Source organism: Prosopis cineraria, unplaced genomic scaffold (assembly GCF_029017545.1).
Source record: "Prosopis cineraria cultivar Desert tree isolate PC_DT_omini unplaced genomic scaffold, ASM2901754v1 PC10, whole genome shotgun sequence".
Taxonomy (NCBI): Eukaryota; Viridiplantae; Streptophyta; class Magnoliopsida; order Fabales; family Fabaceae; genus Prosopis; species Prosopis cineraria.
The window spans coordinates 16,609,790-16,681,878 of record NW_026555341.1 but is presented as its reverse complement, the minus strand read 5'-3'; the positions used below and the strand labels follow the sequence as shown (position 1 = coordinate 16,681,878).

The following is a 72,089-nucleotide window of genomic DNA, read 5'->3' as shown; positions in this document are numbered from 1 at the left end:
TTTGGCATTTTTATTGTCATGATAGCACATTCTGACCAAATTCTGGAGTGCATCATTTCTTCATCCAACCTTCGATTGGAGCAATTCTAGAGCCCGCATGTCACATTGAAAGAGTAATACAAGTATACCAAATTTTAAAAAGATCTGACAGTCAAATCAAAATTCATATGCATCCTAACTTCAGTAATTGTTACTATCATGACAACATTATTTTGCTGCCATGACAGCATCTTCAAACTAACTTAGTTTCTCCATTTGATATTCAATCAAGGTGATTTCAAAGCCTACATGAAGATCATAAATGTTTTACTTGTGATCTAAATTTCAAGAAAATCTAACAGTCGGATTGAAATTTAGACACCTGGATGCAAAAGTGCAGGTTTTTTATAAAAACTATTTTCAAAATTATCTAAATCTCATCCTAATGGTCACAAACTTGTAGGAACACTTTGGACACGTTAAATAAGACTAGGAGTACTTGATAGAATATTTAAATGATGAAAAAATTTCTTATATCAAAATTTGACCACCTAAATGCCATTTTCCAAAATGGACCTTAAGCCTCCAAAATTTATAAGTCATACGAGAGTGGCAAAAAACCATTCCAAACACCATATATACATTTGAATACACATGCTAGACATTTTTACTTGGCTTAAAAATTCCCAATGGGGCCTATGCACTTACTTTCTCTATCCAAGGTGTATGTTTGCCCATAGCACACCACTTGCAATACACCATTTTGCATTTACTTGTATAATCACATATATATCAAAATAAACATTTGCTTATAGTGAAAACTTAGTCTACCAAATAAATCCATCAAAACCATATACCATAACTAAGTGTTCTAGTCACAAGTCTACAAGCAAACAAAAATTCATACAAAGCCATACAATCTACACATATTCACACACACATATATAATCACATTCTACCAACGTCCTAATTCTAAATACATTATAATATATTTGTTTAAAAGAAAGGGGTTGTAGTTATTTACAATTCATAAATAACCCCTAGCTCTGTTTCTTTCCCCGTCCACTACTGGATCCTTTGCCTGGACCTATAAATATTGTAAAGAAAGGAGTGAGACAACCATAATCTCAATAATAGAGAAATCTACATTTATTATTACAAAGTAAGCCAAAATTGAATAAATGAATAATAGATTAAACATAACATATACTTTAGTCATTTAATATGCAAGATGTAGGCCGGTATGACCTCTCCTGACTAACAGAATACCCCTTGATACTCTTTAGCTTGTAGGTAAATCTTATACCTACTTACACATCCACAGGTATAAAACATAATCTAAGACATGATTAAATTTACCTAACTGCCCATACTCCTTTGACATGAATCCTGAGCAGTCAAAGCTAACTCCTTCCCAGAGCCAACCTGACTTACTCTCCATGTGAGGGTTACCTTAGCTTAGGCACTCAACTTCACATTTCATATGTTAGATTTTCTCTCTTATTGAGAGGTGTTGAACACTCAATCCACTAACCACTTTAGTGTATTAAGTCCACAATACGAAAGGCAACACTGAGTGTAATGTCCACCTTGACATTACCAAAATAACACTCATACATATCGTTGTGATAACCAGGATTAGGTAAAATCTCAAATAAAAGTTATCACAACCTAAGGGCTTAAAAGATAATAAGTTAAAATAATGGGATCTTGAGAAAATCCTTTTTAAGATTTTATTTAAGCTCAAACTATAGTTGAAAAATCAATTAAATATAAATATAGAAGCATGGAAAACAAACAGTACTTTAACACCAGCTGAACAAGCCATTTTTTAAAAATCTAGTTTATCCGTCGTGGCACAAGCCATGTCTACTACGACAGATGGCATAGAGGGACGACTCCCTCAGAAGGCATTTGTGTCACGGCGTAACTACCATAAGCCATGGTGTGTACCAACTGTCATGACAGTAGATTGTTATCATGATAACACTTCGAACTTCTGAAGCGCGCAATTCTTCCATCTTTTTAATTTGAGTTGTTTAAGTATGCACACGAAGTTCTTCAAGCCCTTTAGCTAATGGCATTGGTTTCACCTTAAAACATACACTAAGGTGCCTAACTCACAATGCCAAATGCCATTAGCCTCAGTAACACTTTGACCACCTCAAATGGACCACCTAAAACATAACAAGTTAATCATATCACACAATTAAGCATTTACACTCAAAATAACCACCAAACCCCCATTTGACAACAAAACAAAGGGGCAGATAAAACTTAGCACACATATCAATTTGGTCATTTTGGCACATAAATCACTTCAAATACATCACTTGTAATTATATCTTAGCCAAGCACACTTGTTCAATTGCAATAACATCAACCTCAGGCCAAGATATACATATATATCCTAAATTCATACAAGTGGTAACAAAACAATGTCATGTTCCTAAGTTGGCATAATATAATAGCAATATTTGTTACAATACCCAAAAAAAAAAGGAAAGGGAAAAGCTATACAACTATTGTTCTTCACTTTTCAATCGCCCTTTCCAACTATGAGGTGAGATAAACGTCTCAGTAACAGAATAATTCACTACCATTAATTAACATGCACAACTATAAGGGAGTAAAGTTATTAGACATCAAAATATACTTTTAGCATATTGCAACATAAACACAAATCATCATCATTAGCATGATCATTCTACCATCTGAGCCTCCATATCACCCTGACAGAAACCATAGGCTCTTAGACCAAGTGCATGTCCACAATGATTTGACCTCACCTTCGGTGGTAGGATCACCCAACCAAAGATGTCCTATCCCACTTTTGAACTATGGTTTCCCCCTATCACACGTGAATCAGGGTATCGTTACTCCAATACTACATCACTAATGCTAAGGAGCGTCACTCTCCAATGTCATATCCCACATAGATACTAAGAAGAAAATTTCTAACACCATGCCTTACTAGATACTAAGGAGATACATTAACATGATTATGCTTACATTCATCATATATAATACATATACATTTCAAATTTCTTAACCAATCCATATAAAACTTTCATCATCTCATTTATTGCAATTTGTTTAACATGTAGAAAAATTATATTTTTGCAATATGCCATGTTATCAAATCTCAAGTTCAAAATTAACATATCTACTTGCAAACAATTAAGCAATATAATCAAATAATGTAAATTATTCTTTTACCTCGACCCTTTGTCACGCAAAAGAGTTACTATGACTCAGCGTTAGCTTCAAACATTCTATATGCATAATATAGCTCGAGCAACACTCAATCTTTACAATTAAGAGACAACTGTCAATTATCACTTCAAATAAACCCTAAATTCACTAGGATCTAAGCACTTATAACACCTAAATTTCTTATCTAACTATACCAACCATTTTCAAACACTCTAACTATAATATTAAACATCCTGACATACCAAAATTACTAGTTAATTCCCTGCATTGTCTCAAAACCTTTAGATTATGCCCAGGATTTGTCCAAACCCTCAATGAAAATTCCAAAAACTCAAAAACCTAGGGTTAAAGGCTTGATTTGACTCCTCAAGACCTTAAATAATCTAGTGGGTTCGTTCTAAACCTAAAGGAACTAAAATTAAAGCTCCTATTACCTTAAAAGTCAGAAATTTTCACATAAATAGGAGAAAAGGGAATGTCGAACATACCCAATGATGATTCAAGCTCTAAATACTCCAAATGTGGCCTAATTATTTCCCATCACCTCCTCATAATATCTCTCTTTCTTTTTCTAATTTTGATTTATTATTTACGACTGATAAGTATTAATTTTGCACGTGAGCTACAGTGCATTGACACGCTCGTCATGGCGCATGGCATAGAGAGTCCCACCAAAAATTTAAACTCACTTCCGTGCCATGGCCCGCTCAAACATCGACCTAACCTTCTCCTAAGGTTGTCCAAGTATCTAAAAACTATTTCAGCCTCTCATAAATGTCTTTAATTAATAATTCATCTAAATTGACCAAAAATACCCTTAGAAACATTTATAATTACTAATTTAAAAACTTAGGATGTTACATTATGTACTAGTAGTGTGCCATAGAATATCACAAGCCCACACCTCTCTGTAGGTGAACTCCTATCAAGATCATGCACTCTTGTCTACCTTTCACGAGTATTGACTACTTCAATACTTTAAGGTAGAATAACAAATATTACACCTCTCTTAAGTGGTTCCTTAGCTTATCTAAGGTACCTAACTCAGTTACACTTCCTTAAATGCAACTTTTAGTTTTTATAATTACAATGCATGCAAACAACCTCCTTTCCATAAAAACATTCTTGTTAAACAAATAGAAAACATATATGTACTATTATCCAAGTAATACCCTATAAGTCTTTATAAAATACAATTAATTGCATTTAATCATTTAAAATATAAAATTCATGATAGCTAGTAATATTTATTCAAAAATAGCTAAACAAAGTAATCGGAAATATAAATTCTCCTATTACCTCAATCATTTTATACTAAAAGGATTTCTCCTTATACAAAATGAAACTTGGCTTGTTCCTTAACTTCTCAATAAGTTTCACCAACAATTCCCTACAATATATAAGTGCTCCATACCAATTTTCATGAAAAATAGTATAAAATAAGACTATAACTCATACCACACAACTTGGGTCAATAAGCCATAATCCATCCTAATGGACCATATATTAAACCAATTATTTACATAGTATCACTTAACCATCAAAATCATTTATTAGCAACCACTAAACCAATTTTCAATTCATATAATTTTTAATCAACCAAAAACCTTCACTTATATTACCAACTTTCATAGTTAACCATTATAATGAAAACCAAAGCTTAATTAAATCTTATTGGATTTAAATAGCATAATTATAATAAAATAAATAGGCTCAAACTATTGAAAGTGAAATCCAATCTCTTAGGGTTTGATTTTTGCCCTAAAACTCCCTTTTTCATCCCATTGCCTACTCAAAACATTAGAGCACTATATAAAAACTCTAAACAACCTTCCAAGGACCCAAAGAAACCAAAGATTATAACAACAAAGCCTTTGGGATTAAATTTAAAATTTACCTCTTCCAAAAACTCAATAAAACTAAGAGAAAAGGAAGAGGATTGAAGTAGGGAGCTTATTTACCATGTAACTGCACTTGCAATGGTCACAAAGCCTCTCAAATTTGAGCCCTAGCTCCCTCTCTTCCTTTTCTCTCCTCCTCCTCTTCTCTCTTAGTCTTGTGCATTTTTTTGCTTCTTTGATCCATGTTTCTACATTCTTTTCCCCTTTAAAAACTGAAAAAAAAATAATTTGAAAAAATTATAAGGAAGGGCCTAGCATTTTTATTTATAGCACAAAAGCCTGAGAAACTTTAGTAATTTTTCCCATAAATAAAAATAAAATAAAAATAAACTTTTTCATAGTAAAATTCAAACTCTGTATCTCTATCAAATTACTCTTAATTTTAATTTAATTATAGATATTTTATTTTAAGATGTTACAGAGTGGATTTAAGTTACTTACTAAATCTAAATCCAAAACTTAGAGACTTATGTATAATTTCACTATTAATTAATATCAACAATCACTACTACAGAAAAAACTTTTTATGTCTATTTTTTTAGGCATTTTACGTTCCTATCATGGGGGACATAAATTCAAGCAACATAAAAAATTAACTTATGCACGTCACTTTTATGTGGGACGTAGATTTTCGAGAAATCACGTCCTTTTTTTATCACCATCACTTTTATGAGGGACATAAAATCTCGAGAAACCACATCCCTTTTTTACATAAAGGGATCATTTCTTGAGAATTCACATCCCTCTTTTATAAGAAGGGACGTGGATTATAGAGAAACCACATCACTCTTTTGTAAAAAGGGACGTGGATTATAGAGAAACCATATCCCTATTTGTAAAAAAGGGATGTGGCTTCTTTTGAAAAAAATATTAAAATAATTTAAATTTAAATATCTGCCATTTTCATTTCATCATTCTAGCTAACTATAGATTTCACAGACCTAAAAATAAAATAAAAAAAATAAAACCATACCAAAATTGATGAAGTAGCCAAAGATAATAGAGAAGACTCAAGCATAGGTCAAAAATATCTACAAAGAAAAAGAGCTTGTAGATGAAAGTGACATTAACCAAATATTGCTTGCCTAAGGAAAAGAGGAGGAGAAGCTATGGATCTCAACCATGGGTCTCAAAGCTATTTGTCGAATGGGGGAAAGAGGAGACAAGGAGAAGAGAGAGTTGTCTGTTGAATGCTCATCGTTGAATGCTAACCTTAGGTCTCTATTCAATTTGTCAACCATAGATCTCAATGTTGTGGGTCTCGATGTAGTGGGAAGGAGAAGAGAGAATTGTTGTATGGAAGAGAGGAGAGATCTGCAGTAGGGAGGAGATGAGAGATATACTACCGTCAAAGGGAAAGAGGGAGAGGAGTTAGGTTTCAAAATACAAAATGATAGAGGGAGGAAGAAGCTTGATCTAATTTAAAAAAACTAACTAAAATTCATGTCGCTTTTTTAAAAAAAGGGATGTGGAAAATGTCTAGAAATTAATAATTTAAAATATCTTATTTTATACAATCAACATCCCTTTTTTTTTTAAAAAAAAAGTGACATGGTAAGTTACTACATCCCTTTTTTTAAAAAAAGGAATGCAAAAAATGTCAAAAAATTAATTTAGAATATTTTATTTTTTACAATCCACATCTCTTTTTTAAGAAAAGCGACATGGTGAGTTACCACATCATTTTTAAAAAAATGGGACGTGAAAAATGTCAAAAAATTAATAATTTAAAATATTTTATTTTTACAATTCACGTTCATTTTTTTTTAAAAAGCGACATGGTAACTTACACGTCTCTTTTTTTAAAAAGGGACGTGAAAAATGTTTAAAAATTACTAATTTAAAATATTTTATTTTGTACAATCCACATCGTTTTTTTTAAAAGAGACGTGAATAGTCTTACATATTCAACACTTATTTACAAAATGCCATCACCTCTATTTTTTATTGAGGGACATAAAATGTATATTTTGTAGTAGTGAATAATATATATCTATATATATTTGAGTTAAATGGCAAATTTACTCTAAAACTTTTTCTCCAGGGTCACCTGGAACTCTAAACTTTTTTTGGAGCATTTTTTTTAGAATTTTTTAAAAAGAGAGCTTTTTTGTCCTACTATTAAATATAAAAATTGTTGACAATTAAACTAAAGTTTGACCAAGGGCTAAATAACATACTTTCCCAATAACTTTTTCTCCAAGGGCGTTGGGTATTCTAAACTTTTGTTTGGAGCTTATTTTCGTTGAAAGTTTCAAAAGGAAAGCAATTTTGCCTTGCCGTTAATGTTAACCTTTACTTTGACTTTAATTGTCACTTGTAGCCACACAACATTTTTGAAAAAAATTTCAAAAAATTTGCCTAGATAGCAAGAACACCTCCACTAACATCATTAACAACAGCAAGAACAACAGCAAGCAGATCTAAATCATCCAAACCCATACCTATACCTGAAAACAATCAACTATCCGTTAAGTCAATCCATATGAACTTTGCCACATAGAAGCTCTCTTCTTCCATATTCAACAATTTCACTATCTCACTCAACTATGATGACTCTGTGATTTTCGACCTTGACTTAGAAGCTTTTGAGGGCTTTACAGCATCAAACTTGACTATGTTGATGATGGCGAAAGAAGTAGCTTGGATGTTATGTGAGGAGGACATGGCAAGTTGAGGGAGAATGATGGAAATCTAAGGAAAGTTAAGAATGGAAAATTTTCCTTTTATAGACAGAGCGACAACATTATAGGCTTGAGCAGTCATTTCTTGAGGGCAAAAGTGCTAAGCCAGATGCGAGACTTCTTGTGAGGCTTGCAAATCTCAAACTTCTATTTTTCTCAACTTTGCATTTGGACTCCAATCTATAGTAGTGCGAGAGCTTATTAGTAGAATAGGAGGAGAAAGGAGAAGAAAAGGATGATAAAGAAGAATGTAGGGCAAAATTACTCCATTTTTAAAACTTTCAGGGTAAATAAACCATCTAATATTACACCGTTATATATTTGTAAGATAAATATTGGATGGTTATTACAACCGTATAATATTTCTATATTGGATGGTTCATAGAATGATCTAATATATTGTTGAAAGAAGTGGAAACTATGAAGGGTATATTAGACGATTGAGTTTAGAACTGCCCAATATTTTCAACTATATTGGATGGTTATAGTGACAACCATCTAATATATTGAATAATATTGGACAGTTTTGACTATAATCGTCCAATAAAGTACTTATATTAGACGGTTCTTATCAATAACTACCTAATATATTCAAATCTTTTTATAATAGGGAGGCTGCATTTCTTGCAACCCCCTGTAACAGTACAATGTAAATAAAATGTCCAATCCAATCCAAACTTATACTAAACTAAAAGCAATTATAAGAAACTAATAATTTTATTCAAAAACAAATATGTTTGCTTTACAATTGCTCATTATAATACTAAGGAAAAGAAATACTATTACAAATTAAAATCTAAATGAGAAAAACTAAAATAAATAAGGTCCAGCTCACTTATTTTTAGCCCATAGTTGAAAAATATACTCACATCATTCCTCAATGACTTCGTTGATGTGACAGTCCCTAAATTCTTCATAGTATGAATTGGGATAATACTGTAATAATGTAATATGACAACAATGTTAATCAATTACTTAAGGAAATTAAAATTCATAACCTTATATAATTGAATTTGAATAACATACATATTGTAGCGGGAATTAACGTCGTTCTATGAGCGATGATATCTTTGAGAAACCTTATCACGCAATATTCACAATCCTCACTATATGCTATTTGTCGTGAGTACTACATAGAAAAACTAATAAACATATTATTGAATTAATTAGATAATTAGTATTAATTGTTAAAATTAGTAGCAACTAGTACCTTTATTATCATTCAATTAGGGTAGGCTAGATCATATGACTTCTACCTTAATGGTATATAAAGGTTCTTTTGGGTGCAATAAAGCACTATAACCTTGATAAAGAAAGAAAATTAGTTGAAGTTAGAAATTCAAAATGATAAAAAATATATAAAATTTAATTAAAATTCCATATTAAATAATTCTATCATGTCAGGTCTATTATCTGGCTGCCCACCAGCAGAATTGAGATAGTAAAACTTTACAGTTTTAACACCAGTCGGCATAATGCCAATCAACATCTAGTAGCTCCTAAAACAATTTGAAAGCACATATTGTGAAATTTAAAATGAAAAGACAAATTAAATTAATTAGAATATCTCTGAACTCACCCTTGCACATAAGGTACCAGAAATAATGTCCCCATAGTAGGGTTTTTCGCCTTAAAGTAATTTGCTAATGCTTGAGCTTAGCCATGCGGCACCTCAGTAGTGATGTTGTGATGAGCAGAGACATCATGAGGACGAACAAAGACAAAATTTGATGCAAGATCACCAGGGACGATAAAATTTTCATATAGGAACCTAAATAAAAAATAAACAAATTATTATCTTAAATTAAACATAATAAAAGGTCATGCATATAATATGTACCTCATGTAAAAGTGGACCACATTTTGGCTAATTGAAACGTACTTAAGGACTTTATTGACCATTTCAACCCTAATCATATCATATTGTTCTCTGTCGTACATGCTTTGGTCAAAACTAATAAGCACAGTAGAATCAGCAAACAATTTTGCATATGCCTCAAGCACACTTTGGTAGGTTTTTGGCCATTGATTCGGCACGATTGTCTTAACCTTGGATAATTAGCCTAATTGTCTGGTGATGCCCTTCCCCTTGGACTACACACCAATTATATTGTTAGAGACCAATATAGGTAATGTCTATATGAATAGGTAATTCATATACCTATGCTCAATTCTGTGCTTTGTCTTTTATATAGAAGCAAACCCTAGGCTATGCAATAAAGTTTCCACTTGCTTCTCCAACAGTGAATGCATCTAAGGTGGGAATAGGCAACGGGTAGTTAGCATCAATAGGTTTAAGAATCAACCCTTGCAAATAGTCTGCAGGCATCAGTACATTATGTATGGTATTTTCCTTAAGGATATTAAACACACAGCCTTTTACCACTTTGTGTTAACTAGGGCTATTTGCCGTAAAAATGCAATCATGCTCGCCTTAAATAAACATAAGTATAAGTTAATAAAATATTAGTGAACTAAAGTTAAGGAGCGAAGAATTATGTATACCTCGAGAATTTGATCAGATAGTTGGGCTACAGTGCAACTATCTATCTTGCTAGGGCTAATATGCTCCATGGGTGACTTTCTAGTCTCATTGGCCTTAAGTAGTGCCTCAATCATTTTTTGATGTGCTTACACTTATTATTTCAGAGCATTAAACTCAGCTGAAGAAGGCACACCTTTTGGAGTCTTCTTTTCACCCAATATTTGTTTCTTAGAGACCCCATGCCAACACCTTTAACACAACCCGAGTAATCATGATTTCCCAATGCCTTTTTAAGATATCTTCATCTTTAAGAAGCTTTCCTTTAAAAACTTCTTCTGAGATGGCACTCTATTCATCATAATTTGAAAAACATAAGTTATTATAATAGCAACTATTAATATGCTATCAAAATTTGAGAATGATAGTACTCACAACTTTTTTAGCAAGTTCTCGAATATGGTCACCCATATAGTTGCCATCTTTATTAGTTCGGCCTAATATAAAAAGTCTAGCCCATGATATAGAGCTCTTTGGTGTGCCCTCTTCATTGATCTATGCATTAAAACACATTAGTGACATAGCATATTGCATATCAATTAATAAATTCAAAACATACCACTTGTTGCTCAATTCCTAAATACCTTAAGTGCCCTTTTAGAAAGGGAAAGAGATTTTTTGCCCTTAACTCTTTATTCTTTTAGCCTAATTCCTATAAAAAAAAATATCATGAGTCTAGTTATCAACTAATATAAAATTGTTACACAAAATAGCATAATCCTTACCAAGAATGATTTGTCAAGATACCTGCAACAAAAGCATCCCAGTGCTCTTGTTTGATAATGGGTCTTATCAACTCAGGGACTATACGAATAATATGCCCATCGGCATGAGTTATGTATTTTGATCCTATAAAATATCAGAAGGCTCGATGTGCCTTATATGCTACTTCCATAACAAAATGCCTTCGACTGGCATCAATTTTAAATGTTGATTGCTCAATCAACACATTCAAGTTATAAGTTTGAAAAATGAAAAATAATATAATAAACTAATTATTATTATAAATACATAAATTACCTCAACTTGTTCCCATGTGAAATCCATTGAGGTTGAATCTACATCATGCCAACTATTAATTGATAAGCCTAAATGCCCTCTAGTCATAGCTCTGATGTAACTGGTGAATTTATGCTTGTTGGTCCTAATTGATTGACCCTTCGAATTCCATTAAAGAGAATATTTCTGTCAAGCCAACCATCTTCTATTCACCTCACCCATCAATACCAAGCCTTTTCTAATTGATGTAGACACAATTTCCTAAGTATTTGTAGCCATAGGCTGACTGGCAAATGTAGAGGGATGAACACCCGTCGGCGAGTCAATTGGTGGATTAATCAACTAGTTAGGGGGTGTACTGGTGACACTAGGAGGATTATTCAATAAGTTATTAGTCGGATCACTAAGTCTCCTAAGTGGCATTTTAGGAGCCATTTATCTGTTACACAAGTAAGAAATAGTTAGAAGATGAAACACAAATAGTAATTAAGAAAATTAAAACACATAAGGTACAAATAGTAATTAAGAAAATTAAAACACACAAGGCACAAATAAAACACAAATTGCAAGAAAATTAGTCACCACAAAATTAAGTCAATCTTTTTCTTTTCCTTGACTTCTTTTGAACTTTTTCTACCTTGATAGCCCAATTTAATTTCTTAATCTTCTCTTTAATTTTTTTGCCCCTCTTTGAAATTCAAATACCTTTATTGTGATCATGTCTTACATAATTGGCACCACCTTCAATGAAATTACTTTCAAGCGCAGTCCCTACAAATGGATCATTCTCAACAACATCAATCATCTCTCCCATTGCCTTATTTGACAATAAAACAATGGACAAATTATGTTTTGCAGGATCCGGAACATAGAACACTTGTTTAGCCTGGGATGCCAAAACAAGAGGCTCATCTTTATTTTCATGCCTTACAAGATTCACCTGTATGAACCTAGATAATACGTTAATTTGAAGGCTATTTTTATAGTTAACCTAATTACAGCCAAAATTAGAACTTTAAAGTTGACATAGTCCAACTCCTAAATGTATTCAATGACTCCAAAATATGACATTGACGCATATACAGGATTTTTGTCCTTAATACTCAAATTATGCAGTGCTTCAACTATAAGAGTTGCACCACTATTTTGTATTGTGCCCCGATCATCCAGCTTTTTAGTGTAGAATGTGTAACCATTGATCATATAGCTAGTATAAGAAATAACTTGTATGTTTGGACCTTTAGCCAACCATTTTACTCTTTAAAAGATAGAATTATGATTGAAATTATACTTATCAGAAACATGCTTTTTTAGCCAAACTATGAAATGCTTATTATGTTCTTTCTCATACCAAGTTTCTATTCTTTCAGGATTGTCCTCCCTAATGTTGGACTTGTGCTTATCTGCATACTCATCAACCTCTTTAGAGTTGTGCAACACATAAAGGTGTGCTTGCTCCCAGTGTGCTTTAAAAATAATGACTAATTTGACCCCCTTCATTCCTTCCCCATCTTCCCTTTCATTTGCCTATCTATCAAGATTCCAACATATTTTCCATCTCTCAAGTACTCTTGACAGAACTCTATGGCCTTTTCACTAATGTACCTCTCAACAATGCAACTCTCAGGTTGACTTTGATTTTTTTACATATCCTTTTAGTACTTTCATGTTACATTCAATTGGGTACATCCATCTTAAATAAGCCAGGCCACAATTTTCTACCTCATTAACTAAGTGAATAGTAAGGTGAATCATTATGTCAAAAAATACAGGTGGGAAATAAATTTCAAGTTCACATAATGTCCTTATAATTCGGCCTTGCAACCTTAGCAATTTGTGAGGGTCGATCACTTTGCTACAAATAGACTTGAAGAAGAAACACATTTTAGTTATCGCATTATGCACCTCACTTGGTAAAATAAAACGTATGGCCACTAGAAGAAAATTTTCTATCAACACATGGTAATCATGAGATTTTAAACCTTTCAGCTTCAAGTCTTTCATTGGCATAAGATTTTTAATATTGAATGAGTAACCTTCTGGAACTTTAATTGTACCAAGAAACTCACATAATGATCTTTTTTCTTTTTGGATAGTGTATGAGCTGTCTGATGAAGAAATGTATAGCTTCCACTCTCCTCTGGTGCCAAGTCTTCTCATATTCCCATAGAAACCATGTCTAGCCTTGCTTTTATGCCATCTTTGCTCTTCTTTAGAATATGTAGTAATGTACTAACAATACTTTTACACACATTTTTCTCAATATGCATTATATTAACAAAATGCCTCATATCTAAGGTCTTCTAATACAACAAATAAAAGAAAATAGATCTTTTCTTTCATCTACTTGTACTAATATGCCTCACAAAAAGGTTTTTCAAATTCAATACCCAAATCCTTAACCTTTTCAAACAGCTGATCACCGAATAAAAATAGAGGAGGCTTACCTTCTTCTAGATTACCATCAAAAGATTTTTTTAATCCTGGATAATAATGTTGTTGAGGCAACCATTTGCGATGTCCTATGTAGACATTCTTCATACTATGTTCTAATCTCACTGATTGTGTACTATCTTCACAAATAGGGCATCTAAGTTTTCCTTTGATACTATACCCAAACAATTTACCATAAGTTGGAAAGTCATTGATTGTATTAAATAGCATGGCTCTCAAATTAAATGTTTCCTTCTTATACTCATCTACACCTCGACACCTATCTCTCATAATAGCTTCAAATCTTCAATTAAAGGAGCTAAGTATATGTTTATGTTATTTCCAGGTTGTTTTGGTCCAAACTTAACATGAATATCATCAAATACTTGTGCTTCATGCATAACCATGGAGGTAGGTTGTAAATAATTAACATTACTAGCCATGTACTATGGGTACTGCTTTGCATGCCATGTGGATTCATTCCGTCAGTAACTAGTGTGAGGCATAGGTTCCTAGAATCTCTTGCAAAGTCTAGATACTTTCGATCAACCTTTTCCCATTGAGCAGAGTCAGCATGATGCCTTAGCATACCATCTCTAATCCTCTCATCTGCATGCCACGTTAAATTTTTAGAATTTACTACATCACTATATAAGTGTTTAAACCTAGGCACTATAGGAAATTACCATACCACCTTCTCCAGACTCTTTCCATTGTACTTATAACATGATGTATTACACTTAGGACACTTAGTTAATAATGCATATTAATTACCGAACAAAGTACAGTTATTGGGACAAGCATGTATTTTCTTATAGCTCATGCCCACAGATCGCAACACTTGTTTTGCATCATATGTTCGGGTTGGAAGCTCATTGCCCTTCGGTAGCATTTCATGAATAAGAGAAAGAAATTCAGTGAAGATCGTATCAGTCAAACCCCTTCTTACTTTCAAGTTATACAATCTCAACACAGCGGTCAATTTTGAGAATCTAATGCAACCAGTGTATAAAGGTGTTCCCACATTATTTCTCAACCTCTCAAGCATTTCAGGATAATCCTGGAATTTCTCTTCAACAGCATTTGCCATCTTTTCAACACGATCATTCTCATCTATACTTGTTTCAAAATCATGTGACACGTATGTTGAACCACTATTCCCACGGCTTCTATTGGTTGTATCTCTTGACTCACCATACATATGCCAACATGTGTAAGTATGATCAATTCCATAGCACACTAAATGGTCTTCTAACTCGCTTGCACTAACTCAGTTCAAAAGGCCATACTTGATACAAGGGCACACAATGCTATTATGATCTACCTTATGCTCTAATGCAAATCTAATAAATTCCTTTACCCCTTTTAAATATTCTTTTGAGACTTTATTCGCAAACATCCATTCCTTGTCCATGATCTCTTCCAATCTAACAAGAATTGTTAAGGAAAATGATATTAGTGACTCAATCATATTAAAAGAGTTAGTTTAATGAATAAATTAACTACTAATTCAATCAATCATGAGCCACATGCTTTCACATATATATCATCCCTCTCTAAGCTGATTAAGTTTAAGATAATACTTGCAATTATATTAAACTAGTTGTAAGTAATTTATCTTAAATAAAAACTTGCCAATAAATGAATTTTTTTAATTTATAAGTTCTAAATAATTTTAACATTTATTTTCATAATTTCTTTAGGCATTATATTTGAACATATATAATCCAAACCCCTGTATTTAAAATAAAAAAATAAGTAATTTTTAAATACTTTAGAGATTTTTAAAAAGGATTATTTTGTAGAGATTAAAAAAAAGGAATATAATTGTTTTATGTTTGGTTACAATCACAAAAATATTTTACTTACAGTTATAATAAGAACAATATATATTTGAATATTAATATTAACATACATCTTAATTGTTTTATGTTTTTTACTTAAAAAAATTAAACAAAATTTCAAATAAAAATTGGGTAGCATAACGGTATAAAAATAAAACTTTCCAAGGCATTTTACCTCATTTCAATTACAACACCATCAACAACAACAACATAGTATTTTAAGCTAAAAGACACACATGAGTAACAATTTTGAGTAAGCTCAAAGTACTCATCCACAATTTCAATTAATATAAAACTTCATACACTACTCAACTATTTAAAGAATTAAATGATAAAAAAATTTCAAACAAATCACTTAAATATTGTTCAAACAAAAAATACACAAAAATGGGTCATAATTTTGGAACAAAAAAACTATATATAACTTCCATCTACTCAAATATTATTAGTCTAACACATGTCTTAAACTTATCCATAACATATGTTAATATTAATATTAACATACATCCTAATTGTTTTATGTTTTTTACTTAAAAGAAAAAAAAACTTAAACAAAATTTCAAATTAAAATTGGGCAGCATAACGATATAAAAATAAAACTTTCCAAGGCATTTTGCCTCATTTTAATCACAATGCCATCAACAACAACAACAACAACAACACAACAACAATAACAACATATAGTGTTTTAAGCTAAATGACACATATGAGTAACAATTTTGAGTAAGCTCAAAATACTCATACACAATTTCAATTAATATAAAACTTCATACACTACTCAACTATCAATTAAAGAATCAAACAATAAAAAAATTTTAGTCAAATCACTTAAATATTGTTCAAACAAAAATACACAAAAAATGGGTCATAAGTTTGGATAAAAAAAACTATATATAACTTCCATCTAATCAAATATTATTAGTCTAACACATGTCTTAAACTTATCCATAACTTAAATTTCATATGGGTTTTGGCTAAAGATAATTTTTTTTCTGAGACATTTCAGCAAACACCTTGTGGGTGTTACTAATAACACACCAAATCAACATAATGCAATATGATAAACTCAAATAAAATCAAAAATCAACCATGCCTAATCATTTCCAAACAACAATTAACACAAAAATCCACTTAAATGATTTTAGATAGAACTCAAGAGATTAAGAAGAAATATGAACAAATAAGGAGAGAAGAGGCAAGCACTTACAGAATGTAGAAAATGAAGACAACAAAGAAGAGTAGACCCACAGAAGCTTAAGGAATGTTGAAGAACACGAGCTCCAATGGAGAAGATGCTACTCAGCCGAGAGGAGAGAAACTAGAAAACAGAGACGACGTGCTCGGAGAAGGAGCAGGAAAACTGATGAAATCTGATCTGAAAATGGGAGGGAAGTGTTTACATTCCAATATACATCCAACATATTGGACGGTTAAGCAAGAATAAAAAAAATAAAAAATTCAAATCTTATAGTGGACGATTCTGAGGATAACTGTCCAATATATAAGAAAATATTGGATGGTTGCCAATATAATTGTCCAATAAACCTTGTCATATTTTATTAAATTTGTATCAATGAACCCTTGGTCAAACTTTAGTTTAACAGTCAATGTTTTTTATATTTAATAGTAAGGCAAAAATGCTCGCTTTTTGAAAAGTTTAGGGCAAAAATGCTTCAAAAATAGTTTAGAGTGTCAGGTGCCCTTGAAGAAAAAGTTTTAGAGCAAATTTGCCATTTAACCTTATATATACACATACATAACCAAAAATTTAATATCAATATGTAGCTTAGAATTTAAGAATAAAATATATGTATATCCCCTTCAACTTATTTTTTTTATTGCTCATAAGTATTTTTTTTACTAAATGTAATTTTGTTCAAGGCACGGTTAGGTATCAGATGTGAGCACATCTCCTGATAGGAATTCATATTGTAGCTTATTTTTTAAGTTTGTCATATTATAAAGAACTAACTCGTTCCGCTAAACCCAATATTCTTATTGCTTCCTCCTTTAACCTTAATTACGAAGCTAAGACATCTTTTTTGATAGAGTGAGTTGTGAAGAGATCTTTTCTATTGTTAGAAATTTAAAAAAAAATTATGTTTCACGGACATTTCTTCTGTTTTGAAAATTCATTTTCGTCAATTAACCAATAAATCTATGAAGGTTAAAGTGATAATCAGGGGGGAAAAATAAAATCAACCGCCAAATATGTACCTCCAACACGTCATTCATTCATTTCATTCAATTTGTTTGTAAGCATTTAAATCATTATTCAGTGGCGTGTATGTGACTCGATCCCTCCTCCTTCACTCAATCCCAAACTTTTCAATTAAACTCTCTCTGCTTTGACGGGTACACTCTTTGAACCCAACTTCATTAATTTTCGCTTTACTCACACCATTACTCATCCACCTCCAATTTTATACCGACAAAGCACACCCACACAATCCAAATATTAACACATCACATCTTTATATATATATATATATAGAGAGAGAGAGAGAGAGAGAGCGATCGAGAACTGGCCAGGAAGAGAATCAAGGGAGAAAATGTTTGTGGCCGGTGCTGAAGAACGTAAAACTCAGAAGAAGCAGCCTGGTGGATGGAAGGCCATTGCTTATATTCTAGGTCTCTTTTCTTTCTCTTCTGTGAATGATCATATATATATATATATTTGTTTATATCATGTGAACGATTGATTAATTACAGGGAATGAGACGTTTGAGAGGCTGGCAGTGTTTGGACTGCTTGCGAACTTTCTGGTGTATCTGACGAGGGAGCTTCATATGGATCAGGTTTCTGCTGCGACCATCATGAGTTTATGGTTTGGTCTCTCTAACTTTGGACCTCTCATTGGTGCTTTCGTTTCTGATGCTTATGCTGGTCGATTCGCCACCATCGCTTTCGCTTCTTTCTTCTCTCTTTTGGTATGCATCACTTCTTCATCTCTCTCTCTCTGTGTGTGTGTGTGTGTGTGTGTGTGTGTGAGATACTTTTTTGGACTAGTGTCTATATGCGTTTGATTGATGATTAGAGGTTTCTCAAACCAGACCCACACGTTTCTGTTACGAGTGATGACTCTTCACCGACTTGTGGACCAGTCTGTATGCGTTTTTTCCAACTTTTTCACACCATATTTGTGTTTTCTGATGACACCTTGTTTCCTTTTTCCTTCGTCTGATATCAATCTGCATGCTTTCAATCAGTTTTTCTTTACCCTATCCTTTTATTTAGAACTAAAGTGCAAAAATATCTAAAAAATTATTCTGGCTTCAAGGACTTATGTTATCTTTAATTAAGTCAACAATTTTACATTAATACTCATTAATTTCATAAAAGCGGATGGGAAAATGTTGATCTTTTTTATAAAATTAATGAGTATTTATTCACCATTGTTAACTTACGGATACCAAAAATTCCTGGGTAATTTTACCTTTAGGCATCTTCCATGAAAACATATTATCTTGTATATGTAACTTTTTGCCATACTGATAAAAAATTATGGAAGAATAAAATTGCAAAAGAATAATTAATAGTCTATCATTTTATGTAAAGTGACTTATAAAACTATCAATTTACTGTGAAAGATTAACTTATATACTGGAGGGGAAGTATAGAGTAAATTTATTGCAAGTGACCTTTTTATTATTAATTCTTTTCAGAGTTATAACTTATAACAACTTTCTCAGTGGTTCGAAAATAACTGACACTTTAAAACATTAATTTTGCAAAAAGTCATTTTTTTAAAAAAAAATTAATTCTTAACTTTGAAAATATAGTGAACTTTTTTTTTTTTTTACACTTTTAGGTAAACCAAAAATGCCTACATAAAGAAATAACGAACTAAATTTCAAATGACAATAATTAAAAATAAAGTGATAAAAGTTTATGAATGAAATTAAAAATTTGATATAACACTTAACAACGAAAAGTACACTTTTTCCTTTTAGTTTTGTTTTTAAAATAATTATCATATTAGCATTTTCAATAAATCATTATCAATTATATAGTTAAAATTTAAATAAATGTCCGAAACTATTTTTCTTTTTTCTTTTTATCGAACTGAAGCATCTTTTTTCAAAATTTTATTACATAGGCATTGAAGTGGGAGACAAAACGTTTAGCAGTTTTTACGCTCTTTAAAGCATAGCAGGACTTTTAATATCAAGCGCAGAATTTATTTATTTTTTAGTATCAGAATAAACTCTTTTTTAATTTCAAAATAAAGTTCTCAACCTTTAATTTGTATTTTATTCCGCTAGCCTTTGTATCGATGAAATAACTACTTGTAATCATAATTTTATTTACATAATAGATTACATGACAAATAAAAGCAACATCTTGATAGGGATCATTGTAGTTTCTCCAAAGACAGGCTTCAAATTATAAGTATGTATCGATCTAACTTGTGTATGATATAAAATTTACATTTAGCATTATTATAGTCCATAAATAATATACTCTCCTCATATTTTACACACTACAAAGTCCCAGAGACTTTACTCTAGTTCATTTACCAAAAGAAAGACTTTACTCTAATTTCAAGTTTCAGAAGATTCATATACGTGATGTTTTTCTCCTTTAATCACAAACACTATCCAATCCACTTTCGCGCAAGTCAAAGTCAAAGATAAACACTAGTCCACGAAATTTTTGTTTTCTTTTGATGATTTTTCTTTTTAATTTGGCTCCCGAACATCTGTCATTAATTATGTGGTGTATTTCCTCCGTCTCTATATATAAGAAGTTTTCTATAACTTTTTTCTCCCTAAATATAAAGGTTTGTTAGCATTTTTTTTAATGAATGGACCATTATACCTTTATTAATTTGAAAAGAAAAAATATAAGTACTCTCATTAATTTACTTTAGAAAAAAGATTCATTTTTTATTTACAATAATTAGGCACAAAATTAGAATATTGTTGTGCTCTTAATTAGATAATCAATTTTTATTAATTTTTGTAATTTGATTAAAAATATCTTATATATAGGGATGAAAAGAGTATTTTTTTTTTTTACAGTTGACCAGCATTAAATGGGTCAATTTTTGGATAAAGAATGATTATAAGCATTAATTTTGTTGATACACAGTCACACTGGCACTCATATTGTTTACTAATCATGCATACTCCACTTTAAGATGGTTATGGCATTCACATGGATGGAATCACTGTCAGTTTTAATTAAGGTGTATGAAATCATTTTCATCCGTCAACATTTAAAACTCCAACCGATGTCTCAAAGTTGGTGTAAATTATTAAATCCACAGTATTTAATGAAGTGTTATTCAACCAAAACAATTCTCCCTCTAGTCCTATTTATAGGACAGAGAGAAAAAAATTTTTTAGTTCTATTTATTAATCATATCATTAAATTTTTATCATAAATTTTATTTTTTACCATTCATTGAATGTTAGAGAGAGATAATATGTTATTAAAGTATCTATATTTAATAAAGATAAAGTTAAAAACTTATTAAATTTTAAGACAGAGTTAATGAGTTTCAAGATTTTTCTTGATACTAATAAAACATATTGAAAGTGACTTATGAATAGGATCAGAGGAGTATATCATAGATATTATTCTCTCCACCCAAATTATAAGACACTCTTAAATAAAATATGCCCTCTGTCCTTATATATAAAGTGTTTTTAACTAAATACTACATACTAATAAAAATTTATTATTTAGTTAAATTCACATAAAAACACAATAATTTTTCTGTTTTACCCTTAATAATATCATAATTAATATCAATGTGGTAGTAGGAAAAACATACAATTAATGATCTATTACATTTTTCAAGATAAGGGTAAAATTGTATAATTACTCAAAAATATAATTGCCATCCCTTATATTTAGAGACAAAATAAGCTTCTAGAAAATATTTTATATATAGGGACGAAAGGAGTATCATATAATAATAAAACTTATTAAATACACTTTATTACTTTACTTTTTCAAGAAAAATATAGATTTTAAAAATTTTCTTCATTTAATACTCCATTAATAAAAGAATATTGAAGACAGAGAATATATAGGAAGGGTAATATTGAAAACGTGTTATTAATAAAACTTTATTTTTATTAAAGTGTCTTATATTTTGAGATACTGAATCTTTTTTACTAGTGTCTTATAATTTGAGACGAAGGGAATACTTAATCTAATCCAAAATAAGTTGGTACATTTTATAAGTTTTTTCCCTTCAAAATACTCCTATATATAGATCACATTTAATTTTGGTCATGTTTGATGCATTAATTATTTTTCCTTGATCAGCCCTTGACTACATTTAAGAAGTGAGAGAGCTAAAAGTTAACGAATGGGTTATATATAAGGAAATACTACAACCTATTGAAAATTTAATGAATTTAATAGAGGCAATAGTGCAAAGCGTTGAAATTTATTTGGAGAAATTTAATGAGTTAGTTAGTCAACTTTAATTTTAACTCCTTTCTATGTTGCATATGAAGTTAGTCAAGTGTAACTTACTTTCTCGATCCCTAATATAAGATATTTCTAATTATCTCACCGTAATCAAAAAGAGATAGTTGAGCTATTAATCTAAAAAAAATAATGATTCAATTTTATTCCTGTTTATTAAATGAAAAAATTTTCACATTTACATTTCATTCTTTTTCATAATTAATGAGTTTAAATAGGGTAATATTAGACCAACGTAATTTTATCCTAAACAAGTGCCATATATTAGTAGGACCCTATAATAGAGGTGGTAAAGAATATTTTTGGCAATTAATAGGACCCCATATCAAGTGCCACATTTTTGGTAATTTTTTCTTAGAGTCAATAATTTAATCCAAACCTGACAAGTCAACCCTAAATCTACTCAAAAAAATTTAGGGCTAAGCTTTAAAAATATTTTTTTTAATGTTTGGGCCTATTCAGGCACCCAAATTGGCTTAAGAAAATTCAGGCCAAGCCCGAACTCAGTCAAGCTTGGCCTGAATTCTTGAATATAAAAAAAATTTAAAAATATATATATAAAGTATTATAAATATTAATTAATTTTTTAAGTTTGATGTCATTTTATACTAAAATATAATATATTTGAGTGCATTACAATAGTTATTTTTTAAAAACTAAAAATATTTATGTTTTTATATTTTTGTTATTCTTAATCAATAAAATATCTCAAAATAATATTTAAAATATATTTTAATATTTATTTTATATTTTAAGACCCAATTTTTTTTAAAAAAGTTTTGAGTCCTTTACATCATTTGCGTATCCAAAAAAATATATTTTATATTTTTATAAAATTAGATAATTAATTTTAAATTTAAAATAAAATTTAAAATAAATTTAGAAATAAATTTTGGGCATGTATGAATTTTTAATTCTACTACTAGATAAATATAATAAATATAATAATATTTTTGGATCATTATTTTGTTATTGTCCACATTAGAGTTAGTTAAAATTAAGAATAAGTTATAGTAAATCCTCCTTATAAGCAGGGTTTAAATAATATAAAAAGTTAATGAAAATAATTAAAAAATAGTATTTTAATCATAATTAAATAAATTTTTTATATAATATAATAATGGCTATTTTTTCATATTTTTAAAAATGAAAAGTACAATTTACCTAAAAGTTGATAAAAATTCTGAACTAATCAAGATAATAATTTTAAGTTAGTGGCCTAACCATGATTAAATTGAGATCAACTTAATCATAATTTAAATTATATAATTTAATTAAAAAATATAAAATATTTATATATGACTATGATAAAAGCAATATTTAAACAACTAAAATATTAATTTATAAGTAAAGGAAATATTTATGAACAAATTACACATAATACAATAAAATAATAACAGAGCTACTTAAGTACAAAGTTGATAAGTTATTATTTTTATTTTATTTTTTTAAAGTTAAAATAATATTTTATGCTTAATGGAATGATTTAAAAATTAAAATTGATTCAAAAATAAAGAAAAATAATTTTAAAAAGTTTCAAGTATTTGGGCTAGCTCAAATAAGCCCCAAGCATGAAGATATTAGGAATGAACTTGACTATATAGATTTTTTAGAAAGGATATGATATTTTAAGCCTGACACAAGTTGAGTCCGAATTAATGGCACTAACTTTATCCTTACCAAAAAAATTGTTTTAGATGACACTTTATAATAGGGATAGGAAAGAATATATTTTAATTTGGACCAGACGAAGCACTTTCTATGGTCCTTTTACTACAAAGCACCTCTTGGAAACCAATGAAACATGGTTTAAATAAGTCAAACTCAACTTAAAAAGGGGGAAGAAAAGGGGCTAGAAAAGAAAGAACTGAAATAGATGAGACTTATTTAGAAGTGCAAACATATGGTAAAATGAAGTTTATATATGCTAATTTCAAGTTAACTAATGAATAAAGTTCACATAATTAACCTATAGGGAAATTTTTCAGGCAGGAAATCATATAAAAACGAGATGCCTGCAGGTTCATGAATAATGACTTATTAATAGTACTCCGTACTTCCTTCAATCCCTGTTAATAAGGCACACATCTATTTACTTGATTAGAATTAAGTTATCAATATTGTTTGAAAATGTAATAAACTTCTAATTTTATCTCAATTTAAATAAAAAAATTTAAATTTATATTACATTCTTTCTTATAATTAATGAATTTAAATAAGGATAATATTAAAAAAAAGGTTAAGGGATATTTTTGTTCTTCAACTTTATTTGAAAGGTCACTAGGGACCCTAAACTTCATTAGAAGTCAATTTTGTTCCTCAACTTTAAATATGCCTCTCTTATTACCCTACCATCTCCTCATTGTTAATGGGCTCCACATTACATTTTTTTAATATCATTTTATTATAAATTATTTGAGTTAAGGGTGCTTATTGACTCATCAGATAAAAGTTGAGAGGCAAAAATGACTCTTAACCCAATAAAAATATTAAAAAAATAGTAAAACCTACTGATAATTACTGGATGTTAGTGTTTTTAATGTCAAGGTGATGAAGGAAAAAAATTTTAATATTGAAGGATAGATTTGACCTATAATTGAATTTAGGATCTGTAATGATCCTTTGACTAAAGTTAAGGGGTAAAAATGACCTTTAACCCTTGAACAAACATAATTGATACTCTATCAAGTGTCTTATATTAAGAACCACAAAAAATTCTTTTAGAGCCACCTTATATAATGGAAACTGGTGGGAGTTTATTATAAATTTTAATTTTATATGTTGATAATGATGAATATTCCTCATTATAACCCAAATCACCTAAATTTTCTTTCAAAATATTTTCTTTATGTGGTTTTCAATTTCATTTCTACTGTTCAACGTACAGGGAATGATCGTGATGACTCTAACGGCGTGGTCACCGGAGTTACACCCTCCACCATGCACTGCTCAAGAACAAGAACTAAACCAATGCGTAAAACCCACCAAAACCCATATCGGTGTTCTGACAATGGGACTTCTCTTACTAGCCATTGGTTCTTCTGGTGTGAGACCTTGCAGCATTCCCTTCGGGGTCGACCAATTCGATGCCGACATAGAAGAAGGAAGAAAAGGAATCAATAGCTTCTTTAACTGGTACTACACTTCATTCTCCATCGTGCTTTTGATCAATCAGACTCTTGTGGTTTACGTACAGGACTCTGTCAGTTGGAAGATTGGTTTTGGGATTCCTACTGTGTGTATGTTCTTCTCCATCATCATGTTCTTCGTGGGGACTAGGGTTTATGTTTATGTGAAGCCAGAAGGGAGCATATTTTCTGGTGTTGCTCAGGTTCTTGTTGCTGCTTATAGAAAGAGAAAACTTGAGCTCCCTGACGATTCTGAGAAAGAGAACGTGGATGAGGCATTTTATGATCCTCCTTTGAAGAACGACAATAGTGTTTCCTCCAAGCTTCCTTTGACAAACCAGTACAGGTCACAGAACCGACTCCTGTTTCTTACATCATTCATTCTGAATACTTCTTCCTAGCTACAATATATAGAACATTTTTTTAGAAGAATTGTTTGGTCTAATATATATAGAAACATTGCATAATTTTTATAATTATTTTTTTAATTATACCTCTATTTTATTTATTACTCTTTTTTAAAAAAATTGATGCACTAGAATTTCAATTATGATTATCAAGGCTTGTATGAAGTATTTAACGGTGGTAATATTAGAAATATGTAAAAAATTTTAAGAGATCAAGATTTCAACTAATTTTTTTTAAAAAAAAAATCATGAAACAATTACCATTATCCTATAGTGTGTGATTCAAATGGATAATAAGACAATTGTAACTAACTCACGTATAGCATCTTAGAAAATTTGGATTTATCCACATTTCTTTTTTCTTTTTTTTTGGGGGGTGGGGGGGGGATCATCTATTTCCAATTATGCCCTTAGTTATTCCCCATTAATGTAAAACGTTAAGTTACTTTTTTTTTTTTAACACCTCTCTCTCATTACTTAAACTCTAGATCCTCATTCATCATCAATAGATCAATATTTCTTTTGATCCTATTTACTAGTCACTTCTAACATTTTCACCGAAATTAAGAAAAACCTTAAACTTTATTAACTCTGTCTTAAAATTTAACAAGTTTTCAACTTTACCCTTATTAAATGCCTACTCTAAAAATAAAATACTCTAGCATTTAATGATTTCTCTAACATTGAATAGGGGCAAAAGAGTAAACATAGATATAATACTCATTGAAGTATCCTATAAATAGAACCACAACAAATATTTTCTCTCTGTCTTATAAATAGGACCAAAGGAGTAGTGTTAACTTGAAAATTGACCAAGCACACCCTGACCATTAATACTCCCTCCAATCCCCATATTATAGGGTATAATCTACTGGAAAAATGTTTTGGTCCTAAATAAACGGTACATAGATTTTTATTTATTAGTAACATTTTTCAATTTTTTCTCCCATAAATTCAATTTCATGGTTTATCGTATCTATATATCTGTTTTTTTCTTTTTAAATGGAGATAAAATGAATTTTTTTATTTTAAGACATATTTAATGATATAACTACATATTTAATCTCAATAATTGCAAGAGTCTTATAATAGGACAGGAGGAGTCCATCTTTATAAAAACGATAAAGGGGTAAAAATGGGAAGAAAAATTGTTGATATATACTACATATTTTCTATATTTTAGACTAAAAATTAAAATACTTACTCAAAGTTGCTGCCTTACATTCAGGATCGACACGACAGAGTAAGTTTTTCGAGCTTACTGAGTTTTTATATATTACTTCATTCATTATCTGGTTTGATTTTCTTCTTATTCTAGGATGTTAAACAAAGCTGCTTTAATAATGGAAGACGAGTTAAACCCAGACGGAAGCAGAAAAAGCAAGTGGAGACTTGCTAGTGTTAAGCAAGTAGAAGAAGTGAAATGCCTCGCAAGAACCCTCCCGATCTGGGTAACTGGAATCCTCAGCTACATCCCCGTTGCTCAGCAAACAACATTCACAGTCTCACAAGCTTTAAGAATGGACAGACACTTAGGACACAGGTTCCAAATCCCCGCAGGTTCAATCCTAGTAATGTCAAACGTCGCCGTCTGCTTCTTTGTACCTCTCTACGACCGATTCCTCGTACCAGCTCTCAGAAAAATGACGCACCTCGAAGGTGGCATCACCTTGCTTCAGAGAATCGGAATCGGCATGGTGCTCTCAGAACTGGCCATGGTCGCCGCCGGCTTGGTGGAAGCAGCTAGAAGGGACTCGGCTAACTCGACCGGGTTCATCATGTCGGTTTTCTGGCTGGTCCCACAGTTGGTTTTGATGGGTTTGTCTGAGGCTATGAATATTATAGGACAGATTGAGTTTTTCAATAAACAGTTTCCAGAACACATTAAAAGCACTGCGAATTCCCTGGTGTTTTGTTCTCTTGGGATTGCGAATTATTTGAACAGCTTGCTGATGACCATAGTTCATTATGGAACTCGACGTCAGGGGAATTGGTTGGCGGATGATTTGAATGTTGGGAGGTTGGATTACTTTTACTACCTCATTACTGTGATTGGAGGTTTGAATCTGGTTTTGTTTATCTGGGTTGCTCGTACGTATGAGTACAAGGAAAGCTTGAAGGTTCACAATGACGACGACGACGCCGCTAGTCGTGATCATGATGTGGAGTCACAGGGAAATTAATTTTGGAATTATTATCTTTGTCGCTGTGATGTCTGAAGTTATATATTTCATAAAGTTACTGTGTAGAAACTAAGTTTATGTGAGAATGATATAATAATATTCAATAAAATGGGACTTTGACATGAAAGAGACGTTCTCTTGGTGTGATGTTGCGTTGTGATTATTTGCTTGAAAGATTTGAAATCTTCTTAATTTCCACTGAAATTAGTTTCGTTGCTAAGCATTTTGACTCTTCGTTAGTTGATTAACATCCGAGCATTGATGAAGTTTAATTATCTTGCTTGATTTTAATTGAAGATTCACACACAAATAATCTAAATACAAAAAAGTCTCATGAAATTACAAACTAAATTTGAAATCACATGTAAGTTACTATTTATTGAAATTGTTAATTATCGTTGGATAGTTGTTATTGTTAATTAATTAATATTGCGTAATTATGAACTGAACAATTCCATTAACGACTATCCAACAATAATCGAAAATTTCAATAAAACACATTAACATCCCAAGTAAAATATGTGAGATTTAATTCAAAATAATTTTATGATTTCATGTGATATTTTTATATTTAGATTGCTTGTGCTTTTTTTTTTGGCCGGCATCTAGATTGCTTGTGTTGGACTTATGAATGGATCAGCAATACACACACTCCCTTATGAATGAATAATAATATTATATATTTTTTCCAATATTTATTAGCCTTATTGTTTAAAGAATAAGTATTTTGTAAAACAAAACAAACGATTGAAAAATCTATTTGAATAATTGCTCTAAAAAATTATATCTAGTAATTAGAAAATGTAAAAACTTGTTTGATAATTTCTCTTAGAATGTGCTTTGAGAACAGAAGATAAAAAAAAACTTGTTTGGTTAACTTTTTTATATAACTAAAATTGGAATGATTTTTTTATAATTATTTAACATCATATTGTAACCATGAATTAACTGAAGGGTTAAAGGGCATGTTCGCCCTTCAACTATTCATGTAGAAACATCTAATACCCTAAATTCTTTTGTGGTATAATGTTCCTCTTTAACAATTAAAAAAGGTACAGTGTTGCACGGCCCTATTATTATAAATATTAATTTTAACCATTAGTTAATTTAAAAAATTATAAAAAAATGACTTACCCAAAAAACTGCAAATAAAGAATAAAATTAAGTTCAAAATTATCAATAAATACTAAGAGACAAATGTTATTTTTTTTTACCATGGAAAAGGCCAAAATATCATTTTGACCAACCACTTTGATAGGTTAAACGATTATTGGATCATCATTGTTGGCAATAACATTAATAATTATAATTAAAAATGATATATTTTTTTAATAATATCTTATTAAAAATTAACACTTTAACATTTAATAATTTTTACCTAGGTTATTGCTAGCAATGATAATTCGATAATCACCTAGTACTTGGTCAAAATGGTATTTTGATATTTTATATGATTAAGAAATAATATTAATCTCTTAGAATTTATGTGTAATTTAAAAGACTTAATTAATATTAACTTTCCTATAGGTTCTTGAATGTAATATTTCCTATCCCTTTCTATAATTTTTATTGATAAATTGATGGTCAAACTTAACTTTTTTAACCATAGGGACAAAACTCACTATCTTCAAATGTTGAAGAAAGATCACTAATACAAAATTGTTAATATAAGACGCTTCATATAAGATGGTTGTATACATAACTATTTTATATGAGGAGGCAGAGCAACGGGCACAAGGAGCGTTAGAGCATATATATATATAGGATGGTTGTACAAGAAACCATCATATCTATTAATAAAATAGGATGGTTCCTTGTGCACCAGTCCTATATTTGTTTTTAGAAATTAAAAAAATTAATTTTTAAATATAAATACATGGAGGATGATTGTACAAGAGAACCATCCTCTATTTGTTTAACTTATAGGACAGTTATCTTATGTACTCTTTGAAATTAAAATCCCTAATCCCTTCAGTTTTTTAACAGAGTTGCAAAGATCTCTTCACGTGCAACGTCTTGTTTAGAAATCCAGAACATTAGCTCAAAACCTCAGCTCTCCCATACCATTTTAATCAACAAAAACCCAAAACCCCACAGAAACCAAAAGCTACAACCAAATGGCATCTTTGACTTCACTTGGCATCTTTGACTTTGTGTGACAGTAGCTTGGGGGCACTTTGACTTCAAATCAATTGTAAGCTCTTTCTCAGTCTCTTGTTTGGTTTTTCACAATCAAGTAATGAAGCACCATATATTTACTTGATTGTTAAAAACCATCAAATATTTAAGACATTACTTGATGGTTATTTTATAATAATTGTCAAGTAAAATTTTATACATTTTCTTTTATGACTTTTTTACTAGACTATATTTGACGGTTATTTAAAAATAACCATCAAGTAATGTTTAAATACTTGACGGTTACTTAAAAATAACCGTCAAATATTGTTCGGTAGTTTGCCAAAATAATTGACGGTTATTTATAAATAACCGTCAAGTATTTAAACATTACTTGATGGTTATTTTTAAATAACTGTCAAATATAGTCTAGTAAAAAATCCATAAAGGAAAATGTATAAAATTTTACTTGATAGTTATTATAAAATAATCATCAAGTAATGTCTTAAATATTTGACGGTTTTTAACTATCAAGTAAATATATGGTGCTTCATTACTTGATAGTGAAAAACCAAACAATTGGTAGTTTGCCAAAATAATTGGTTATTTTTAAATAACGATCAAGTATAGTACAATAATTTATGGTTATTTAGAAATAACTACTTGACGGTTATTTAAAAATAACTGTCAAGTAAACATATAATTGATGGTTATTTTTAATAACCGTCAGTATTTATGGTGTTTTTTTTAAATGAGGGCTGCTGCAAATACAAAGTAATTAAATATTTATACTAGCAAGCCAACAATAAAAAATAAATGAATTATTAAAATTATTATCCAAATGTCTTCAATTTCCTACATCTTCCTATGCCCAAACCCAAAACCATAAAAAAAAATCTATAATTTTACCTAATTTGCAAGTTAAAATTTCAAAACTAAGTAGCCTAAGACATAAAATTGGTCAAAAAAATGGATGTGTATATCAAATATAGTAGACATCCTTAAAGTACTGTATGTAAAGAGTAACAACAAATTCAAGTTAATAGCTATCTAACTAAAGTAAGGCATATTCATTCCAAAATAAAAGGCAATCATTAAGGCATGCATATATCTTTTCATAACTCATGCCAATTGATTGTAGTATTAGTTTTGCGTCATATGTTTGGCAAGAAAGCCCATTCTCCTTAAAAAGTAATTATACTTTTAAATGCCCAAGCAACTCGGTAAAGCTTGTATCACTCCATCCATGTTGTGCCTTCATGTTGTAGAATTTTAACACTGCTAACAACTTTGATGCACTACAACTAGCACACACTAGTGTGTTCACATCACTTTTCAACTTCTCAAACATTTTCAGAAAATCCTTGATGCCCTCTTCAATCACTTTAGCAATTTGTTTGAGACAATCTTTCTTGAGTGCACATGTGTCAAAATCATCAGGACATGACGCACAACTTTCACTATGCTCCTAGCTACAACTAATATCATCCCTTGTCTCACTATGCATTGTCTAACACTTAACTTTGATCCTTCCTATTAGTCACTAAGTGTTCTTTATGAGTATCTACACTAACCCATTTCACAAGGTCATACTTTAAATACGTGAAAACAATCTTAGCAAGGTCCTCCGTATGCTTAACTGCAAACTTGATGAAATCTACCACCTCATTCCAATATTTCTTGGATAGACTATTATCAAATATTCATTTCTTATTCATAATTCCTAAAAAGATCAAGAGGGAAATGTGATTAATGACTTTCACTACTCTTACATATTGGGAGAGTTAGATACAAAGTATCAATCAGTCAATGAGTCACTAACCATATATTTGCACATTCCCTCTTTCATCTTGTTTAAAACTAGTAACTATTTTTTAATGCTAACCGTTGAGAAAAATCTGGCAAGATAGCAGCTTGAAAAAGTGAATTTCCTAAGCTTTAAGCCCTCTCTTGATTAACCTAATAAGAACAGCAACAACAGCAATAGTAACAAAAATCACATAAAGTTATACCTAAAAATAATTTTAAAAAAATGGTAGTATAATGACTTAAAATGAGTATTACTAGGGCTTTATCCCTTTAGAAAAATCAAATTATCTATAACAAGACTATATATGATCCAACAACAATAATAATAACATCAATAAGAAACTAAATTTTAATTAAAATCATATAAACTACATTAAACATTATATATATCAACTTAAAACTTCAAAATTATTTCTATATAAACCAATTTCCAATCGATTCAAAAACTAGCAATATGAAAATTGACAACTCAAGGAATAACAAATCTAAAATAACCATTCAATTATAGAACAATCACTATCAAGCACTCAACAAGCACCCAAAACTCAATTTCAAAAACCTGCTAACAAGAACAACAATGGAGATCAAATAATCAACATTAAAACCACTTATTGATATGTTAGTCAAAATCAACAACTCACATATTCAAATTGAAGATTAATAATTGGGAAAGCAAGAACCAATCTCAAAAGAAGAGAAGCTAATAATAGAGAGAAACAGAGAGAGGAGGACCCAGGAGAATGATGGAAGCCAATAATTCATCCACACGAGCACCCATGAAAATGACGGAGGCCGAGAATCAAAAACCCACGATAATTCTCTATGTCTTTGTGACTTGAAATCAAATGTTGGGATGAGGTTTAGAGGATATTAGAGTTTAGATTTATTGTTTGGACATTATGCATGTAAGATGTTTGATAAAATATCTTAAAGGAACAACATGAATGGTATTGTTGTTTTTTTTTTTTTAAGAGAACATCTTATTCAATAAGGTGTTGGATAACATTATGCACATTGGCATAATTGAGCTAACTAGGGAAACTACACTAGGACTGATGAATTATTGGAACAAGTAGAACATAACTTATTAGGGAAGTCAAGTTTAATTAACATAGGCTAGTAATTGATCAATGAGAGGCATTAATAAAGCAACTAAATAATTGGGATAATGATTTCTTCACCATCTAATTCCTAGAAGCCACGTTCGTTCAAAGGGGAAGACACACACTTTTCTTGCCTTGTCTTGTTATTAGTTTCTAGTTCTAGTTTTACTTTAAATTTAAATTCACTACACTTAAAGACCTTGTGGTAATTTGTATGCACTTCAGAATCCTCACAATCAATTTGGCTTAGCTCCTAAGGAGATGGGCTATGTTTCACCCTAGCTACACTTAGGGATTGACTTAACTAATTTGCGCATCCTCCCAATCTTAGCCACCGTCATTTCAAGTTGGGAATCCATGAATCCTTGATTTGAATAACCATCATATTTAAGGGAATAAATGATGGATATTATGAATACCCATCATTTATTGGTTATTATGAATGCCTGTCATTTATTCACTTGGTATTTTAGTTTTATGCCATACCTTGTGTACTTTTATATGATGGGGACATTTGACCATAATTATTCCTTGATTAAATTATGGGTAATTACCTGTCATATAAAGGTGAGGACAATAAATAACAACCTAATAAATGATGGTTTTAAACTGGCATTTTTGTCCATTTCTAGCATAGTGAAAGCTTCATCTATTGCGCATTAAAGATTTTGTTTTAGTGTCTTGCTTGTCTTTTTTATACAACTCAACATAATTTTAACAAGTTGACATAAAAAGTAACAATGTTTATGTATACATTAGCCATATCCTTATGATCATATTTAAAAATATAGAGACTAACATTTTAAATACACGAAACTTACCCGACTTGAAGCAGCAACAACAACAACAACAAAAATAATAATAATAGTAAAAGGACCAACAATTGTATTATCCCTATTTTGTATAACCTTGTTAAAGTTTGATTTTTTTTTTAATATTTTCAAGAGAAATGGGGAAAAGGGTAAGAACTACTTAACTTGAGTTTTGAGTTAAACTTAAAATCATACTCCCTCTTATCATACTCATAATTACATTTTTTTAATATTATTTCATATTTAAACTCTTTGATTATGAGAAAGAATGTAATACAAATTAAAAAATATCATTTAAATATGAGAAAAAGTGAAAGTTTATTCTCCTTATCGGCAAAGTTAATGACTTACTTTCATATTGCATTTAAAAATGTTCAAGGTATTCACTATGGATTTTTAAATGTCAAAAGAAGTTATTTGTGCATAGTTGCATGCGCACCCACATATATAACAGAAAATTTATGCATTTAGATTCAATAAGTGGCACAAATATGCTTATTGTCTTACATGCCACAATAACAATTGTTTGATTTAATTGAATGACTATTAGAAATTTTGTCATATGATACTTAGAAAACATCTAATCTCTCTCTGTTTTTTTTTTTTAGGGATGATGTGTGTGAGGAGTATTCTAATCATGAGGGTTATTTTGAATTTTCACGGGAAAATATATTATGATAATTTTCAAGTATTAATGAAATCCAATTATTATAATTGAAACATTCATTGGGTGAGTATATTTAAGTCACTTACTAAATCCAAAAGTTAGAGACTTATGCATAATTTACTATTAATTGATATCAATAGTAATATGTGTGTGTGACTCAAAATTTAACATTAATAAGTAGCTCAGAATTTAAGAATTAAGTATATGTATATCCCTTTTAACTTACTTTTTTCTTATTGTTCATAACTATTCTTTTATTGTAAACAATTTTATTTGAGAAACGGTTGGATACTAAATATTAGCATTTATTCCAACAAGAATTCAAATATTGGTTTGGCATGTTGTAAAGGACTAGCTTATTTCATGAGACTAGACCAATCCTCGTTGATTGTGCCTTTAACTCACTTTAATTATCAAGACATCTTTTTTGATAGAGTTATTAAGACATCTTTTCTATTGTTAGAAATTTAAAAAATTATGCTACACGTACATTTCTTCTGTTTTGAAAATTCCTTTTTGTCAATCAACCAATCAATCTATGAAGGTTAAAGCGATCATGAGGGGAAAAAATAGATCAACCGCCATATAAGTCCCTCCAACAAGTCATTCATTCATTTCATTAATTTTGGTTATGACCATTTAAATCATTATTCAGTGGCGTGTATGTGACTCGATCCCTTCTCCTTTACTCAATCCTAACGCTTTTAAATTAACTTCTCTCTGCTTTTACGGGTACACTCTTTGAACCCAACTTCATTATTTTTTTGCTTTACTCACATCATTACTCATCTACCTCCAATTTTATACCGACAAAACACACCCACACAATCCTAAAATTAACACATCACATCTTTACACACACACACACACACACACACACACACACACAGAGCGCGAACGAGAACTAGCCAGGAAGAGAATCAAGAGGGAAAATGTTTTTGGCCGGAGCTGAAGAACGACGCGAAACCGATAAGAAGCAGCGTGGTGGATGGAAAGCCATTGCTTATATTCTAGGTCTCTTTTCTTTCTCTTCTGTGAATGATTTTATATATATATATATATATATCTGTGTGTGCATGTGAACGATTGATTAATTACAGGGAATAAGACGTTTGAGAGGCTGGCAGTGTTTGGGCTGCTTGCGAACTTTCTGGTGTATCTGACAAGGGATCTTCACATGGATCACGTTTCTGCTGCGATTATTGTGAGTTTATGGTTTGGTTTCTCTAACTTTGGACCTCTCATTGGTGCTTTCGTCTCTGATGCTTATGCTGGTCGATTCGCCACCATCGCTTTCGCTTCTTTCTTCTCTCTTGTGGTATGACTTCTCCATCTCTCTCTCTCTCTGTCGCTCTCTGTCTCTGTGTGTGTGTGTGTCTGTGTGTGTGTGATACTTTTTTGGACCACTGTCTATATTCGTTTGATTGATGATTAGAGGTTTCTCAAACCAGACCCTCACGTTTCTGTTGTGAGTGATGACTCTTCACTGATCTTTTGAACCATTCTATGCGTTTTTCCAAGTTTTTCACACCATACTTGTGTTTTCTGATAACACCTTGTTTCCTTTTTTTAATTTTTTTTGGTCTAGTTTCAACCTACATATTTCTCAGTTTTTCTTTATCCTATTTTTTATTTAGGGTTGAGGTGTAAAAATATTTAAAAACCCTTCTCTCTTTTTTTTTTTGCTCCAAGGGCTTATGATATATTTAATTAAGTCAACAATGTTATATGAGCATTCATTAATTTTATAAAAACAGACGGGGAATATTGATCTCTTCTATAAAAATTAATGGGGATCTATTTACTATCATTGACTTGCGGATGCAAAACCTCTTGGGTAATTTTACCTCTATGCATCTTCCTTAAAAACAAATTATCTCGCATATATAATTTTTTACCTTACTGATAAAAAAATTATGGAAGAATAAAATTGAAAAAAGAATAATTAATAGCCTATCACTTTATGTAAAGTGACCTATAAAACTATCAATTTACTGTGAAAGATGAACTTATATACGGGAGGGGGAGTATAGGCTAAAGTCATTGCAAGTGACCTTTTTATTATTAATTCTTTTCAGAGTTATAACAACTTTCTGAGTGGTTTGGAAATAACTGACACTTTAAAACATTAATTTTGCAAAAGGTCATTTTTTTAAAAAAATTAATTATTAACTTTGAGAATATAGTGAACTTTTTTTGACACTTTTAACTTAACCGAAAATGCTTGCATAATGAAGTGAAGAATTAAATTTCAAATTTAAGTAATTAAAAATAAAGTTATTAAAGTTTATGAATGAAATTAAAACTTAATATAACACTTAACAACGAAAAGTATAATTTTTTCCTTTTAGTTTTGTTTTTAAAATAACTACCATATTAGAATTTTCAATAAAACATTATCAATTATATAGTTAAAATTTAAATTAATGTCTGAAACTATTTTTTCTTTTTTCTTTTTATCAAACTGAAACATATTTTATCAAAATTTTATTATATAGGCATTGAAGTGTGAGACATAACATTTAGTAGTTTTTATGCTCTTTAAAGCATAGCAGGACTTTTATGTCATGTGCAGAATTTATTTTTTTTAATATCAGAATAAACTCTTTTTTAGTTTCAAAATAAAGTTCTCAACATTTAATTTGTATTTTATTCCGCTAGCCTTTTTAACGATGAAATCACTACTTGTAATCATAATTTTACTCACGTAATAGACTACATGAAAAATAAAAGCACGATCAACAGGGATCATTGTAATTTCTCCAAAGACAGGTTTCAAATATATAAGTATGTATCAATCTAATTTATACTCCCTCCATTCAAAAATGTAAAGCATTTTTTTGAGGAGTTAGATGTTTAAAAATGTAAGGCATTTTTAATTTTTCGAGATATAATCATTGCTTTTTAAAAAAAAATGCCCGTATTGATAATGACTTTATATTTATTATTAGGTGTTTAATAGGATTGAGTATAGAAAAATAAGATTAGTTTAAAAATAGGTAACTATTTTTATTGGAAGCGAGATTTGGTTAAAAATACTTACATTTGTCAACTAAGGGAGTATATGATATAAAATTCACATGCAGCAATATTTATAGTCCATAAATAATATACTCACATCATATTTTACACTCTAAAAAGTCCCACAGACTTAACTCTAATTTTTTTAGAAAAAAGACTTTAATTTCAGATTTCAAACAATTCATAGACGTGATTTTTCTCATTTAATCACAAACACTATCCAATCCACTTTCACACAACTCAAAGTCAAAGAGAAACACTCATCCGCACAATTTTTGTTTTCTTTTGATGATATATATACATATATATATTGGTTCCCGTACATCTGTCATTCATTATGCGCTTATCCTTCCTCAGTTGGATAAGCATTAATTTTGTTGATACACAGTCACACATGCACTACACGCATTGTTTATTACTTTTGCATACCCTTAGGTAGTTATGGCGTTTACATGAATAGAATTAGTGTCAGTATTAATTCAGGTGTATGAAATCATTTACATCCACTAACATTTAAAACACCAACCGATGTCTCAAAGTTGGTGTAAATGATTTAGTCCACAGTATTTAATGAAGTGATATTCAATAAAAAAAAAAAAAAACCCACTCCATTCCAAATTACAGGGCATTTTAATTTTGAAGAAGTTCCTTTATCCCAAAATATAAGACATTTTGGATAGATTAAGATTTCATTAAATACATTAATTTTAATATTACCTTCTTTCCCTCTATAATTTATTTCCATCTCTTCTTTTTTCAATATATTAAATTATGGGTGCTTTTTGAAAGTTTATATTTTTATTTTGAAAAGATAAGGTTGTTAAGTGTATTTAATGAGGTTTATTGATATGTGAGATTTTATCTAAAAGTGTTATATAATTTGAGATAGAGGGAGTATCATAGATATTACTTAATCCAATCAAAATAAGTTAGCAAATTTTATAAGTTTTCCCCCTTCAAAATACTCATATATATATATATATATATATATCACTTTTAATTTGAGTCATGTTTGATACGTTAATTAGTTTTCCTTGATTAGCCCTTGACTACATTCAAGAAGTGAGAGCTAAAATTATTCAATGAGTGACTCGTATATAAGGAAATTGTGCAACCTATTGGAAATTTTATGAATTTAATAGAGGCAATAGTGTAAAGCATTGAAATTTATTTGGACAAATTTAATGAGTAAATTAGTCAACATTAATTTTAACTCCTTTTTATGTTGCGTATGTAGTCAAATGTAACTTACTCCATTGATCCTTATTATAAGTCATACTACTACAAAAAATAACAATATTCAACAGTTATTTTAGATAATATTTAACGGTTATTAACTGTTGAGTAATCATGCTAAATATTTTCTGAACCTTTATTTAATGGTTTTTAACCGTTGAATATTTAACCTTTATTAAATGGTTTTTTTATTCAAAACCGTTGAATATATGGTCATGGGATCTTTTTTTTTTTTAAATAACTGCAAGAGAATATGCAATGGTTTTTATTTAAACCGTTGCATATTCTTAGTATATTTAATGGTTATACATTTTAACTGTTGAACATATAGCCACGGGATTTCTTTAACTACAAGAGAATATGCAACGGTTTTTTCATAAACCGTTGCATATTCTTAATATATTCAATGGTTAAAAATTTAGCCGTTGAATATATAATGTCAGATATTCAACAATTTTTAGATATAATCGTTGAATATTTTGAGTTACTTTTTTCCTGTACATGTTTTACATTTTTAATAACCCCCTACATTGAACATTTAAAAATATAGTATCCAGCACACCTATAACAAAATTTCAACACCAACAATATTATCCTATATATAAAATGATGAAATTTACATGGTGCATTACTACGTAAGCTATGTCCAATGTGAACTAGCTTAAATTAAACCTATAAGTGGCCAAAATAAAAATTCATATTTCAAAAAATTGACCAAGTAGGTATAACTATATGTATGTCAACTTTAAATATATACCAACATCATTTATTCCTTCACTGTTGCTGGTAGTTATAGCTAAACCACACTTGAAAAATGCCACGTGCTAGCTCTTCAAGGACTTCTTTCACTTGAGCCTCAGTAAATGTGTCACAATATGTATCCTCATAGTACTAATTGCAAAAACAACAAACTAAAGTCATGTTAATTACTAAAAATATTAAATAATGAAGAGAAGGTTAACAATATATATATATATATATATATATTGTCTGGAAGAGTCTCGATAGGAGCGTGTTGAATTATGTCCTTCATATATCTCATGATAGTGTACCCATAATCCCTAGCTTTGTCATGTTGTTCCAAGCACTATGATCACACATTGGATTAAAAAATCTGATCAGTTAATGACATGATATGACTTATATTTATGTTATAAATACACAATAAATGATAAATACATATACCTTGGTAATTGTCCATGATGTTGCTTTATCAAGGCGACCGTTGTAACACACAAAAATTCTTTTTTTTTTTAATAATTTAACTCAACCATAGTTGGGTTACAGCCACCCAACACATTTTTATATCAATAATTTCGATATAAAATATTTTATAATTGGCTTCAACTCACACACTATAATATTTCAGATAAATTTTTACCTCCCACATGCCATTAGGCTAAATCACATTTGTCCATCCTTATACTCCCAACAAGTAAACTAAATCACATTTGTCCATCCTTATACTCCCAACAAGTAAAATAAGCAATTTAGTCAATTTTCAACACAAGCCAATTATTTGGCCTTATAATCATGCCATTTTAACCAATCCAAAATAAACCAAATATTAAAATTACAGTCATCCAAATTGTACCAAAAATAGAAATAGTTTGAAAGACATGATTACATTTATATATTCATATAATTGACAATAAATAAAAAGCCCTAATATTGGCAATATAACACATTATAAATCATAAATTAAATACCCAAAAGAGACAGTGGATCTATACCACTAAGCCTCTGGGACTCCTCCACGTGTCACTCGTGGCTCTTCTCCTGAAAATTGTTAACCACATAATGAGACTCAAAAGTCCCAGTAACCAAAGCCAATTTATGATAGTGTATACAAACAGTTAAGTGTGTGCTTACTAAGTGAGAATTAAAAATAATATAATTCCAACAAATATAAGAAATATTATAATAAACACAAACAACCATCCTTATATCCCTCCATTAACCTCGAGCCGTAGCCCTCACTCGGTACTAAATTACCCGGCCAAAGGTAGATTAGCCCGAGCCCTTACAAACCACCTATTGAGCTCCAATAGGGGCGTACCACGTGGCACATAAATACAACAATAATAGCAAGTCTCCCCAACACCTCCCACAATAATCAAATAAATTTATAATAATATTGCACAATTATATAATATTACAAAATTTATAATTTTCTCAATAATCACCCAATTAACATGAAGTAACACTAATCACAAATTAAAAGCATGGTTACCTTGTGGCTTTTTCAATAAATTATTCCTTAAAATTTCTCTCTCACCACATCTTCACCAGTAATCTACAAATAACATATTATTTATAAATATTAGTTTCAATTTTTACCTATAATATTTCAGATAAATTTTTACCTCCCACATGCCATTAGGCTAAATCACATTTGTCCATCCTTATACTCCCAACAAGTAAACTAAATCACATTTGTCCATCCTTATACTCCCAACAAGTAAAATAAGCAATTTAGTCAATTTTCAACACAAGCCAGTTATTTGGCCTTATAATCATGCCATTTTAACCAATCCAAATAAACCAAATATTAAAATTACAGTCATCCAAATTGTACCAAAAATAGAAATAGTTTGAAAGACATGATTACATTTATATATTCATATAATTGACAATAAATAAAAAGCCCTAATATTGGCAATATAACACATTATAAATCATAAATTAAATACCCAAAAGAGACAGTGGATCTATACCACTAAGCCTCTGGGACTCCTCCACGTGTCACTCGTGGCTCTTCTCCTGAAAATTGTTAACCACATAATGAGACTCAAAAGTCCCAGTAACCAAAGCCAATTTATGATAGTGTATACAAACAGTTAAGTGTGTGCTTACTAAGTGAGAATTAAAAATAATATAATTCCAACAAATATAAGAAATATTATAATAAACACAAACAACCATCCTTATATCCCTCCATTAACCTCGAGCCGTAGCCCTCACTCGGTACTAAATTACCCGGCCAAAGGTAGATTAGCCCGAGCCCTTACAAACCACCTATTGAGCTCCAATAGGGGCGTACCACGTGGCACATAAATACAACAATAATAGCAAGTCTCCCAACACCTCCCACAATAATCAAATAAATTTATAATAATATTGCACAATTATATAATATTACAAAATTTATAATTTTCTCAATAATCACCCAATTAACATGAAGTAACACTAATCACAAATTAAAAGCATGGTTACCTTGTGGCTTTTTCAATAAATTATTCCTTAAAATTTCTCTCTCACCACAATCTTCACCAGTAATACAATCTACAAATAACATATTATTTATAAATATTAGTTTCAATTTTGAAACTAATAAAATAATTCTAATAATAGAATTAAAAATATAACATAATTCCTAATCTCAATCTTAATACAAATCTATAGTTAATACTATTAAGTATAATTTTTAACTCCTCTTTTAATTATCAATAAACATTGATAATCTAAAAATCAAATTTTAAACTAATTTCTATTATCAAAATTTTCTTTTTATTTTATAAATTCGTACCTAAAATACCCAAAAATTAAAAATTAAGTCTCTAGCTTAGAATCATAATCCTATAACCATAATAATTCATTTCTCATCCCAAATAATCATCTAAACCTCAATAAATCAAACATATATTTTCAGATCTTGTTTAGAATTTGATCCATAAGCCATAAATTCAAAGATCATTAACAAATTTATACTCTATAACATTTATTATACTACTGACAACCTCAAAAACCATATTTATTCAACATAAATTCATCCCTCTTCCAGATCTTAAATTTTCTACCACTACAAACTCAGAAACTAAAGAAGAAGGATGACTAAGAAAAATTTTAGAACACTTACTTAGTCTTGAAAAGCTTAAAATCACACCCTAAATATCCTATTAAAAACTCTTACCTTAAAAATTTAGATATTTCGCACCGGTGACTCGCATTCTCTCCGCCTCAGCTCGCGCGCAGGAATGAATGAGGAAATGAAGGAAGGTGAGTTTTTATAAAAATTCAGTGGGTCCCACATTTTTTTAAATTATTTCTCTCTCTCTTCTTCTTTTTTTTTTTATTATTTTATTATTGTTACTGTTGAGGCGGCGGACGAAGCAAATTCGTTTTCTTCTTCTTCTTCCTTTCTTTCTTGTTTTCACACCTTTTTTTTATTATTATAATAATAATTTAATAATATTATTTTATTATTATTTTTTTTATTTTTTTTAAATTATTTTTTTTTAAATTTTCTATTAACCCAAATTAACTATTAAAATTTATATTGGGATGTTACAACCGTTACCCATTATTAGTTATCGAGATTGCTGATTGACCTTAGTGCAGTACATGACAATGGCTCTAAGATACAATAGAAAAGTTGATATGAGAAATATGTATATAAGAAGAACAAATTATATATATATATGCACAACAGTTAGTTAACTTACTAATTAATCATCTCTATTATATGCAGTCTGTTGGTAGGATCACCACCTCTAATAGGGTCAAGATACCATGCTCTTTCTATAGTTGGATTGATCACAAGTATCATCTAATGCCCTCTATGATAATGATTACAATTAGGAAGTGTCATAATTTAATTTGAAGAAAGTAAAATATCATAAAATGATTTACTCTTCACAATAAGGTGCCATGAATATTTTGTTCTTATTAGCACCATATTGCTCGAAGTATTTAGAAAGCTTTTGAGCTATTTCTAATCCTTACTTAGGACTCATTGTCTCATCGCCATAAGGAGAGACCAAATGGGGACTAATGAGAATAACCCTTTCTGCTACATCTCTTCCAGCAAGCATGGTGATGTACAGGTTTCTTAAACAATGTCAACATAAATTGATCAATAAATGACTAAAATATAAATATTGGTAAATATCTAATGTAAGGTTTTAGAAACGTACATCATATGTAAGTTATACAAAGTAGTGGTTGCCTGTGCATGGTTGAATAAGTCACTCAAAACCTCATTGTTGACCTGATCGATAGACTCTGGATCTCCATACATTGTTGTAGGGAAAGGGAGCATTACTCTTTCTTGCATCTTTGTATAAGTCTTAAGCAACTTTTGGTGCTTGTCTGGTGTAACTAATTGACACTGAGGTGTTGATTGAGAGGCTTTAGGCACATGGGTTTAAGGGAGAACCTTCAGTGCATTATTGGGAAATGTGATGGACTCCTTGAATTTGTTAACAGAGTTCTTATCATTTCCCCTCTTCCACTTATTATTCGTTAGTGCCTTCATAGCCTTTGGTGCTTGCTTGGCCACAAGCTTATCAACACGCTAGTTTTTCACACACACACACAGTTAGAGATCAACTGCAAATAAATTTCAGTTATGAATTTAGATGTTATACCTTTAGGGACGACATTAAAATATGTTTAAAATGAATTGGCTATGCTACAAAGCTATAAAGGATCTACTACTGTCCTCGCATCTTTAGTGAGGTGAGATATATCATAATTAGGCTTTTCAGCCATCTTCAAAGAAACCTTGACTGTCCCTTCAGGGAGAATCTTTTGAAGCATGATTTAGCCAACAATATTGTATATTGTCCCAATGCAACCGAACTGCCATCCTCACCCAAACAATCAACATCAGCCTCACCCTAACAAGACAAACTTATTACATAATATGAATAACATTACCATGAATAAGGCTAGGAAAATCAATATTATTACCTCAGGTAGGAGCTGAGATGAGACTGTGCAACTGTCATTCAGCTAGCGCCACTCAGTAGAAGCCCTAACTTATGCTGATTTAATAGCATGTCAATAAGTTTAGATTGCTATTGTATCTGCTGTGACTATGCTTGTATCTGTTGCTTCTATTCTACTAGCTCTTGCTTCAGTTCTAAAACCTCAGCAAAAGAAGTAGTCTTTTTACAATGCTTGTATCCCTTTTTAAAGTATTCTTTCTTTGTGACATCAAAACCGACGCCCCAAACACAACCAAGATGGTCAATATTCCCCCAATACCTTCTCAAAGATATCCATGAGCAATAAGAGTGCCTACTGATGTCTCTTGAGTCAAGCTCTCCTGTGAAGCAATAAAAGTAAGGTAAATAAGTAAAAACAAATAATTAATAATATTATATCGTTAACACTTACTATTGTATCAACAATCGCTTTTGTTTTTAGATTATCAATATTGCCTTGTTTGTTCTTTCGAGCCTCAGTCCAAATCTTGCCATGAGATATAGAACCCTCTGGCACTTGCTCTTTTTCAATCAAGGCCTTTTCAACACCCGCATACCCCTTATGCCCAACCTTAAAAGTGTATTCATTCTTCTTCGCCAACTCTTTGTTTTTGGTTCTTAATGCCTTTAAAAACACAAAACATGACAAATAGTTGAAATAAATGCCAACAAAAGCAACAATATTTTGATAGAATAATAAAAATAATACCTTAAACTCTAGACTACGGCATGAGTTAACAAAATATTTCCATTCATTCAAATTTACAATCAGCCTAATAAGGGGAGGAACTGTGTATTCAATGCCCTCCACATTGGGGTTTTGCAAGAATTTACGAGAGATAAAACTTCTAAAAGCTTGAAGGGCTGCCTTGATCTTTTATAGGACATACTTCTTGCTCCTTTCCTCAATCTCAAATCCCAATTGCAAAATAAACAAGTCAACTTGTGAGAAGAACATATATCATAAACAAGTTTAAAATAATAATCAAAGTGATAATATCTTACCGTTATAATATTCCATACCACATCCCTCATTGCGGGAGTTGCATTCCTCTATTACTTTAAATTAATAGGCACAAAAGACTTCGCTACCACCCTAATATAACTGATGAAATTATTACTATCAACTACTTGATTTTTATTATTCCACTTGATAGTAAACTTCTTGCCTTCATTTCTTGCTTTTGTCACCTGCTCCATCACAACCAACCCCTTCTTTAGTTGCTTTTCCTCCTTATTAGTCACATTTTACTTGCTATCATCATTTTACTTGCTAGGAGTACTAGATTTAGATCTAGTATCTAGATGATCGCCCTCAGTAGTCATTTACCTATGAAGACATCAATAATCAAGATTAAATAAAACAATAATAATTCAAACAAGAGCAACATCTTAATAAGATTAAATCAAAAATATCAAAATGAAAAAATAGTAAGTCAAAAATAGTCATTTACCTATTTATTTCGTTCTTTTCCTTTTTCTTGTCCTAACTACTTTTTAACTAATTCTTTCTTAACTTTAACAGCTTTCTTCTTTAATTGAATTGATTTCCCCTTCTTAAAAATCTAAACGCCCTCATTGTGATCATGTCTTACGTAAAAAGCACTATCTTTAATATTGTCTAAGCCATTATTATTTTCAAATGATGTCCCATGAAACGGATCAACATCAACTTCATCATTTTTTTTGTTTTACTCATTTTCATCACTTTTTACAACTTTCATTTCTTCAACTTCCATGTGACTCCACAAAACAATAGACCATTCCTTATCAACAAGATCATTGACAAGATCATTGACATAAAAAACTTGTTTGGCTTGAGATAGATAAATGAAATGATCTTCTTTATACCCTTCCTTCTTTAGATTCACCCTAATCAACATAAAGTCATTGACATCTAACCCATTATTATTTTCAACCTACTTGCAATCAAAGATCGAAATTTGAAAGGACATATAATCCAACTCTCAAATATGCTCAATTACCTTAAAGTAATGCATTCTAGCATAGGTGGGTTTTTTTATCTTTTGCATTGGAAATGTGCATGCCATCAGCTATGGCAAATACACCACTATTTTGCATCATGCTCTAATCATCGTGTTCTTTCATGTAAAACTTATACCCATTGATAATATAGCTCATGTAAGAAAGGACATGCTTGTTCGGCCCTAGTGATAATCATCTCAATCTATCAGGAACTAAATTAGGATCGGCATTATACTTCCCTTCTGTATGCTCTTTCAACTAGCGTATAAATTGTTGATCGTGTAGTTTGATGATCCAACCATCTAATCAATAAGGATTCTACCTCTCTAGCTTTGCTTGGTGAATCTTAGCATACTCATCAACCTCTGGAGAGTTGTATAGCACAAAAAGGTGTACTTTTCTCACTAGTCACTTGAGATAGTGACAACTTTTCTTCTTGTTCTCCTTTCTATACATTCTTTACCAACAACCTTGAATTCTTTAAGTATTGACTGCAAAAGTAAACAGCCTTTTCATTAATATATTGTTCAACAATGTAATCTTTTAGTCGACTTTGACTTTTAATATAACCTTTCAATACTTTCATGTGACACTCAAATGGGTACATCCATCTCAAATTAGCAGGACCACATAATTGTACCTCTCTAACTAAATGTACTATTAGAATGCAGGAGGGGAAAACATCTCCATCTGGCATAATGTTTGCACAATTCAATTTTGCAACCTTGGCAACTTGTTGGTGTTAATTACTTTACTATAAAGACACTTGAAGTAGCATAACTTTGCAATTATAACTCCCACATTATCAGGTAAAATACCATGTATGGCCACTAGAATAAAATTCTCCATCAAATCATGAGTCTTTAAACCCTTTAGCTTTAGATCTTTCATTGAAACAAGAATCCTAACATTTGAAGAGTATCCATATGGAATCTTGACTGTAGCAAGAAACTCACAGAAACTTTTCTTTTCTTTTCTAGATAATGTATCAGTCGTAGTATGAAGAAATGTACAAGTTCCTTTCTCTTATAGTGTTAATTTTTCTATTATCCCTATTGCAATCATGTTTAACCTTGCATTAATGCCATCCTTGATCTTTCTTAGAATATTAAGCAATATTCCAATAAGATTATCACAAACATTTTCTCTATATGTACTAAATCAAGGAAATGTCTAACATTTAAGGTCTTCCTATATAGCAACTCAAGGAATACAGACATTTTCTTCCACCCATTTGTTCCAACATGCTTCGCAAATTGTTTACCAAATTCAATATCAACATCTTTTACCTTCTCAAACAATTCCTCACCAATCAACTACTTTAGTGCCCTTCTTTCTTCTGATTTCCTATCAAATGATTTTTTCTAACGACGATATTGATGTTTGTTACCTGACCATTCGTGATACCCAAGGTACACGTTCTTCATACCATGTTGCAACCTTACTGAATGTGTGCCTTCTTCATAAATAGGGCATTCAAGTTGTCCTTTAATGCTATATCCTGACAAATTACCATACTCTAGAAAGTCATTGATTGTACCAAAAAGCATGGCTCTCAAATTTAATATCTCTTCTCTGTAGGCATCATATACCTACACATCTGTCCCCTATATTAGCTTTAAGTCTTCAATAAGTGATTCCAAATAAACATCTATGTCATTTTCAGGCTGCTTTGGCCCCAAGATTAGCAAGGACAACATAATATACTTTCGCTTCATGCAAAGCTAAGGAGGCAAGTGATAAAACACATTTGTTACCCACTTTTATTTGTCAATTAGGATCTTTTTATTAATAATTTATCACCTTCAAGTGCACACATTGCATTAGATTTGGAATTTTGCTTAAGTTTCTAGGTTCAGTGCACTAGGGGTATTTTGGTCCAAAAAAATAAAATTTTGAGAAAATGTACAAGAAAAATTGAAAAAGTGCATTTTATGTCCAGTTGATGAGTGGTGAGATTATATTTTTAAAATTCATTTTAGTTTGAGAGTAATTAAATAAAAAGTCAACACTTTCTTAAGTGTCTTAGTTTGTCCTAGTTTTTGGTTTAGCTTTATGTGAAAATTTTATATAATTTTGTGCAGCCTAAAACTTGGTTAATTTAATAAATTCTCCCTTCTAATTATGAATTTAATTTTGGACATGAATTAGATTTTATTATATCATATGCTCTTTAATTGAATTATGTGATTTATGTGACATAGGTGGCATGTGACTTGTGCATCAATTGGGCAATTGAGGTCAACACTCCTTGAAATCAATGGCTGATGGTTTGTACGTGAATTATGATTATTTTGAGGGATTAAATCAGCCTAAATGATGTGGATGACACATGAGAAGTTAGGCACACATTGGAATCATCTACAAACCAATAGGAAGTTGCTACCTTGCAAGTGTGACAAGGCTCCCATTTACATTTTAATTTCTTTTTATTTTTTTTTAATTAAGCTTCAGCTGATGGGAAACACCAAGGAGCATGCCATTTTAAGCCCTAAATAAGATCCAACACTGATCTCATTCATCTTCCACATTCTCTCTCTCTTGTTCATAGTGTTCTTCATTTTCTCTCTTTTGTTCTTCATTTTTCAGCACCCTAACCTCTATTTTCAGTCACCAAACCTCCATAAAACTCATACCATTCTTCTCCTCTCTTTATTTTCATTCCATCCCTTCCATTTTCACAAAGATTGAAGCTCATTTCCATCATTCAAGAGCTATGGAGTTTGGCCTTCACAAGCAATCACTAAGGTTCTTGAAGATGAAGATTGGCTAAGTTTCTTTGTGAAATCCTAGAGAGATAAAGATGGAGGATGAGTCTTGAGCTTCAAATTGGCTAAGTTCTTTTGTTTCCTATCCTCTTCTCTTTTTACTAGATGGTTAGATTCCTTAATCTAGGGTTTAATCATCTTAGCTTATAAATTCTAATTTGAATTTGATGTTGATGTAAAGAGAGAGGATTGTTTCATTCAATTTCTTCTTTGGACAACCATGACTGAATTTTGCCACTCTTTGTTTGGCACATAATCTTGTGTTTTTAATTAGTGAATTTCTTGTGTTAATATTGCATAATCTTATGGTGTTAATGCTTGTGTTGTTGAGTAGCTTGACATAATCTTGTGGTTGCTCAATTTATATGTTTGACCATGGCTGTTGAGAGAGGATTTTGAGTGAATCACTTGGCTAATGTCTTCACCAATTAGTTAATTGAACTAGGGATTTTAATCTAAGACCTAGGGAGGTTAGCTAATTAGGTTAATTGGCTTTGGATAATTTTCTTAAGTCATGACAGCTTTAGTCAAAAGGAAAGGGAAGCTAAACTTAGCCTAATCATGAGAAGATAATGAATCCAAATTCAACTAATCTCTAGGGTTCCATTATTGTGAAAAAGGAAGTTCATTTCACTCACTTTCACTAGTATTTTAATTACTTGCATATTAGGTAATTAGTTTAGATAATTAGCTAGGTAACTAAATTCCTACAAACTTTGGTTGATTTATTTCACTAGATAACTTTCAATTAGACTTAAAACCATTCCTTGGGAGATGACCTAGGGTTGGCCTTATATTGCATTAGGGTTAGTTTTAGTGTAATTTTGAGGATAAGCGACTAATTTCCTATCAACAAGTTATAAATGACCATCATCACAGGCCATATACTATAGGTACTATTCTACATTCCATGCGGGTTCATCCCATTGGTAGATAATGTGAGATGTAAATTCCTATCTTTTTTTCTGAACTCAGGGTACTTCTAGTCAAACCTTGTCCATTTAGGAGAATCAACTGGATGCTAAATCTTGTCATCTTTAATTCTCCCATATGCATGCTAAGTTAGATTCTTTGCCTCTTGACGTATGCTATACAAGCGCCTGAATCTTGAGATAATAGAAAAATACCACATCACCTTCTTTGGACTCTTCCCATTCTTTATATAACATGATGCCTCACACTTAGGAAAATGGGTTAGCTCTTCATCTTCATTCCTAAACAAGATGCAATCATTAGGGCAAGCATGTATCTTCTTATAACTCAGGCCAACTGTGTGTAACACCTTCTTTACATCATATAGCCGACTTTGAAGCTTGTTATTCTTTGGTAGCATTAATCTGATTAGAGAGAGCAAGCTTCTCGCTAGTATCACTCTACCCACTTGTAGCTTTCAAGTTGTATAATTTTAACACAGTGGACGATAAAGTGAACTCAGTACAACCCTCATACAAAGGTGTCTTTGCATCAATTTTCAACTTCTTCAATTTCTTTGGAAAATTTTTGAGTTCCCCTTCCATCTCATTGGCTAATTCTTCAAAACATCAATCAGCCTCATATGCACTTGTGTCAGAATCCGGTGATGATGAACAAGTTTCTATATATGCCTAGCTACTATTATTCACATCTTTAGGTATCTCTCTATGCTTCACCCAACATTTATAACTTTGATCAATTCCATACATAAACAAGTGAAGTTCACATATTTCAAGAGAAACGGACTTCACATTACCACAGCTTAAACAAGGGCAAACAATTTGCTCGCGTTTTTCTGTATTATTCACTGCAAACTTAATAAAGTCTGTCACCCTATCCCAATATTCTTTGGATAGACAGTTAGTAGACATCCACTCCTTATCCATAATTAATGCCCTCATTCAAGTAAGATAATAAAGATAGAAAAGCGTTCAGTGAGTACAAGTTGATTATTTTAAAAATTTAAAAAACTTTAGTATCATAACGACTTAAATTCAATGTTCCTTGAGCCTTATTCTCTATTTATACTAATTTAATCAAACTAATTATTAAACTACTTCAAAGAAAGCTCACACTTGTTCTAAATAATCACAAAATAAAAATTTAAAAAAATTTCAGCAGCATAACGACATGAAATTGAGCACTTCCCAGTCTTAATGCCCTCTTTTCACAAATCCAATATTAAAATAACAAAAAATTCAAATCAACATAAATAGATCAATCTTAGGTCAATTTTAGAACAAAATACTATAACAACTAAAAGGTTAAGCAACCATGTAACATAATAACTATAATATATAAAGATACAAGTCCAATTTCCAAGCTCAATAGGCAGAAAAAGGAATCAAATAACTAGACAAATACAATATTTAAAAAAAATTGAAAAGCATTGCGTAAAAGTGACAAGGAACATGTCTACTAAGTCAAGACATATATCTTATTGTTAATAAAAAATTAATTTATCTTAATAAACTAAATAATCAAAACCTAGCGCATATTAAACTGAACATTTAATAATCACAAGACAACCACATATTGGAAAAAATTATTTTATCTTAAAAACATGTTTACTAAATTTTGTGCAAAACTAAATATCTTAAAAATTAGTTTATCTTAATGAAAAACATGTTTACTAAATTTTATTCAAGGTTGTCCCACCACATATTGAATAGAATTTAAATAATTAAAGGCTAACCAAACACTCTGATCTTCTCTCTTGTCTTTTGTAGAAACAAACTACTAGGGGCATGAAATAATAAAATCAATCAACAAAATATCACAATTAAATCTCAATACAACCCAACAAATTGTCACAAACTCAAACCAATCCAGTCAGCTAATCTAAATTCTAAGTTCAAAATCAACGTTATCAACCTCAGCAACTTCATCTACATAATGAGATAGAAAATGAGATAGAGAACTACCATAAAAATCACAAAGCAATAGTGTGAGGCTGCTCTTGATAGAAGAGAGGATGAGATAGTGACAACTTCAGGGGCAGATGGTGAACCTAAAGGATTGAGGGCTAGTCAATATTGACAGCGAGAATAAATGTATCTAACCTGCTCTCAAGAAGAGAAATAGGAAGAGGAAGAGGAAGAGAAAAATGAAGAGGAGCTTTTGAGGAAAAGGAAGAGGAAGATGAAGAGAGTTTGGCCAAAAATGAGTCTCAGAAGAAGAGGAAAATAGAGGAAATAGGTGGCAGTTATGACTGATACTTAGAGAAAATGACCAAAAATGACTATAACTCTCTTTGCTTGCAATTGTGCTGATGCTAAGAGGAAATAAGTGTTGACAAGATATAGGCCTCGGAAGAAATGGGTTTGCTCTACTCTCATCTCACTCTCACGCGCGTCCCTGTACTAGCTATGCATTTAATCTTGCTAATGGAGAAGAAGCAAAAGAAATGAATATATTCAACAGTTAGAAAATTTACTTATTGAATATATTATACCCAACAGTTAAAGTGAAACAACCGTTGAGTATTAATATCAAATACTCAATGGTTATTTCATATAATCGTAAGGTAATTTAAAAGAAAATTAATAAAAAAATAATTTCTCAAATATATATATTCGAATAATATGTATATTATTTTGCTAAAATATATTCTAATATTATATAATATATATATATATATATTATTTTTCTATATACACACACATATATATATATATTCAATGTTTAAATTCAAATAAATGTTGAGTATTAAGATATTAAAAAAATAAAAATTAATTGACTCAAGTCATATATATATTCAACGGTTTAATTTAACATTTGTTTAGTATTTAAATCAATACTCAATAATTTTTAAATTTTAACTATTGAGTAAGAGGTTGAGTGTAATTTGCTTATATACTCAACAATTATATTAATAAACCATTGAATATTATCACAAATAACAGTTTAATATGTAATTTTCTCTTTCCCGCCTCTCAATATATAACATGTTTAGTTATAACCGTTGAATAAATATTGTTATATATATCTTAATTTTTATACTAGTGTCATTTTTAACTACCTCAAGTAACCAATGAGAGTTAGCTAAGTTATTAAATTTTTTGAAAATATAATATAGTTTCAATTTTATCCCTATTTATTAAATGAAGAATTTTCACATTTGCATTACATTCTTTTTAATAATTAATGAGTTTAAATAAGGTAATATTGAAAAAAAAATTATTGTCCTTATCAAATACTCCCCCCATCCCAAATTATAAAACACTTTTAAACAAAATCTCACATACTAATAAACTTCCTTAAATACACTTAACAACTTTATCTTTTTAAAATAAAAATACAAATTTTAAAAAATGCTAATCATTTAATATATTAAAAAGAGAATGGAGGGAAATTAATTATAGAGAAAGAGAAAGGGCAAATTTGAAATTAGTGCACTTAATAAAACTTTAATATACCCAAAGTATTTTACATTTACATTTTAGGATAAAAAAATTTCTTCAAAAATATCAGATGGAAGGAATATCTTACATTAATAGGATCAAAAAATTCTTTTAGACGGTAGCGTATGATAGATACCACACCGAGTGCATATCTTAATTTGACTAGAGGAAGCACTTTCTACGGTCCTTGTACTCCAAAGCGCCTCATGGAAACCAATGAAACATGATTTAACTTTAACCATATTAATTTTATTTAAAACAAAATATAATTTATAATTTTACTTCTATTTATTATATATATATATATATTCATTGAAAATTATTACATTCTCCCATTCTCTAAATTTTTTTAATAAGGGTGACATTGAAAAAATAATAATAAACTCTCTATAATGTGACTTTTTTAAATAAACAAATGTTCCATCTAGTATGTGCTTTAAAAAACAATAGGATGGAGTATTAAAAGTCAAACTCAACTTTAAAATTTTCCCTCCCCTCCCCTCCAACCAAACAATACCTAAAAGGGAGAATAAAAGGGGGAAAAAGAACTGAAATTGATAGACTTATTTAGAACTGCAAACATATGGTAAAATGAATATTATATATGCTAATTTTGAGTTAATTAATGAATGAAGTTTACATAATTAACCAATAGGGAAATTTTTCACGGCAGGAAATCATATAAAAACGAGATGCCTGCAGGTTCAAGAATAATGACTTATCAATGGTACTTCTCACTCCCCTCGATCCCTACTAATAAGGCATACATCTAATTACCTTATTAGAATTAATAACAGATGATTAAGTTATTAATTTGTCATAAAATTTTAATTTTACTTTTATTTAAATTAAAATTTTTCAAATTTACATCACATTCTCTCTTATAATAATTAATTTAAATAAACATAATATTTATAAAAGAGTTCAGGGTTATTTGTACTCCTCAACTTTACTCAAAAGTCATTCGTGATCCTAAACTCAACTATAGATCAATTCTATCTTTTAATTTTAAACATTTCCTACCTTATCACCCAGCCATTTTCTCACTATTAATATTACATTTTTTAATATTTTTTATTATAAAATATTGGAGTTGCTATGGTACCCATTGACTCTTCGAATAAAAGAGGAAGGCAAAAGTAACCCTTAATCTAATAAAAATATTTAATAAAATAATGGGATCCACTAATAACTAACTGAAATTAAATGTTTTTAACGTCAAAATAGTAAAGGAGGGAATCTTTAATATTGAGGAACAGAATTGGTGTAATGTCCACTACCTGACATTACTAATATTACACACTTAAATGAACTATGGTAGTTAGTAGTCCTTAAACCTTTGAACTACCAATTAATCACAATTATAAAAAGTATAAAATTTCATTTTTGAAAACTGAGATCCCAAAAATCCTTTGAAAAGTTAGTCAAACCATTCTAAAATATGTATTTATATACAGCGAAAGCATTTAAGAATGCATAAATACCATATACTTGAAAACAGGGCCAAAACAGTAATTTTGCCATTTTGAGCCATATGTTGCAACATGTGACTCATATACCGTGGCATGTGGTATATAGCCATAGGCCAACGTTTTGTGCTATGCACCGTGACAAATGTATCAAACTCTATTGTCATAATAGCACAGTTCAAATGAATTTCTAGTGTGCGCCATTTTCACATACGATATCTGATTGGAATAATTCAAGTACTCACACAAAGCTTATTTCAAAATCTAACTAAAACATAGGTTCCATTCCAATATGATATTCCATTTAAAAGTTGAACACTCAGATACAACATGATCATTTTATGTCATTTTCATTCACACAAGCGTCCCAAAATCAAACCACATGTCATTAGTCAATTTTAAGGGCTTAACCACTTCTAATGGGACATTTAACACCTGATTGAATAATCATATCATCAAATATACAAGCACATTCAATTTTGGCCATTAAATTGCCCTTATCACACATACCAAGGCTATTTCCACATTTACACACACATATATACACATTCTTGGCCAAATTACATGCTCTTATCACTTCAAACACACAAACATGCACTTGGGATAGTATCTTAGCCCTACAAACAAAATTCATCACAAATAACACAATTACATGCCCCAAGGTTAAGTTATGCATATTCAAACACATTTGGCCATAAATAACATATTTCTAAATTTTAAACACAACTTGGCACTTATATCAATATCTTAGCCCTCTCACATACATGTCACGCATGTTCTTTAACCTTAAGGCTAAAATACTCACACACTTTTAAAAGTGCAATCAGATTCACATGTATGTATTCCTATAACAGCTTACAAATATATTAATATTTATAACTATACAATTTCATTATACAATCTCAAAAGGGAGTAGTAGTCTCATTACTCATGGCCCAGCTCTTTCCTTCCACTGCTTACAACAATAGCACCTGTAAAATTGTAACCACAAGATGCGATAAACATCTCACTAACTAGAATAATTCACACCTATCCATTAACAAAAATAATTATAAACAAGTAAACAAAACATCACTTTTCATTATCATTTGTACTGCATAATATATATACATACACTTATTCATTTCCATGAACCCATTTTCACACTCTCCATGATCTCTAATCTATCCAAACCCTTGCATCTACCTCCGAATGAACCATATACTACCTACCGGATCATATTTATATAGATAGATCCATCTTACCTTCTATGGTAGAACCACTTAGCCAAAGGTATTCTGTCCTACTTTTAGATTACAATTCCCTCTATCACACATGCAATCAGGGTGTCATAAATTCCAACTCTGCACACTTTGGTGTATTAAGAAGCTAAAATTATGTAATGATTGCTCGAATGTCTTGTGGTAACAGTCTATTACATCTATGCTATACTAGATCTCATAGTGTCAGTCGATCACATAGATTTTCACACTCCACTAATTCGAGTGAACTCCCATCCTCTCATGATCATGCATTCTCACACACATATATTCACATTTCTCAATTATACACATACACATAATGATATAATAATCATTTCATTGGAAATCACTTTCTCAAATAACATTATAAATCTCACTTTTAATACAAAATCATGTAGTTTCCCAAAACATATAAATAAATCAAATCACATAAAAAATTACTCATAAATAATTAAGCTAGCCAACAAACAAAATGAATTATTTGATAACCTCAACTCTTCTATTTTTAACAAGGTTGCCTCTGATACTTGTTAAGCTATCAGCTTCCTCTAATTTGAATCATATACTTAAAAAAATCTATTTGGATAGTTGTTCTAGAAAATTATATATAATCATTAGAAATTTAAAAACTTGATTGATAATTTCTCTTAGAACATGCTTTCAGAACTAAAGATTAAAAAAAAACTCGTTCGATTAACTTTTTTATATAACTAAAATTGAAATATATTTTTATAATTATTTAATATCATATTGTAACAATGAATTAATTGAAGTGTTAAAGAACATTTTTTCCCTTCAACTATTCATGTAAAAGCATTTAGTATCCTAAACTTTTTGGTGGTACAATGTTCCCTTTCAACGATTAAGATACAATAATATTGCATGATTTTACTGTTAACAAATGTTAATTTTAACTATTAGTTAACTTAAAAAAATTGCAGAAAATGACTTAAAATTGCAAAAAAAAAAGATTGACCAAAAAAATTACAAATAAAGAACTCTATAAATATTAATAAAATTAAGTTTCCTAATTATAAATAACTATCAAGAGACAAATGTTATTTTTTACCACGTAAAATGCAAAATATCATTTTGACCAATCTTTGATAGTTTAACTATTATCAAATCATCATTGTTGGTAACAATACTGGTAATTATAATTAAAAATAATATATTTTTTAATAATATCTTATTAAAACATTAACATTTAATTATTTTTATCTGGGTTATTGCCGGCAATATTAAGCTGATAATCACCTGGTACTTGGTCAAAATGGTATTTTGATATTTTATGAGTAAGAAATAACATTAGTCTCTTAGAATTTTGTGTAATTTAAAAGGCTTAATTGATATTAATTTTTTATAAGGTCAATAATTGTAATATTTACAATCCTTTTCTTTAATTGTTATCGGTCAACTAATGGTCAAACTTAACATTCTTAACTGTAAGGGCAAAAAGCACTATTTTCAAATATTGAAGAGGGATCAATGCTACAAAAGTGTTAATATAGGATGCCTTATATAGGATAGGTGTATGCACAATCATCCCATGTGAGGAGGTAGAACAATGGATATTTCTGTTAGATTTTCTCTCAAAAAATTTAGCTAAAATTCGCAGGATTTTTTTTTCCTCCTAAAATGTTTTGTGAGAAACAATTTCTCTTGGAATCATCCAAGAGTAAATGTTTCTCATAAAATCATCTGAGAGAACTTCTCTCAAAAAATTCGGAGACATTTCTCATGGAATATATTGAAAGAAATTTTATGATAAATTTGGATAATATATTAAAATTTAATTTTATTCCCTCCAATCACTTCCCACATGTGGGCCACATTGTGCCATGTCATCGATCATGCAAACATCCACATCATGTTTGTATCTATTTTACAAATATATTTCTTACCTTGGAGTAGGACCCATGACCTTGGTTATACTTTTAGTGCCTATTTTTTTGCCTGTTGAGCTACAATGAATTTGATACCTTAAATTAGCAAAATTAAATGTATATTACTAAACTATACATTTTATATTACTTTATTAAAAAAATAATTTATAATATAGCATATTTTAAATGATTTTAATTTATTTGACATCAAAAAATAATTTTGCACACTTTTTCACAATTTAATCAGTAATTTTATAAATATTATTTAATTTAACTTGATTTAAAATTAAATTATATTATTTTTAAATATTTTTAAATTTATTCAATTTATTTTTAATTTATATTTTACCAATTTAATTTTCTAGTTTGTTAAAAATATCTTTATAAAATTATTTAATAAATTTTAATTATGTTTAAATTTTAATAAAAATTCTTTAGTAGTAACAATTTTTGTCATTAAAGGGAAATTTTGACAAAAAAATTTTATTCAATAAGTGGCCAAAATGTTTTGCATACAAAAACAAAAAAAATTGTCCAGCAAGCCTATAAAAAATGTGAACCAAAACAATATGCTGCACATTATTATTGCAATCAATAAGAGTAAAACTTTATGTTGTTTTTTAGAGTCACATAATTTTTATATATTTTAAAACCGAATAAGTTATATATTATATATATATATATTCAATCATATAAATAATTGTTCTCAATTGGAAAAGTGAAAAATAATGCAATTTAGTTCTATATTTAAATTTTTTAGCAAACTTTCTTATACACTATAGATGTCAGTATATATATGAAAAATTAATATTAATATTAATATATGAATCATAATCATATATTATATAATACTCTAACATAAATCATCTCTCTCTATATATAAATAATTATTAGTTTATGAACATTATTTCATGCCTCCCACATCTACTCCCTAATTTTTTTCTTTCTAATTGCATACAAGTATCTTCCTACTAGAAGTAATCTTGTTTGATGCATGGTTAAGAACTAAATTGGGGCAACTTTCCAAGTAAGGATTTAAATCTTGATTTATCATATTGTAACACTCAACCTAACCCCTTGTAGTGTCTTCCCCCTCTTGTTTTACAATCACTTTTGTTACATTTTGGACCATCGCATTTAATAATTTAGATAATATGAGTATTGTATAAGTAATATAATATTATATATATAATGTATTTTATAGTTTCTCCTAAAAGAATATGAGAGAAATTTGGAATTTTCTCTCGATAAATTTTCAAAGAAAGTCTCTCTCAAAAAGATCTCAAATTGTTCTAAGAGAAAATTTTAAATATTTTGAGAGACACTTTTCTCTTAACTTGTTATGAGAAAAACATTTCTTGGCTTAACCTGAGAGAAATTCTCTCTGATCAATTCGAGATAAAAATTCTCTTGAAAAAAAAAACTGAGAGAATATTCATTTTAACTTAATTTAAGAGAAAGTTTTCTCGATTTTTTTTTAGAAAACATTTCTCTTAGTATTATTTGAGAGAACTCGTTGAGTTTCTCTCAGATTTTTGTAAGAGAAAGTTTCTCTCAAAAAAATCTGAAAGAAACTTAATAAGTTCTTATTTTTTATTTTTTTAATATCAATTTTTTTATCAAATATTTCTCATAGCTTAAACTAAGAGAAAAATTTTCTTTCATAAAGAGAAAAATTCCATAATTAATTTATTAGAATAGGCTTTCTAAGAGAACTTCTCTTCAATATTTTTTGTGAGAGAAAATTCTATGAGAAAATTCCTGTTTTCTTATAGTGAAATTAAAAAATTGATTTTTTTTAAATACAAATACATAGAGGACAGTTGTACAAGAGAACTGTCCTCTATCTGTCTAACTTATATGACAGTTCTCTATACTTTTTGAAATTAAAATCCCTAACCCTTTAAGTTTTCAAACAGAGTTGCAGAGATCTCTTTGTGCGCAACATCTTAAAAAACCCAAAACCTCAGTTCTCAAAACCTTAGCTCCCCCATACCATTTTATTAATTGAAAAAAACCTAGAACCCAAAAGGTAGACCCAAACAGCATTTTTTACTTCACTTAGTGTCTTTGACTTTGTGATATTAGTTTGGGCATTTCAACTTCAAATCAATTGTAAGCTCTTTCTCTGTCTCTTGTTTGGTTTTTCTGTGTTTGTACATTCTCTGTGTCTCTATGACTTGAAATCAAATGTTGGGATGAGATTTAGAGAAGATTAGAGTTGAGGTTTATTGTTTGGACATTGTTGTTTTTTTTTTAAGTGAACATGTTATTCAATATGGTGTTTGACAACATTATGCACACTAGCACAGTTGGGCTAACTAGAGAAACTACACTAAGACTATTGAATTAATGGAATTAGTAGAGGATACCTAAGTCAATTAACTTAGGCTAGTAATTAACCAATGAGATACATTAATAAAGCAACTTAACAATTGGGATAATGACTTATTCACCATCTAATTCCTAGGAACCACATTCATTAAAAAGGAACACGCAAACTTACTTTACTTGCCTTGTTTTGTTACTAGTTTCTAGTTTTTAGTTTTACTTTAAATTCACTCTTGAAGACCTTGTGGTAATTTGTATGCAGTTGAGAAATAAATACCTTTAGTGCTAAAAATGTTGCTGCTAAAAGTAATTATGTAAATTAATTTTTAAAAAATACTTTGGTGGTGATAAACTGTAGCCATAAAAAATAATTACATGAATTATTTTTAATTTCTTAAATACTTTTTATGAAAATACTTTAGCAATGACAGTTTGTTGTCTCTAAAAGTAATTATATAATTTTTTTAAAATTTTTTAATTATTTTTTTATAAAAATACTTTTGGCGACGACTGTTTGTCCTTGTAAAAAGTAATCATATAAATTATTTCTAATTTTTTAACTATTGTTTTATGAAAATACTTTTGCCAGTGGCTGTTTGTCGCTGCTAAAAGTAATTACTTAAATTATTTTAAATTTTCCTAAATTTTTTATGAAAATACTTTTGTTGCAGCTAAAAAGTGATTACATAAATTATTTTAAATTTTCCTAATTTTTTTATGAAAATACTTTTGTTGCTGCTAAAAAGTTATTACATAATTATTTTTAATTTTTTAATTATTTTTTATAAATATAATTTTGACGGTGATAGTCTGTTGCCACTGATAAGTAATTACATAAATTGTTTTAAATTTTTAAATTATTTTTCATGAATATACTTTTGGCAATAGTCGTACTAAAAGAAATAAAATAAATTATTTTTTTATAAAAATACTTTTAGCAGTGACATTTTGATGCCATTAAAAGTAATTACATAATTTTTTAAATTTTTAAATTTTTTAAAAAATACTTTTTGGCATCGACAACTAAAAGTCATTTTTAGCAGGAACAATTAAAGGTCATCGCTAAAAGGGGACATTTGATGGAAACAATTAAAAATCGTCACTAAAAATTTACTTTTAGCAGCAATATTGGTCTACTTTTAACAACGACTTCACCAAAAGTAGATTTTTGGTTGCAACTTTCTTTATCATAGCTAAAAGTTATCGTCAAAAGTTTTTTTTATTTTTTGGTAGCATCTATATGTGGCCATATAGAACATTTGAGCCATAATCATCCTATATGGCCTCAAGGGTTCTAAATTTGGTTAAATCTAGAGCCTTATATAGGACGGTTTGTTAACGACCATCCTATATTTACAACAATATATGATGGCTATATAATTGTCCTATATGTGCTTTTCCAATAGAGGATAGATGTCAATCATCCTCTATAACCATTCTATTGTAGTAGATATTGCAACACAAAAAAGTTCATGATACTAGATACTACTATGCATTTAGAAGCAAAAATATCCTTTTAACCCTTAATTTAATTATGAAATTTGAACAAAATCACCAATAAATAACATAAAATTTTTGCCTTAGCAAGTTAGTTTCAAATTAAATTGATCTAAGGTATATCTCTAAAAGATTGATTTAAGCAGTACAAGCTTGAATTCAATCAGTAGGATTGCTATAACGATCAACAAACCAATTATTGGCTAATAAAGTGCGCCAAATAGATGAAGATAAGGTTGGCTATACCACACACCATTATCCTTGACTGGACCCTTATTCAATAGCTTCATAGGTTGATGGCAAAAAATTAATAGCATCGTGGGTTCCCGGCATCCCTTCTTAAATGGAAAATTGGGGATTTGGATGAGTGGGTGATCTAAATTCACTTATTTAATAAGTGTTTTAATTATAGTTATTGGATTTTATCAATACTTAAAACTTGTTAAAATATATTTCCCTTCAAAAAATCAAAACAATTCTCACTATTAAAACACTCAATACAAAGTTTGGACTAAGGTGTTGAATAGTCGATAGGGGAAAACAAGTTTAAACAAAAAAACAAACAAACAAACTTATGCAAGGTTTGAATTAAAGTGATCGAGCAGAGTGAACACCCCTACACATAGGGAAGTAGGCAGGGGTCTATATTGTTGAAGAACCAGGGATGTTTTGCGCAGATTCAAGAATTGAACAAGGATAAATATTAAGAATTAAGAAAGGAGATAACAAAATCTTGTGGTTTTCACTTCACTTTAGAAATCTTTGGATTACAATGTAGCAAATCAATGTTCAAATATTGTGAGAAGGGGTGCCTACATTTAATACCCAACCATGTTTTGAACAAGATTTTCTCCAATTAAGAATATATACATGTGATCGAGCAATCAAAAAGAGATGTTTTGGATCTATGTTGTTGACGAATCAGAGACGTACGTTTTGCCTTGACAGGCGCTCTTCACTAAATGAGCCGCAAAACGATTATTTACAGATTTTCCATTAATGAAAACAGCCAATTTTTTTGGCGTTTCTCCAGTTCTGCAAAACGAAGATAAGAAAACCTATAAAAGATGTTCTGCTTTTTTTCTATTTATTTTTACAATATAATGATTTTTCTTCAGAATACCTCTCAAAAAACTCATTACCAAGTTTCAAAACTCCCAGAACAAAATTTCAATACGCTCTGAGTTGTTCTGAGTTAGTAAAGCTATTCTAAGTTAAGAAATTATAAAATTTAAGTTGTTCTAAATTAGGAAGATATACGGATTGAATTGTTTCGGGTCATTCAGTAAGAAGCCTTTTGATATAATATAATATATATATATATACACACTAAACTAGGGGAAACAAGTTGGTGAAATGAAATTTAGTAGTTACTTATATATAAGGTACTTGTTATTCACATTAGGACACTTGTAAATGAGCATATTTTTATACTCCCTCTGTTTTTATTTGTAGAAAAGAAAAACTGTATGACACAGTTTAAAAAAATTAGTTAACTATATTAATTATGTTTAAAAATAAAAGAAATTAAATTATAATACCCTTCATTAATTGTGTTAATCAGGCATTTATTAATTGTCTCTTATGACTATGAATGATAAAATTAGGTGGGATAATTTAGAAAGTTTGTAATAAATACTTATTGAAATATGTGATTTTGCTTGTATAAAAAAATAAGTTATAAGTGGTAGTTTCTCTATGAACGAAAACAGAGGCAGTATATCACTAATAATAAGGTATTTTACTTTAAAATAAATATAAAATTATTTGTTTACGGGCACTTTTGGGCAAACATATTAATTACATTTTAAAACACTAAAAATATTTTATACTTTTTAACATCTAATCATTTAAAAAATATTTTATATTTTTTAACAAAAAAAATATGTCAAAAGGGCTTCAATGGCCTACTGGTGCATTTTTTTTTTTTTTGTCAATATTCCAGAGGTAGTGCCCTCAAATCTTTGCATGACCACTCATGGCCAATAATTTGCTCACCGAAGCCGAAGCTCCAGTTGTCGGCCAGTCGAGTTTTGATTACAAGCAGCTAGCTGAAGCTCCAGTTACTGGCGCAGATAATTTCTTTTTGAAAAAAGATAAAGGGCACTTTAGTGATTAAACATAAGATACATTTAAAATAAAAGATTTGGAACTTGGGGATAGTTTATCCATCTCATGGGAGCTTGTAGTATTTATAATTCCTATGAAGAACTTTGGAGTGATCTTCCCAAAGAAATAAAATCTCATCATAATTATTAAAAAAAAAAACTATGTGTGAAACACATTGCAAGGTAGGGTTAGACCAAGCCTAGCTTACATCCCACTATCTCTCATGTTTTTGGTTGTATTCTTAATCTACATCATAGCAATTTATAGTGGCAAAAAAAAAAAAAGAAAAAGAAAAACACAAAAAAGAAAAGAAATCGTACCTCCACCGTCATTAATTTATTAAATTTCTCTGTGCACCATAAATCAGTGTGTTAAGTCGATCTCCTTGCTCCTTCACTCAATTAAACTCTTATTCATTAATTTCTCCCTGTCCTGACGGCTACGAACTGGAATTCGCGCCATTAGTAAGGACACATCGATCCTTCAAAACTTTAAAGTCCTTTTGAGATATTAAAGTTTTCTTGACCACGAGTGAGATAAAATAATGTCGGTGGCTGCTGAGGATACAAATAACTGTGGAGCCAGAACCCAGAAGAAGCCAGGAGGATGGAAGGCCATGCCTTACATTCTAGGTCTCTTTATTTCATTTAATTTTCTTCTCTTTCGAATCATAATACATATACATGTCAGTGTTTGGATATGTATGTATGTGCCAAGTTGTCTATGGGTGAGTAGACTTGAAATAATGTGAGAAGTCTCAAATTAGACAAAGCTATGTTTAATATCTAATATATGATAAATGAGAACAACTCATAAACTTGAGTATTAAGATTTTAAGTTAATTAGATGTGTTGTCCTTCCCTAATTCTTACCCATTTTTCCTCTCTCCCAGGAAATGAAGCGTTTGCAAGCTTGGGATGGAACGGGATGTTTGCAAACTTTCTGGTGTACCTGACGAGAGAACTTCATATAGACATGGTTGATGCTGCCAATATGATGAGCATATGGTATGGGCTCTCCAACTTCGGACCTCTCATTGGTGCCTTCATTTCTGATGCCTATGTGGGTCGCTTCAAGACCATAGCTTTTACTTCGCTTCCTAATCTTCTGGTATCTCTCTCTCTCTCTCTCTCTGTGGATTTTTTTTTTTTGGAAAATATTATCTAAGGATTTTGGGAAAGTTTTTATTCCAAAAAGGGAACTTAAAAGTCTAAAATTTTTACTGCACTCCCATATGTGGTACCTATTTGAAAATAATATTTTATAAGAAAAGACTTAATTACCCCCAAAATTTAATAAGTTAATGGGTTATTGTTAATTATATAAGGTTACTTATCAAAATCTGAATTTATTTAGGACCAACATTTGTGCGATTAAATTTGTGTTATCAATTTTTGTAACTTGTTTACTTCCGAGAGAGTTGTGATTATTAATTATATATGATTATTCATCAAAACTTAAATGAATGCTTGTTAAACTTTAGAGATAAGTAGATCTTATCTCACAAAATCTTATTTTTAGATAGGTATTTAAGAAGTGCAGTGAAATTTCATATTTTTAAGGTTATTCTTTGATATAAAACCTCTTCAAGAAGTCATTAGATGATACATATACATATGGCAGACTTCCAATTCCATGTAACTGATGAAAAAGTGATAGCAGAACGACGTATGGACAAGTCATGTCATCAATAAACCAAAATTCATTTGTTTTTATATATAATAAACTGATATTATATGTGTGTGTGCCTGTGGGTGTGTGTGTGTTAAAACATGTACAGAGTAGTTAAACTGTTTCCAATTAAAAAAAAAAGGTGTGGTTCATTAGTCGTCATATTTCTTCATTATTATAAAATATAAAAGTTATAGAGTTATAATATTTATAAATTACAAACAGTGGTTGATTAAATAATATTTCTTCAATCTCTTTTGTTGCTTTTTAATAAATTTTAAATGATAAAAAATGATATAATTTTTGAAAAAAATATTTAATTCACTCTATTGTAAGAATATGCTTTTATAAGTTTGTTTTTAATTATTATCTCGTGTATTGTACATGAAAGATGTCTAGTTTAATGCGTATGTGCGTATGAGGGATGTGTGTGTGTGTATTCTATTTATTAATCATGAAATATTATAATTCTTCGAACGAATAATTAAGCATGTCTCATTTAATTAACAATTTCCATTGAACAACACAGGGAATGATGGTTGTGACACTAACGGCATGGTTGCCAGAGTTACATCCTCCACCATGTACACCTCAACAACTAACACTAAACCAATGTGTGAAACCCAGCAAGACCCATCTTCTTGTTCTGCTTCTGGGATTTCTCTTATTGGCCATTGGCTCTTCTGGTATAAAGCCTTGTAGCATCCCGTTCGGCGTCGACCAGTTCGACGCGTCGACGGAAGAAGGAAGGAGAGGGATCGTCAGCTTCTTCAACTGGAGCTACACCATATCGTCTCTGGTTTTTCTGGTCACTCAAACTGTGGTGATCTATGTTCAAGATTCTGTGAGTTGGACTCTAGGGTTTGGGATCCCCACTGTGTGCATGTTCTTGGGTCTGGTCTTGTTCTTTGTTGGTACGAGGATTTATGTTCATGTGAAACCACAGGGGAGTATATTGTCTGGGGTTGCTCAGGTTCTTGTTGCTGCTTATAGAAAGAGAAAAGTTCAGCTTCCTAATAATTTTGGTGAAGATGATGACATTGGAAGAGTCTTCTATGATCCTCCTTTGAAGGACGGTAGTATCATCGTGACAAAGCTGCCTTTGACCAACCAATTCAGGTGGTTATACTGTCTCTTGTCCCTATTGTATGGTGCTTATTAGCTGGAAGAATTTTTTTCCTTAATTTACGGTACTTGATGAGGGTATTAATTACATTTTTCTAATATTATTTCTATTTAAATTCATTAATCGTGAGAGAAAATCTAATGCAAATTTAAAAATTTTTCATTAAAAAAATAGAGGTAATTAAAACTGAAAGATTATTATATTTTCAGACAATATTAATAACTTAATGATCTCTCCTTAATTTTGGTGAAATAACTAGAGATTTGTTATAATAGATATCAGAGCGAGTACCGTTTTCTCTAGAATATTTTTGATAGTGTGAAAGAGACAAGTTGGTCTATGTATAATAAAAATGAAAAATTGAGGATTGGCTTTCTACATATTGGTCCATTTCAAGCTTTGTGATTGGATACAACTTGATTTGCAATCTCCACCATCTTGTTCTTGGGGGAAAAAAAAACGTACAGCTAAGTTGTTCCAGGGAGCTTTTAGTTTTCTTCTTTTTTTTGTTTTTAAAAATCATTTTGTAAACTAATTTTTAAATTTTTTCAAGCAAAATAAAATAAGAATATGTTTGTTTATGTTAATTTAAAATAATTTTAGACTTAAAAAAAATAATTGGTAGTGATGATCACCAATAATTAATGATGATAGCTTATAATAGTGATTAATCATAATTGAAGGTAATTTATAATAATCAAATATAGTATGTTTTAAAAATATAAAATGAAAAGAATTTTAAATGTATTTAAATTCAATTTATAATAATCAAATATAGTATATTTTAAAATTAAAAAATGAAAACAATTTTAAAGTATTTAAATTCAATACATTTACTTAAATATTTTTTATTTTTTATTTTTAAAATAAAAAATAGTTTTTAAAATCATAAATCAAATAGTCCCTTAATATCTCCAAAAGAACATACGTGCACCTCATTTTTCTTTGTATGTGTATATATAATTGAGCTTTTAATTTTTTTTGTCATGAATAGTTTTTAATCTAATATAATAAATTAAGTACACTATTCAAAATGATTTTTCTATACTTCAAAACAGCCCATCAAATATTGTACAAGACAGTAGTATATTCATTTATTCTTTTTTACCTTATACTCCCTCCATTAAAAAATGTAAGGTATTTTTTAAAAAGTTAGATATTCAAAAATATAAAATATTTTTAATCTTTTGATGTCTAATCATTGTTTTTTTTAAAGTGCCCCTATTAATAATGACTTTATATTTATTGTAGGGTGTTTAATAGGGATAAATATAAAAAGATAGGGTTTGTTAAAAAGTATGTAACTATTTTATTAGGAGTTGAGATTTGGTTAAAAATATTTTACATCTTTTAACAGAGGAAGGATATCTTTTTCTCTTTTGGGAAATCATTGAATTGAAAACCATCAAACAATTAATAGTATCCATCTTTTATTAGGATCAGTACGACAAGAAAAATTATGTAAGAAAACCGAACTTGAACTCACAATATATATTTCCTCATTAAAAAATATAAAGCATTTTTAATTAAATTTCACACCAATGAAGCAATTAATTATCTTTAAATTAATATTATCTTTACATATTTACCCTCATTTAATAGAATATTTCACTTTAAAATAAATACAAATTAATTTATTTATTATGCACTTTTGGAAAAGCATATTAATTACACTTTAAAACTGTAACAATGTCTTATATTTTTTACCAAAAGGGGTAGAGAGTAAATATTTTTAAACTTATAATAATTGTAACTACTTTTAACTGAATTATTAGCTGGTTCAATAATTTTTTTCAGGGCATTAAACAAGGCTGCTTTAATAATGGAAGGTGAGTTGAACACAGATGGAATCCGAGTAAACCCATGGAGACTGACTAGCATCCAGCAAGTAGAAGAAGTGAAATGCCTCGTCGGAATCTTACCAATTTGGGCAACTGGAATCTTCACCCTAACCTCAATAATACAACTAGGAATCTTCACAATATCTCAAGCCCTAAAAATGGACAGAAACCTCGGACCCCGCAGGTTCCAAATCCCCGCAGCTTCATTCTCAGTTATCTCCTTCCTCACCATCGGCCTCTGGGTCCCCATCTACGACCGAATCCTCGTACCATCACTTAGAAAAATCACACACCATGAAGGAGGCATCACGTTGCTTCAACGAATCGGAATTGGCTTGTTGTTCTGTGTCGTGTCCTTGGTCGCGGCAGGGTTCGTGGAGCGAGCTAGAAGGGGTTCGGTTAACCCGAACCCGAACCCGACGATGTCTGCGATGTGGCTAGCCCTGCCGTTGATCCTGATGGGTCTCTGTGAGGCGTTTAGTGGGATTGGAATGGCTGAGTTTTTGAATAGGCAATGCCCAGAACACATGAGAAGCATTTCGAATTCATTGTTGAGTTGTTCTTGGGGTGTGGCGAGTTATGTAAGCAGCTTCATGATCACAATAGTTCATCGGAGGACGAGTTGGTTAGCGAATGATTTGAATGTTGGGAGATTGGAATTGTTTTACTATCTTATTGCTGGGCTTGGAGTTTTGAACCTGGGTTTTTTCCTCTTCGTTGCTCATAGGTATCAGTACAAAAGTTTGAAGGTTCAAGATGTTGATAATGATGATGATGCTAATGGTGATGTTGAGTTAGTTGCATCCAAAGCTTCTGTATGATGCTTAACTTCTACTCTCTTTCAATGTTAATTTTTTAGAAATGTTTTTTTATAACCGTTTTTAACAAATGTTTTACAAGTAATACTACTGGGATGTTAATAACAAATTATCGAATTTTCAGCACGCAGTTAAGTTATTTTGGAATACACACAAACACACACACACACACACACACATAAAGAAAAATTGATAATATTTCATACCCAGTACAAGTATATATTCCTTTTTGAAATATCAGTACAAATTGTACGCAATACGCGCGGCAATAGATTTCGTTAGAAGCAACTTTACGCAATACGCACTGTTTCATTGATCGCAATAAGTTGAGATGGATGGTGGGGATGTAAATTTACATCCTCTAGCTGAATCAAAAAATTTTAAATTCAAGAAAAAGGTTTCTGTAGTTTTCTATCAAATATTTAATAAATATTCAACCCTTTAAATAAAATTGTTTCCAATATAAAAATACCTATCAACAATTAAAAAAAAATGAACTACGGTGAAAATAATACTTCAATACGCTCACAGAAAAGATTCAACGGGTGAGGCCTGGTTTCATCATTAAAAGCACTTTAAGAAACCTAAATCAGAATTATAATTAGTAGTGACAAGTTGAGCCAAATTTCCTTAAGTTCATAATTAGAACCGGTAGCCATTTTCTCTCCAGGATAGCAACTTATTTGATTAATTAGCTTTTATCATGGATTTGGTGTCTCTCTCACACATCAAATAGACACAAACTATACTTGGGATAATTAACTGTTGGTCTTCGAATTAATAAAATATTGATTTCTTAGTGCGCCACAAATTACATTGATTATGCTTAATCCAAGACTTGAACAGTAAGCTATCCATTCAAACGTCAAGAAGTGGGTCAGATTGGACCCACCGAATTGTGGTGAGTTAGAATTTTATATACTCAATACGTTATGTGTGAAGTGTGAACTGGGAATTAGTTATACGAGTTAATTTATTCTATTATAAAAAGAGGGCAGGGCATTGCTCCTTAATTATTTAGAGCTGAAGGAAGCCTCCTTCACACCTCCTCTAAGGTTGGTGCAAATATCAACTATTCAGATTTAATTTATATGATCCTGATTTAATATTGTATTTAATTAATTTACAGTTATTAATATAAAAAATTTATTCAAAGTTTGGATAGTGTAGATTGAACATAAATGACTCATGTTTAGTTGTTTAATATTAAATTTTTTATAATTTTTATAAATTGATTATCCAAATATATTCTAAATAGTACAAATTTAATTTTGAAATTTTTTATACACTTTTAATATTAAATATATCACATTCATGTTAAATCTAGACTTTCTAGACTAGTAAATAGTTTTATTACAATTTTTTATAATTTATATAATATTTTTTTATTTAAATGAATGTAAAACAAAAATAAAATAAATCTTGATTTAATATTAATCTAGACTGTCCAAATATGCACCTCCCTCAAAGGAGGTGCAAACGGAAGCCGACTTCCAAATATTTGTGTAGGATGTATGGTATTTTAAACTTTTTAGTTATGATAAATAAATATTAACTTTGATCATTTATTATAAAATTATAGATACTAACACTGAGAATTACAGAAAATAAGTTAGGAAAGTACAAATAAATACTCTATAAGAAAATATTTAATATTTAAGAAGTTTTAATTTTTCATGGGATACTTAATTGTAATTTTTCTGTCCTTTCATATAACTTTTGAGATTTTCCAAAATTTTTTTAGATCAACTAATGGTTAAAATTAAAATTTGTTAATTATATAGGCAATATTATTGCCCTATTTTAAAATACTGAAATGGGACATTGCACTACAAAATGTTTAAAATGGTAACTTATGTGCAAATAGTTGAAGGAAAAAAATATACATTAATCTTAATTTTTAAAACAAATCACCAATAATTGTTTAAGAAAGAATTAATTAGTTAGATGTTATTTGGACCCTGTTCCTCGTTCACCCGCAGTCTTTGTCGATAATCAATCAGATGGCACTTATTGATTGGTATGGTGTCCTCTTTCTCCGTTTGGAGGCCCATCAAATATTCTTGGGGTGAATTCGTAGCATTTTTAGTTGTTCCTTTTATGGTTGCGTGATGCGTTTTTTTTTTTTTAAGTGAATGATTTAAAAACTAGACCCAACCAGATGGTGGGATCAGTTGGATCATCGATTAGAACCATTAACAGCTCGGTTTGAACTAAAAATGATTTTCATGATTGAGCCAAATTGGACTGAAGTTGAATTGCTATTAAGTCGAAAAGCATAGTTAATGGGATCAGTTTTTAAAAATCTGGATAGTTTTAAACATAATATTAAAAAATTTTAAAAATTTTAAAAAACTAGAAAAAATCAAAAATTAGATCCTACTAAAAGTCAGCTTTATTTTTGAACAATTTACATGTATAAAATATGATTTGAGACAATTTTTTCTACAAATGTTGACAATTATATTTGCAAATGCAAATATTTTTGAGTTTACTTATATCTAATTTAATCAAGATCTACCTATATTTAATAAGTTATAAAATTATAATTTATAATATTATTAATTTACAATCATGTCATTTTATTAACATACAATACATTTTATTAACATACTATATATTATTTTTATTTAATTATTACATCAATGGTCCAACTGCTGATCTAACTGATTAGACCCAAAAAACTGAGAACCACTAACTTTTTTGTTCAACATCTAGTTTGACTTTTAA

At 30.0% G+C, this 72,089-nt stretch overlaps 3 protein-coding genes across 6 annotated transcripts; all 3 read left to right on the top strand.

Annotated features, from left to right (window-relative positions):
* The first annotated feature begins 18,150 nt into the window (after nucleotides 1–18,150).
* LOC129322456 (protein NRT1/ PTR FAMILY 2.13-like) lies at nucleotides 18,151–27,763 on the top strand. The gene is made up of 4 exons (XM_054968774.1): nucleotides 18,151–18,229; nucleotides 18,311–18,528; nucleotides 24,933–25,519; nucleotides 26,899–27,763. The coding sequence occupies exons 1-4, from the start codon at nucleotides 18,151–18,153 to the stop codon at nucleotides 27,761–27,763; spliced, it is 1,749 nt and encodes a 582-aa protein (XP_054824749.1).
* Nucleotides 27,764–35,151: 7,388 nt separating this feature from the next.
* On the top strand, nucleotides 35,152–49,224 carry LOC129321214 (protein NRT1/ PTR FAMILY 2.13-like). 4 transcript variants are annotated; one of them, XM_054966906.1, is made up of 5 exons: nucleotides 35,152–35,286; nucleotides 35,373–35,590; nucleotides 42,456–42,528; nucleotides 47,893–47,958; nucleotides 48,431–49,224. In XM_054966906.1, exons 1-4 carry the CDS (start codon nucleotides 35,205–35,207, stop codon nucleotides 47,952–47,954), a joined length of 435 nt encoding a protein of 144 aa, XP_054822881.1. In that variant the 5' UTR covers nucleotides 35,152–35,204; the 3' UTR covers nucleotides 47,955–47,958; nucleotides 48,431–49,224. The 4 variants fall into 4 exon arrangements, with proteins under 4 accessions (XP_054822881.1, XP_054822885.1, XP_054822883.1 ...); XM_054966910.1 differs by lacking the exon at nucleotides 42,456–42,528; XM_054966908.1 differs by lacking the exon at nucleotides 47,893–47,958.
* A 15,099-nt stretch (nucleotides 49,225–64,323) lies between these two features.
* On the top strand, nucleotides 64,324–69,432 carry LOC129321231 (protein NRT1/ PTR FAMILY 2.13-like). The gene is made up of 4 exons (XM_054966933.1): nucleotides 64,324–64,535; nucleotides 64,796–65,013; nucleotides 66,104–66,693; nucleotides 68,498–69,432. The coding sequence occupies exons 1-4, from the start codon at nucleotides 64,448–64,450 to the stop codon at nucleotides 69,360–69,362; spliced, it is 1,761 nt and encodes a 586-aa protein (XP_054822908.1). The 5' UTR covers nucleotides 64,324–64,447; the 3' UTR covers nucleotides 69,363–69,432.
* Nucleotides 69,433–72,089: the final 2,657 nt, after the last annotated feature.

Excerpts from the sequence above, each read along its gene's own strand:
- LOC129321231 (XM_054966933.1), top strand. The coding sequence starts at position 64,448 with ATGTCGGTGGCTGCTGAGGATACAAATAACTGTGGAGCCAGAACCCAG. Across the intron at positions 64,536-64,795 it reads GGCCATGCCTTACATTCTAG|GAAATGAAGCGTTTGCAAGC; the intron begins GTCTCTTTATTT and ends CCTCTCTCCCAG. Across the intron at positions 65,014-66,103 it reads CTTCGCTTCCTAATCTTCTG|GGAATGATGGTTGTGACACT; the intron begins GTATCTCTCTCT and ends TGAACAACACAG.
- LOC129321214 (XM_054966906.1), top strand. The coding sequence starts at position 35,205 with ATGTTTTTGGCCGGAGCTGAAGAACGACGCGAAACCGATAAGAAGCAG. Across the intron at positions 35,287-35,372 it reads AGCCATTGCTTATATTCTAG|GGAATAAGACGTTTGAGAGG; the intron begins GTCTCTTTTCTT and ends GATTAATTACAG. Across the intron at positions 35,591-42,455 it reads CTTCTTTCTTCTCTCTTGTG|ATATTTCGCACCGGTGACTC; the intron begins GTATGACTTCTC and ends TTAAAAATTTAG.
- LOC129322456 (XM_054968774.1), top strand. The coding sequence starts at position 18,151 with ATGTTTGTGGCCGGTGCTGAAGAACGTAAAACTCAGAAGAAGCAGCCT. Across the intron at positions 18,230-18,310 it reads GGCCATTGCTTATATTCTAG|GGAATGAGACGTTTGAGAGG; the intron begins GTCTCTTTTCTT and ends GATTAATTACAG. Across the intron at positions 25,520-26,898 it reads CCTTTGACAAACCAGTACAG|GATGTTAAACAAAGCTGCTT; the intron begins GTCACAGAACCG and ends TTCTTATTCTAG.